The sequence below is a fragment of the Strongylocentrotus purpuratus genome, unplaced genomic scaffold (assembly GCF_000002235.5).
Source record: "Strongylocentrotus purpuratus isolate Spur 01 unplaced genomic scaffold, Spur_5.0 spur5_contig_833, whole genome shotgun sequence".
NCBI classification, from domain to species: domain Eukaryota; kingdom Metazoa; phylum Echinodermata; class Echinoidea; order Camarodonta; family Strongylocentrotidae; genus Strongylocentrotus; species Strongylocentrotus purpuratus.
The window spans coordinates 793,935-866,023 of NW_022145539.1; the positions used below are offsets into that span (position 1 = coordinate 793,935).

Consider the following 72,089-nt stretch of genomic DNA (forward strand, 5'->3'; position numbering starts at 1 on the left):
TAACGTCAAATGCTTTTCTAAGGTCAAGGAATGCAGCGACAAATTTATCTTCATCAAAGTTCTGATATAAAAAAAAAAGTCGTAAATTTCTGTTAAGCATGTTACGGCTGAGTGATCGCGTCTTAAAGTAGATATTCATTGATTTTAAATACTAATTTATTTTCATTATTGCAAAGTTGAAACTTTGATTCGACAAGGTGTTCAAAATTCAATGCTTGGAAAGATTCGAAGTAATGATTATTATAAATTACACAACCCTTAAATACAGCCCCGGCATAGCACCTGAAGAGCTCTCCAAACGCTGCTGAGATGTGTGAGATCACAGTATGGACATGATTTGCACAAGCAGACGATGTCCCATGACATCTCACACACATTTTCAGTGCCTGTGTTTTTATCTTTTCTTGAGTTCTTTCTCTTACTTCACTACCGTCAGGCTAAATGTATAATGTATTGCCTCACTCTAAACCCCACGCATGGTTTTATTTTAATGACAAAAGCAGCGATACAGAAATAAAGAAATCTGTCGTTTGTAAACAAAATAAGACGCCATTGCATATTCAGCTGCACACACCGCGGTATGTTCGGCGTTTCAAGAGGGAACAAATGTCGTCCTTCAATTTTTATTTCTTATAAATCACCCGATACGTAGTTGACCTAAAACTTGTACGATGGCCATATGTTAACTTACCAGTTTCTAAAGATACATTAGTTGACATATTTGTGACTTTTTTTTTAATTTCACCTTTAAGACCTTCTTTAGAATGTTCTTTGTTGTTCTCAAATGCATTTAAAGCCATATAGATTTTTGGTGAGCCTAGATCCCACCCCCTCCACACACACACACACACACAAACACAATTCTTTTACTCCATTTTTTGCAAAGCAAGGTACTGACAGTGACCTGATGCTATGACAAAAATTACTTGCGCCAGTGTAAAAAATGAAAAGTGAATTATCTTCTACTTTTTAGTCGATATTTGAATCATTTTTTGCCAATCTGTTTCAATTTAATCCTTACCGGATATTTACATAGTGGATTATAAATAAACGTCTCTGCAGAATATTCAGGAGTGAAATATGTACACACTAATTATATCTACACTATCATTAATCACTGCACATGGCCTCTAAATGGCTATATAAGCAGGGACATTACTAATGGGGGGTAACATCCATTCCCCTTTCTAGCATTGTCTGCAAATTACAACAACAACAACAGAAATACTTTTTGTTTATCCCGTCTTTTCTGAATTTTTTTTTTTTGTATCCGTTGTCGGCCAATTTGATTATCTGACCACTGTTTTTTTTAAATAATTATTTAAAGAAAAAGATCTCTGTAATTGGCAACTTTCAAAATATTTGTTTTTAGTTGTGTTCCGGGGTCACTTGAAAATTACTAGTCGGCAATTTTGCCATCGATCTCCACCCTCAGGTTCCAAGAGGTCTAGCGACGCCCGTATGCATAGCTACGTGCTTTCTAGAAACAGTCCTAATCTTCAACAAGTGCCGAATAGAATTTAGCTCCGGTTCGCCTTTCAAAAGCAAATGTAGACGCCGCCAGACATTCTTCGCCGAGTAAGCACAAACCCTCGCTGGCGATGAAAGTATAACACGAGCAACGGACATCGGTAAGACACAACTGACTGCATTCGATCATGGACGAAACCGTGTATGATGACAGAACATAGTCATCGATGAGGGCGACATTGCTGGCCAATAGTCGGAAGTTTTTGGAGTACGTGTGACCTGTTTCAAAGGTTTTAAAGTTAAAGATAAAATCACAAATATTGGATTGATTTTTGAACGAATTCCTTGTGAAGTAGTGATTAAGTAAACAGCTGCAATGAATTAAACCCTTTAGAAAAATTATTTGCCGTTGAACATGTAGATATTAAAGGTAAGATTACAAATCCACATGGTATGAAAAATGGGCTTGCAACGAGCAGTCACGTATCACGTATCATGTCCACGTTCATGTCTTGCGCCCTTTCGTGAAACAGGTCACCCAAATCTACAAAGTGTTGGGTTACGTGATCCAAAAATGTGTTGATTTGCTATATGCAATCTACGAAAGCTCACGTAAATTGACGCTGGCGTTTAAAAATATAATGCAAATTGTCATTGAGAAGAGACTAATGGCAAAAAAGCGAGAGAAGGAAAAGAAAGGAAAGAGGAGAGAAAAGGAAAGAAAGAAGAGGAAAAAGAAAAGAAAAAGGGGGAAAAGAAGAAGATCGGGGGGGGGGGGTCGAAAGGGCCTTGCCTCCCAGCTGTCACCTCCCCCTCCCTACATCAAAAAATAAGAGAGAAGAAAAAAAGGAAAAGAGGAGATAAATGGAAGGAAGAACAAAAGAAAATAAGGGGATATCAGTTGTAAGTTTCACGCCAACAATTCAGGCCAAAAGGCCCTTGCCCCGACCCCCTAAAAAGAGGAAGGAAGGAAAAGGAAAAGAGGAGAGCTAAAAGGGAACAAAAAAGAGGAAGAAGAAAAGAAAAGGGGAGAACAGTTGCGATTAATCCCGCCAACAAAATTTGAATCGGGGGGGGGGGGCGAAAGGCCCTTGCAAACCTAAAACAGAGAGAAGGAAGGGAAAGGAAAGAAAAAGAGGAGAGAAAGGTAAAGAAAAAAGAGAAAAAAGAAAGTTACGATTTTCCCCGCCAACAAGTTGTAGATTGGGGGGGGGGGGGGCACTGGCGTACTGATGGGGAGGGGGAGGGTGACAGATGCCCCCAAATATAATTCAAACGTGTTTTTTTTTCTAATTCGATACCGGTGATTTACAAAAGTTGCTGAAATGACATAATTTTCCGAGATTTTTCCTCATTGTTAAGTAAATTATACTGATAGTGACCTGTCCTTGTCACAAATAATAAGGTGTCTGAATTTGCTAATCTGGCCGTGATTAAATGCCTGAAACCCCTGAGTTTCCGGGGGCTCTGCCCCTGGATTCCACCGAGGGCCCTAAAGCGGGCGCCTGGATGCTTATCTGACGGTAATCTAATGCCTAAAACAACTGAGGGCGTGTTTATGCTTCACTTTTTCTGGCTAGAATCAGGCATCTGTTACGCGTTTAGTTTAAAACACGGTTGCGTCCATGCTCACTTTTGTAGAATCACCGAAAAACGGCGATCACGATCGCCGATCGTAAACTCACAAAAAGATGCGTTTACAATTTGTAAACGCGTTTAAATAGGGTCAACGCACTGACTTCTAGTGGGTCTACGTAGCATGCACAGTGAAGGTTTGCGAATCCAGCTGGAAGACCAATTAAGGCCACACAGGGAGAATTTCCTGGCGGAGCCAGAGAAGTGAGCATAAACAGTACACCGTGGAACTGCGATTACGATGAGCGTTTACGATGAGCGTTACAAATCGCTCATTCTGCCTTCAAAATTTAAGCTTAAACGCACCCTGAGTTCCGCCCCTGGACCCCTCACCAATTAGTGACCTGCCAGTGTGTCACAAATGAGTTTTCAAAATATGCTCACATGACCGTAATTAAATGCCTAAAACTCCCGAGCTTCCTGGGCTCCGCCCCCTGAACCCAACCAATGGCCCTAAGGCGGGCCCCTTTATGCTCATCTGAACGTTATATATTGCCTAAAACCCCTACGCCTCAAAGGGCTCCGCCCCCTGGCCCCACACTAATTCGTGTCCTGCCAGTGTCACAAATAAGGTATCAAGATATGCTCATCTGACCGTAATTGAATGCCTATACCCCTGAGCTTCAGGGGGCTCCACCCCTTAACCCTCGCAGGGGCTTCGCCCCTAGACCCCACTACAATTATTTACGCAACGCTCTACCTGATCGTAAATACTACCCACCCCCTACCCTAACACCTACTTAGAGAAACGTTCAGCGGGGCATGCATGTAAGAGTGGGGTGGTGCGGATTTTTCGTCTACCCCCCCCCCGTCCCCAAACGATTTTGCCAATTTCGCCATTGTCGGTGTCACCATTACGTACCAATATGTGGCCCACATAATTTCAAATTTGGGCCTCCCCCCCCCCCCCCCCCATGCAAATTGAATTGAATCGACTAATATTGTTAAAACTCCTATGGATCATCATTATAATTATATTCACCTCCTTCTTTCTCGCAGATAAAACGCCGCACGTGATCATCAGCACAACTATCATCCAACCATTGGTATGACTTGCTTGGATGTATAACGAAACACACCCCTCCGTCGTCAAAAGTCTCTGAACCATCTGCGAAGTTGGCGTAGTTCAGACTCGAACCGTCCAGCCAAGTCACACTGGATAATCCTATCCAGTAATCCTCGTTTTCAACGGGTAGGTTGTTCACCAGAAATTTTTGTTCGTCCTGTGATCCGATGTAGATAAGATGCATTCCAAGGTCGTCACAGGATAATTTTGACGAGTCAAAGTTTGACTTGTTTTGCGAGAAGTAATAACAGGATCCGTCATTCTCAGTGTGGCCAACGGTACAACCTGCAAGAGAGACAATTATGAACAGGAGTATATTTTACACTTTCTTCAGACACATGACTCTTTTATCGATTGTGTACTGTACAAGTCTAAAGTATATTAAACAAACCAAGGAAATTATCGAACTTGGGCATCTCATATTAGGCAAAGGAAGTGATCTATTGTATCATAAAATTACATTGCCATTATAAAAAGGTGTCAAAATCGCTTGCTTCACTCACTCGAAGAAAAATGAGAAAGTTGACTTAACAGTAAGAGACGAATCTGCCGTTACTGTACTGCTCGTGCGCCTATGATTATGAATGATTTTTGATAAATAGGTTTAACGATTTTATTCTGGTAGACAAAGTTATATTTTTGCCTTTTACAAGTCTTAGAAAACGAAGACCCTCAACGTGAAGAAAATCAATGAGTTTCTACTCAATATTCTGTACTTACAGGCACTGCCTTCTATTTCGTTTTCACATATATAATAGTACGAATCGGAACAGCTGCCGTCATGCCATAAATAATCCTGTCCTACCAGTCGGAAACAGATTCCTCCATCATCAAAGTCATATGCGAAGTTGTTGTATTCCAAGCTTGAGCCATCTATCCAGGTCAGTTGGGAAACACCTATCCGATGCCAATTAGTAGACAGCTTATTCTGCAAGAAGTTTTGTTCTTCCTGTGACCCTATGTAGACAAGATGCATTCTAAGTTCCTCGCAGGACGATTTTGACGAGGTAAAGTTTGAACGGATTTCTGAGAAATAATAACATGACCCGTCATTCTCGCTTTGACCAGATTCACACTCTGCAAATAAAGGAGAGACAGGTAGACGAGAATGGGAGGAAGAGATGAATGGATGATAATTATATGAAGGGATTGTGGGCACAGAGAGGGAGAGAATAAGAGATAGAGAGAGAGAGAGAGAGAGAGAGAAAGGGAAGGGAGAGAGAGAAAGAGAGAAAGAGAGAGAGAGAGAGGGAGGGGAGAGAGAGAGAGAGAGAGAGGGGCGAGAGAAAGAGAGAGAGAGAGAAGGAAAGAGAGAGAAAGAGAGCCTGAGAAAGGAAGAGAGAGAGAGAGAAAGAGAGAGAGAGGGGGGGAGAGAGATGGAGAGCGTGATATTGGTATGGTGTTATTAGTTATATGTTTAGCCTTTTCTGAAAGGAAAGAAAATGAGAAGAAAAACGATATGGCAGACTATCATAAAGAATCAATTACGAATAAATGTTATATGACTATTATACAAAGAGCTGAAAAATCCAGACAAGATATTGCTGGGGAATTATGTAGCAAACTTATTTTGGACAAAAAATATTTATTTTCCTTTATAATACTGTACTTGGCTTTTAATTGTTTTCAACACTTTATTTTGACGTCTGAATGTAAAAAGACACCCCGATCGAGGCACAGAAATTATCAATGTTATAAAATAAATGGATGAAAGACAGGTGGTAAGAATACACCAAGTTACTCACCTAGAGTAGCAGTCACTGGGCTCTGTTGGTTTAATATAACGAAAGTAATGAAGAAAGATGACTCCATCTGCATAAATATAATAATAATAATAATAATAGTCACATATAAGCATGATACTAGGTTTCTAAGCGCTTTACACTGTAATTATCATTACCCCGGTCATTGGACTTAATTGCTAATCAACACATGTTAGTGCGAACGCTCCGCTCCTGGGGAGTATTCCACCAGGCGCCAATTTTACAAGCGCACACATGCCAATCCAACCACACATATTGCTCCGGTTGTCTAATTTTTGCTCGCTGGACGTATATAGCAGACGGCAATCGGCGGATTAGACGACACTTTGTAGTGAATTTGTATGTGAGATTGCTTTGCTAAATATAAAATACAAGAAAACTTTCCATATCTTTAAACTATCATTGATATCTGATAATTAAACAGTTAGTAAAATAAACCTACCAAACTACATAATACAATGAAATACTTGACTTAAAGAAGGGGAGTTTGATGTGGTGCACAATTGCACCCCTCTGTAAATAATCGGATAGTCCATGGCGATCATGAAAATTCATGTTTTTGCTTACCTCGGCAAAATGCTTGCCTATACTAAATGGAAAAATTACGATGGGGGTTGGCTGGAATGGACATAATGAACCGATCATAACTGATCTATGATAATTCATGCTTGTTATCCTTCGTGTGCCTGACCTATAACCTTACAATCGCGTGGCAAATTGCGTCCAAAGTTCGACTTGTTTCACATGTGTTATATAGGCAACGGCGTGCTAGCGACCTGTTTTGACCAAATTACGGTGGGTGAACTTTCAAAGTCAATGGGACATGAGGGTTCCAATGAAAGAGCTAGTGTCAATGTACGTCGGGTTGGATGTGCTTTTCGTTCAAAAAAAAAAAAAGAATTGTTAACGATTTTAGGGGTAAAAGTCAGTAGGCTAACATGTCAGGCTGCTGGACTCTGACGATAGGGGGCGTTGTCCAATCCTACCGGGTGCCCATGGGTGGAGAGTGGCAAATGTAGATTAAAGTGTTGCAAAACGACATTAGTGCCGAGGTGGAACTCGGACCGCGATCCATGTAATCCTCAGTCCGGTAACATATCCACTAGACAACGACACCTCTACTAATCACTCACTGAGGATTATGCTATGGTCACATTACCCAAAGTAGCCTGCTTGGTGACCGAGCGGCGAGTTTTGAGCCAATTTTGCCCGGCCACCGAGCGGCGGCCGCCCAGGCACCGCTTGTTATTAAGGCATCGCTCGGTCGCTGCTGACGATTTAGCGTGGAGTTAAAATTCAGGCGGCGCCTGCTCACTTTCACTCGCCGCCAAAACTACGCTCGGTGACCGGGCGGTCGCCGCCCGGGCGCCGACGTAATCGTGCGTTCACCGTCGAGCGATTTATGTCAAATATCAACGCCGCTAAGTCAAAGGCTGTCGAGCAGTCGCCGCCCGGTCGCCGCCCCGTTGCCGCTGGGAGATCAGTCGGTCACTGGTCGCGAGTCCAAAATCGGTCGGCAGCCTTTGACCTAATAGCGGCTTCGATTTCTGACCTAAATCACTCGGCGGCGAACGCTCGATAATTTCGGTGCCCGGGCGGCGAACGGCCGGGCACCGAGTGTACTTTAGAGCTCCGCCGATCAATATCTTTAAAATCAGCCGGTGACCGGTGGGAGACTGCTCGGGAATCGGTGGTCACCGGTCGGTCACTTCCGGGACACCGCGCGGAAAAGCTCCGCGATTTCGCCCAGTTTTGACCTAAAATCGACCGGCGACCGACGGGAAATCGACAGGGCACCGCCCAGGCTTCGCTGGGGCTCTACAGCCTGCTCGACTACTCTAAAAATCGCTGGGCGATGCTTAAATTCCAGCGACGACCGAGCAGGCTACTAATCGGTCGGTCGCCGCTCTAACGTTTGACCATAGATTTAGTGGACGAGAGCGCTTAACATTAATGATCTGCATTGATTTGAATTACCATTTATCGTCTACTCAGAAAATTCTCTTTTTACCGATTTTATAATCACTCTACATAATACACAAAGAGGTTCTAGGACCCTTACCTCTTGGACAACCACCCTCTAGGGGGTAGTTGTCCGGGGGTAGTTGTCCGGGGATAGTTGTCCGGGGGTAGTTGTCCGGGGGTAGTTGTCCTAGAGGGTGGTTGTCCTAGGGGTAGTTGTCTGGGGGGTTGTTGTCCAGGGGTAGTTGTCCTAGAGGTTGGTTGTCCTAGGGGGTAGTTAGGTGTGGGGGGGGGGGGGTACTTATCCTAGACTGTAAGTGTCCAGGGTAGTTGTTCTTGGGGTAATTGTCCTAGAGGGTGGTTATCCGCGAGGTGGTTGTCCATAGGGTAGTTGTCCAGAGGGTCCGGATACGACAGAAGGAAGTACACATTACAAAAATAACAAATTTAAAACAAATAACGAATTGAATTGCCCATTTATTGTCCATTCAGGACATTTTTTTTCACTGGTTTTACCATCATTGTACATGTACTTCATAAAAGAATGAATAGGACATACAACATTAATAGGGATTTAAATTCCATACAAATACAATATTTCATGAATGCATTCAACAATTATTCATAGAAAGTAATTAAATTCAACGCTTATGTTTTTAGACATCATAATTATACATGTACATTATTTTCAGTCATTTTTGTTTAAAAAAATATCATTCTTTGGATTGCAAACAAACCATCTGTATTTCAATTTGAAGAAATATGAAATATTTGTTTCCATTTACTTACCAGAGAAAACCCCCATACAAGGCAAGGAATATCCTTAGTCCTCTCATAAGTAAATCAACCATGATGATGATTTTCTTTCACAAATCCCTCTCTCAGATCGATGTTGTCAATGGAGTTAAAGAGTTTTGAAGAATTTTTAGACAAATCCTGAACTATTATATACTTTTCTTAAATCCCATTCAGAATCAAGGGAAGGGATCTCCTTCCTTCTCTAAATGTCAGTAACCAGTGTTTTTCCCCCTTTTTTTCGCAGACTGAACTCGTTGTACTCAACTTTGAGAGTTTTCTTCCAATAATCTGCTCATTTAACGCATGAAAATTCAAACAGAAGAACCTAGGAATTACTAAAAATGAAGGTGATTTTGCACGCTCTGATGAGAAAGAAAAAACGGTCTTATCTTGATACGTTTTGTTTGCGAAATGCTCAATGAGAGCAGGGGGCAAATGAGAGAGATAAATATACACGAGTTTAATAGATGCAGCCTACTGAAATGATGTGTGGCCTGGATCACCATGGTTTCAAACACACATTTTGTTTATGTTTTCGTATAATGTCCCTGGCTGCCCGCGACATATTGATTGATTGATTTGTTTTATTGTCCACATTAAATGGATTTTTTTTTCACATGGTTACAATTACAGTACATACAGCATAGGTCAATTGAACGAATTTTAAATTACACATTGCTCATTAATCACCGAGTAGGTCATATTAATATTTTAAGCTTAACCTTTATAGAATCACACTAAATTTAAAAACAGTATATCATATTTCTAAATTTTAACTATATGATCACAATTTTGGTCTCATTAATAACAGTACTGTATATTTAATTTAAATCACCGAGTAGGTCATATTAATAATTTAAGCTTAACCTTCATAGAATCAATACTAAATTAAAAAACAGTAAATAATACTTCTAAATTTTAACTATATGATCACAGTCATGGCCTCATTAATAACAGTACTGTATATTTAATTTAAATACTCTTTGAGACGCGAAAATGGTTTTCTCTAAATATTGCTATCCCGGTCACACCAACAAGTCAGACACCAGAGCCAGCTTGGAGTCGGTTTGGAATCGGTCGGTTTGGAGTCGGTTTCGGTCCATGATCAGACTAACATATCAGTACTTTCTTTTCATTCGATCCCCCCCCCCCTCTCTCTCTCTCTCTCTTTCTCTCTCTTTCTCTCTCTCTCTATCCGCCTTTACACACAATTCTTCTTTTCAATCTTTCATGTCCTCTCTCGGTTCACTAGTAGTAGTAGTAGTAATTGAAGTAGTAGTGGTGTAGCAGTTAAAGAAAACAAGAGACTATATGGTAGTAGTTGTCTCATGCACCGCCAGGGGGGGGGGGGGGGGGGGGGGGGGTCATCACTCGTTTTTCAACCAGTCACCAGGAGTTTCGGACCGTAATGAACAATGAGGGAAAAGACCGGTGAAATTGCCCAATGTTGATTTTACAAAGGTCTTTTCGATCGTGTTTTCGTTAGAGCACTCTTCAGAGTGCAACTGCTGGTTTTCAGGGAAGAAGGGAGTAAAATCTTAATTTCGAAAAAGGCTCCCTCTACTCGACGAAGCATTGCACATAGAAGACCTGTAAAATATAGCATGAAGGTCCAATTAAATGTACTTTGATTTTAAAAGAAACAAGATAGAATATATTTGCATAATAAGCATTGTTGTTTTAAGGTTTGTAGCTGTTAAAGCCCCACTGTCCTGTACTTGTAGCTACTTGCTCCCTCTATATAAACAACTTCCCCAATCGGTGCCTGTTGGTCCCCCATGATCCTCTTTTTTATGTTAGTTGAGAGCTGAGTTAATGAGAAAGCCACCTGTCAGTGACCTCGCTGTGTGGTCTAATCCCTTCTGGCCCAGTAGTATTGACGGTCTTTAAAACAGCTGCCCCGTCGGCAGGCTACTCAGGCTACTCTTCTAATAAATTTCGGAAGTGTCATTTTCAGAAAGGAGGTATCCGTGGGAAATTTTTTCAAGTAAGTTAAATCTCCAACGCCAACAAACGCCTCGTGTCTACGCACACGGCTGCATCAATAATTGCACGCATCACGCTAATACAAATACCCTTCCTTTTCTCGCATAAAAATATCTTTACTTCAATTCAATTCAATAACATTTCGATTATTATGCACCACAGTAATTCTATGTAATTATGATTGTGTACCACGTTACAGTATACTTCAGTTTATTAAAGGTAATTTTGAAAATTAGGTGGATAGTGATTCTTTACAATTTTGATATATTTTGATGCCCCTGTGGATGTATTATAAGCACTAGAATATTAAGCCCCTAAAACACTTCTGCTTTCTAGAAAAATTGAATGTAAAAATGTACCGGTGCTCCCGGTAAATGTTAATGAATTTAAAATAGCGCCTACGGTCGTAGAATGGTACAATAGCTGCGACCATGAAAATCTCAGAATATGTAGTTGTGATGAATAATTTCCAAATGGGAAAAGCTCATCGGTCGATTTTAATCAAGAAACATTATTTATAGCTTAATTAATATCTTGACCTTGAGAGGGAGCTAAACATCATAAAGAGTTTACTACTTACAAGTTCATAATTTTAGACTCGATTTCAACCGCGACAAGAAATACTGAATATTGTATGATTGCATATACTTCCAATATGTTCATTTGAACCAATTTCATGACCCCATGCCAATACTTCGTAGGCCTATTGCCTTTAACGGAGCATGAATGATTAATAATGAATTTGTAATCGATCATGGAGTTTCGATATAATATTATGTTTTCTCATTATTAATTCATTAGTGAATTCATTAGTGGTTTCCACATTACAATTTACAAGGACGCCAAGAATGGTTTGACCTAATTATATGGTAACAGAAACTCATTTCTCGAAAAGATACATCAATAACTGCACGCAACATTCTAAAAATACCTTTCCTTTTTACGCATAGAAAATTATCTTCACTTCAATTCAATTCAAATGAAATTTCTATTATTATGCATCACAGTACTTCTATGTATGATTGTGTACCATGTTACAGTTTACTTCAGTCTATTAACGGAGCATGAATGATTAATAAAGAATTTCTAATCGGTCGTGGTGTTTTCGATACACACATATACTGTCTCATTATTAATTCATAAGTGAATTCAAACTGATTGTGGTTTCCACTGTACAATTACAAGGATGCAAGTAGGAATGGTTTTACCTATATCTAGTAGGAAACATAAACTCATTTCTCGAAAAGATACATGGGGTGTGGAGAGAGATTGAGAGATTCAGAGTGAGAGAGAGAGAAAAAGAGAGAGAGAGAGAGATAGAGAATGTATGTGCGTGGCTGAGAGAGAGAGAAGGAGAGAGAGAGAGAGAGAGAGAGAGAGAGAGAGTGAGAGAGCAGATTAGAGAGAACATAATTATGGACCACCTGATCGACTGAAATTACGGAATAACGGAAATGAGAACAGAAGGAGAATTTAGACGGAGAAGTAGCTAAATTTTGTTTTTCAATTAAGTATACAAGGAACATGGAACACTGACAAGCAAATAAAGTTTTAGATAGAGACGAAGGAAAATAAACAAACGAGAAAAGGGGGAGATGCAACGACTTTGAAGAGAGAATATAGAGAGGAGGAGCAGAGGAAAATTATATACAAATATATTATGAAGAAGTGAGGATGGTATAAGTATTCTTTGTCAATTTCGCAGTGTTTGCGGTCCATTTGATAACTTGTTTTATTCCCTCAATCTAGCGCAAAAAACATTTTTGGAGGAAACTCTCTTTCAAAAAGGCACAGAGGACAAATTATTACCCCCGGAAAATTAACCCCAAGGACAATTACATCCCCAGGACAACAGAGAAAAACCACCCCGAAGACAATTACCCCCCCCCCCCCCCCCCTCCTGTTCATTAAAGGGGAAGTCCACCCTGATAATGAGTTGGTTTTAAAAACAGCATAATTTTTTAGGGGGTAATTGTCCTCGGGAGGGGGGGGGGGATGTGACTGTCCAAGGGAGTAGTTGTCGGGGTCCGCTCGCTATTCGTATGGCCTGTTATTCATAAGGACCGCTATTCGTAACTAAACTGAACTTGAACTCGAACTTGAACTTGAAAAAGGGGGGTCATTATTCTTAAAAACCGCTATTCTTAATTGAATAAGAGTCTCGCTATTCACAGTATGAGAAGAGGGTTGCTATTTATAATACAAAATCGGGGTCGTTATTCATAGGGGTCCCTATTCTTAATACAAAATCGGGGTCGTTATCCATAGGGGTCCCTATTCATAATACGAGAAGAGGGTCGCTATTCATAATAAGAAAAGAGGGTCGCTATACTTTTATCGTATTATGAATAGTGATTTATGAATAGAGGGTATGACTGAAATAGTAAAATATCATAATTTTGGTATCGAATCAATCTCGCATGAATAGCGGTCCTTGTGAATAACGGTCCTTATGCCGTTATGAATAGTGGCCCCCAGTTTCGTTTTATGAATAGCGGTCTTTCACGTATACACCGATTCGGGCGACTTCTGGTGGAAGTGCGCCCTCATAAGGTGACGCCATAACTGGGGGGCGTCTGACTGCAGCTAGCTAGCTTACATTGCAACGGGTATGCTATACCTATACCGAACCTCGCCCAGGCCGGCCAGGGTCGCTGCTCCGCTAGCTAGTAACCGCTCTCGAGCTCTCTGTACTGTCAGCTGGATCGGAGAAGCCCCCCAGTTATAGCGCCGCCACCGGCGGGCAGGTACATAAAACCTTAATGATGAATAGCCGTTGGAAAAAATAGCGCCTTTTACGTCGTATTTTAGCCAATGCCGATATCGGCTTTTTTGTTGGCATTTTCGTGTTGGTTATATTAAACAACACGGTCGGCCCATGTATTGTTTTTTTTTAATTAAATAATTAATCAACAGTCACCGTATTTTTTTTTTACGTGGAGCTGAATGAGTATGATCGTATTGGCTGAATTTCACACATTTTAGGGGTCTAAAATTACCTTCATAGCAAATTTATGTTCTAAAAGGGCACTAGAAAATAGATAAGAATAAAATCAATAACCATGCACTTTGAAGGCATTTGCGGTCTGAATACAAAACTCAACTATACCTTTAAACTAAAGTGAAATACTTAACCTTTTAAGGAAGCTGAAAAATTGTAACAAATAGGCCTAGATGGTTTGATTGACATAGTAAATTATCCTAATTTGGGTATCGAATCATTCTCGCATGAATAACGGTCCTTATGCCTTTATGACTAGTGACCCCTTTCGTTTTATGAATAGCGGTCTTTCACGTATAGAAAGTTCAGCGTTATGAATAGCAGTTTTATGAATAGCGGTCCTCAGGACTAGCGATGTTACCCCTAATTGTCCTCGGGGTAATAGTCCTAAGGGGTGGTTGTCCTCGGCGGGGTTATTATCCGGGGGGAATAATCTTTAACGCGTTACACCTACATGTTCTTCTGTACTGGATCATGTTGGTTGTACTAAAGAAAACAAAATAAGTCAAAGTGGTGTCATTGATCTAGGTATTAGCGACCATTCTTTTACTTTCTGTACACGGAAAAATAGACTGGCTATAGGTCATCACAGGACTAATGATATCAGATCCATGAAAAAATATACAGAAGGGTCTTTCAATCTTCAACTATCTGTTGTTGATTGGTCAGGAATGACCGATTGTACATATATAAATGAGGCATGGTCAGTATTTCAAAATGTTTTTATCTCGAATTTGAATATGATAGCGCCATTGAAACGGATTAGAATAAAACAAAGATCAGAAACTTGGGTGACTAAGGATATTCTTTCCCTAATTCAAGAGAGAAATATAGTAAACAAAAAATTGAGGAAAAGACCAAAAGATGAGACGCTTTATAAAAGATACAGAGTATTAAGAAATATGATGAAAAAGGCTAAACTCGATTACTTACAAAACAAGATAGAAGAAAATAAACAAGATTCGAAAAGGCTTTGGCAGAATCTAAAAAGCTGAGGATTAAAAAATAAGAAGCGAAAAGAACAAGAATCTGTCATTAAAATTGATGGGGAATTATATCGTGATAAGATGGCCATCGCTGATGAATTCAATTCTCATTTCACAAATGTGGCTGCCAAATTAGTAGACACACTCCCCCCCCCCCCCCCTTTCCAAAGACTTTTTCAGCGCAGACAATGATTGTACTCATGATTTGTACGAAAGAAAAGGTGTACGTGAAAACAGCTTTGAGTTATTACCAATCAGTGAACAATTTGTTTTCAAAGAGTTACGTAAGTTGAATGTATCAAAAAGTACTGGGTTAGACATGATTCCAGCTAAATTCCTAAAAGATGGTGCGAAGGTTTTATTTAAGCCTCTAAGTTACTTAATGAACCTATCTATCTTGACGAGTACTTTTCCAGAGGATATGAAAATGCAAAAGTGACTCCACTTTATAAAAAGAAAGATAAAACTGATGTTAGCAACTATAGACCTATTAGTGTTTATAGCATCAAAGATTCTAGAAAAATCGGTCTGTGTTCAAATTGAAAGATACTTCAAAGAAAACGATATAATTTATGAATTTCAATCTGGTTTTCGACATGATTATTCGACTGAAACATGTCTAATTCATTTGACTGATTATTTGAGGACAGAAACTTCCCAAGGGCGCTTTGTTGGTATGGTGCTCCTTGATCTGCAAAAAGCTTTTGATACAGTTAATCATTGCGTCTTATTGAATTATGTTTTAATAAGGTAAGTTTAGATTGGTTCAGATCCTACTTATCTAATCGACATCAAGAAGTGGCCATTCATGATATTCGTTCCAAACTAATGCCTATAACATGCGGTGTTCCTCAGGGAAGCATTTTAGGCCCAATTCTATTTTCAAGTTATATAAATGATATGTGTATTTGTATAAAAGACTTTAAACTACTATTGTACGCAGATGACAGCGTACTACTCTATTCAAATCCTGATCCTAAATAATTATATTGAGGAAAAGCTCAGTGAACAGCTGTCTACGTGTGTCGATTGGATGACTGATAATAAGCTTTCTTTACACTTGGGAAAAACAGAAAGCATTTTGTTTTGTTCTAAAAATAGTTCTAAAAAGTCATACACACAATAATCAAGTAATCAAGAGAAGAGATTCTGTGAAGTATTTAGGCATTGAGTTGACTAGCGCAATTTCATTTTCATCTTTAGTAGAATCAGTTGTAAAAAAAAGCAAATTCTCGTCTGAAATTTGTGTACAGGTATCAAAGTTGTATGGATTTAAAAGCAAGACGTACACTCTGTTTTGTCTTATTCAATGTTTATTTGACTATGCTAACCCTGCATGGTAAATTAACATAAACAAGTCAGATCAAAAGAAGTTGAAGATTATACAGAACAAAATGGTGAGATTTGTCAACTGTTCTGGTCCAAGAACTCATGTTGGCTATATACAGCGAACTTTCTAAAGCTGGTTTTCTTGAAGTCGACCAAAGATCAAAACAACTCGTATTGCATCACGTGCATAAAATATATCATACTAGGTCGAATCATTATATTCGATCCAACTTCGATCTTGTTACTGACTTATGATTATAATACAAGAAATAGCCGATTCAACTTTAACTTACCAGAAAGAGTAGGTAGTATTGGAAATTCGTTTTATTACAATGCCATAAAACATTGGAATTCCCTTCCCAATGGTGTAAAGGAAATAGAAAACTATGCTCATTTTTAGAGGAAATTAAAGGAATACCTATAACTTGACAGTCAGATAAGAGAAGAAAATGACATGTTATATGATTGAAATTTGTATTCTTCTGCCGGTTCATACTCATTTGTATATACTTATGTTTTCGTACGTTATAGAAATTCTACAAATTCATCACTATTTTCCTCTTCTTCCTCCGCCTCTTTTTCTTCTTCTCCTTTTTCCTTTTTTTCTTGTACTTATTATCATTTCTATCATCAGTTTAATGTTGTTATTATTATTATCTTTAATAAATAATTCTTTTATTTTTCTTATCTGTCTGTAAATAATTATTACTATTTTAAATGAATTATTAATTTTATACATGTCTGTAAGGGACCCCACTGGAAATAAGCTCTCGAGCTTTCGTGGGTTATCTGTTCAAGCTGACTTATTTCTGATCTGTTATTATTGTATATTGTTGTATGTTGGAAGCTTGTCGAATAAAAATAAGGGGAAAAAAAAAAGGGGGGGGGGGGTAATTGTCACGCTGGTAATGGGTCGGGGACGATTGCCCACGGGGAATTCGTCTTGAGAACCAATGCAAAAATACGATGCGATCAAGACAGTAAGAGACAGGTGTGGGATGAGGGCAGTGTCTTCTTTTCACGTTGCCGTCCCCTCTCTTTTTTCTTCTCTCCCGAACCTTCTCCGACCCCCCCCCCCTAAATCCCCCCTCTCTCTCTCTCTCTCTATCCCTCCCTCCTCTCATTCCCTCCCCATCTCCCCCCCTCTCTCTCTCTCTCTCTCTCTCTCTCTCTCCCTTCCCTTCTCTCTGTCTCTCCCTCCCTCTTTCATTCTCTCTCCCCCCTCTCTCTCCCTCTCTCTACGAGTATACGATCCCTTATCTGTACGTCTTTTATTTTTTGTTTTAGACCCTATTATCGACCTAGCTTGCAGCTCAAATATTACAATATTCCATCCATTCAGGTTCTCATACAGTCTATTGATATATTGGGGAATATGGGTACATAATTCCTGCATCCCTCGTCCCATCCCCTCTTCCCCCTCTGCAAATCCCCCCCCCCCCCCCCCCCCCCCCCTCCTCCTCCTCCTCCTCCTCCTGTATTAAGGCGAGAAGCGAATCTTTTGTTTGTATATATTTTTTAGACGAGACAGATTGATGGTCCAAATTGCACGTAGCCAAGGCCGCAAGACTTTACAGCTCGTCTACATTAGACTCGACTCATATATATTTTCGGCCTCGCACTGATATTGCATACGGGGTACAGGTACGCACTGCGTGCCATCGATTGCATATTCCTCTCAGCTCACCGAGAGTTGCTATGCGGATCGCTGGAGCTGGAGCCAAGATATAGATAACAATCTAAATTTCTTCCTAACATAACATTTACGGCATATCAGTCATTCAGTAGATTCACTAATCAAATCAGGATCAAACAATAACACAGTAAGCTGGGCTACAGCCTACAGACGTATTTAGTTTAGACAAGTGTTGATGACTGTCGTTGAAGTTGTGGCAAGCAGAGCTGAGTCGCTAGTCGCCGTGTCGAGTCCTCATCATACCGTCAGCTTGGCGGGGAAGAAGGGAGAGAGACACCTACTGATTTCAGTGTGAGAGATACAGACTCAGAAGTCAGATCAGCTCAGCTCAGCTCAGGAGCATCCACTTGACAGTAGGCGACTGTCATTCTACACTGCACGGCACGGGTGGGTAATTTAATTATCAGTCTTATTCCAATATTCTAACGTTTTGTAGAGCCTCTTTTGACAGCTTTTGAGTTTGAGTGACCATGGTGCATGGTGACTGTGTCTGTGCTGAGACTGAGTGATAGGTCTACATCTGCCTCAGTAGACGGTGTCAGACAGAGGCCAAAATTCCGGATTTTGGTGATCCAGATTTTAATTATCCTCTTAGTTAGCTGTCTGTCATCAATTATCCCTTAAAAAATCTCTTTAAAAATCCTCTAACAAAGCAAGAAAATTTTCCTTTGAAAGTATTTTTAATTTTAAAGGGATTTTTCTGTCTTGTTGAAATAATCCCTTTAAAGGTTGAACAGTTGACCTTTAAAGGGCAAGGGATTATTTCAACATTGGTGTCAGACAGAAAAATCCCTTTAAAAATCCTTTCAAGGGATTATTTCAACCTTTAAAGTGTAAGGTCAACGTTTCACTTGATGATTGGCTGGCATATGGTTTTTAACGCGCTATCATAACCTGCGCACAATTGAGACGCGTTAATTGTGCATTACTTTTGATTGAACGGGTGATGTCATAATGCTTATCTACGCATTATTTTAGTTATCCAGATTATTCGTAGCCTGTCTGTCACCAGTCTGTCACCGACGTAAATGAAAAAACTAGATTTCTAAAATCTGGTTTATTCATGATGGGTCAGGATTTTTCTGTGTGACACCGCCTCATGTGACGTGTCTGGAGTCGGGCTAATACTCCAGGGCCGGAGCTCCGACGCCTTCAGAGCCCACATACATGCATGTAGGAAAACGATTCAAACAGAAACAGTGGGTTCGTTGGGTGACATTTTTTTGAAATGTAAGGAAGTAGTAATTACAATTTTGACTTAAAATGTTTTTCAACTCCTCTGGGCATCCGTTCAACCACTTGAAATTATAATTTGAAGAAGTCTTCAATGGATTCCTCGTCCTAACCCAATTCATCCCATACAAATTCATTTGTCCCATAAGATTGATAATATTGATAACACTAATAATTACTACTAATATTAAATAGATTGGTGTTGGAAAAGAATGTTCAATCGATGTGGTATAAATGAAGCCCCCCCCCCCTTTCTTTTTTTCCGCCCACCTCAGTTTTTGTTATTTTACATACCGGTACATGTAGACAATGATCATGAAGTAACTTGGCCGACTTGTGGAAAAAATCACAATCGACAATTGAAACCGTCAAGTATTGAGGGTTGTGAGTCCGGAGACTCTGGAGGCTGAACGAAACCACAGCCTTCCCTTGTGCCCTTGAATTTGATAAAAGTATGCATCAAATACATGTACAGTACATGTATATGTCACATGGATTGGAAAATAGTTATTAAGTTAATCTTTTTCTTTTCCCGGCATCCATGTGACTCTTTTCCAAATGTACTGTACTCTTTTCCTAATGTACTCTTGTTTTGTATTCACTGATTTTCTTTGTCTTCCCAAATAAATAATAATAATTATTTTAAAAATTCAGTTGTAGGACTAAACATCATAAAAATATGTCCTTTACAATATTCTCTAACATACATGTACATTAACTCTTGAAAGCTTTGTAAAATATTGCATGTAAACTTCTTCAAATTACTGTTTTAAATCAACTGTCCGGACTACTACATGATAGTCTGGACACACATCTGGGTATACAGTACATGTACATGTACCACCAATCACCAAAAAATATTAAAATCCAAATATTACTTCTGTACAGATTTTGCAAGTTTGAATGACACTCTCAAAAGCCTCAATTAGCAACTTGTGTCTGTGATTTGACGATAAGAGTGTCACTGAATTCATGCAACTTGAGTAAATATCAATCATAATTTTCTCCACAATTCACTCATGATATCAGTGCATAAAACCTCGGACTTTGGTGTTTCTAGGACATCCCCAACAAGAAACAAAACATACCTTTTGACCTTGGGATAACACTTCATAGAACATCCATATGAGCATTTACAATGTACATGTACATGCACTATTTGCAAAATTAAGGAAAAAAGAAGTAAAGAAATGAGAGAATCTGAAAGAAGAAAAAATATTGCATGATTTGCATCAAACGATTTTTCATTATCTTTGGGTTACACCAATATTCTGTACATTTATGTATACATGTACAAGTACTGTACATCGTTAAGCATGTTATAATTTTCAATAGGATTCCCCAAAAAACTTTGTATCTCACATCATGCTGAAAACAAAATCAGAGAAGGGATGATCTTTTTGTTCTTCTCTTGACCTTTAAGAATGCTGACAGAATGAGATGCTTCATCATTAGCCCTGGGGGGTGTTTCACAAATCTTGCCATCAGTGACAAATTTATATGACAGTTAAAGCTAGTGAAATCCTTTTTGGGGTTGGGATTAGGTACCGTATTGTGTTGGGTCCAAAGTTATTAAAGGAATTATTTAATGTGTGTAATTTCCGATCATTTGATTGTTTATTGTTCCAGTGAACAATTATACATGCACATTTACATGTACATTGTTTGTTGTTGCTTGAACATTAATGTAAAAGGCTCAGACTTAGTTAACAAGAAGAGAAATAGGATACAAAACATTTGATAGATCTACAGTTCATTCTGTTGAATAGTGCATACTTGCAATTGACTAGTAGTGATATTTCATATCAGGCTATTTTGCAATCTGGAGCTAATGAAAACACACCTATTGAGACATCTGTTGCTCAAGGGCTTATCAAGAAGTTCTATTTATTGAGAGGCGGCCCACGTAAAGACGTTTCCTCTAGGCTTTGTCTGAAGGAAGTCAGAATTGTGAGGAGAATTTCCTCAGAGAGTGATGACCTAGACCCCTTTCTCACTCACTTCCTAGACCGATCCAGGCTAGACCGGTCTAACTGTGAGTGTGAACAGACAAGCGGTCCAGGAAGCGATCTTCTGGATCAGTTTGCTTCCTAGATCGCCTCAGACCGATCTACATGTAGCATGCAGTGCGAACTTATATAAACATACAGTATTTACATGTAGGATCTGTGCTGTGGTCAAAATTTGTTTTCATGCATGCCTCGGAACATGTACATGTACTTCCTCATCCCTCATGTAGAACGGTCATACATGTACATTTACATATTTTTTTAAAATATGTATCCATATGTTTTTTTATATATGTTTTTATGTATCCATATTATGTATTATGTATTTGTGTATACATGTACATGTGCAAACTTAGGGTCTGCATACAATATGGACTGTATAATGTATGTGAGGCCTATGCTATGGAAAACAAAATATTGAATATCAAAAATGTATTGCTATTCATATATTGTATGAGTTTAATATATAATGTTATTGCAAATATGGTAGTACAATTCAAATTTCTGTATATGTACCAAGCAATTTGCCAAGGTCGTTGAAGCACAATTATATATCATACCTGTATGTACAAAAGAATTCCAATTTTACTACCATAATGCTACCATGCATAATACGTGTAATTTTACTTTGTCACTGATGTATACCTTGTAAAAGAAACTGCAATTTGGCTCTCGGGCCGCGAAAGTTTTTTTTTTTTAAATAAACCATTTTAAATAAATGAATAAATTAAAAAATACTTGAGGGGATGAAACCCCAGGTTTGAGTATAAATTGCCATGAAGATACATACATGTACATGATGTATACCTCTACATGTACAATGTACATGTATCTCTAATGTTTCTGAGAGAGAGAGAGAGAGAGAGAGAGAGAGAGAGAGATTTTGGAAATAAAAATTGAATTTGAAAAAAATACTGGGTACCGGTATACAATGTGTACCGTACATGTATAGAAATGTATATCTGATATATAAAAAAGTTACTTTCTACAAGCACGAGTACACATTACATGTACAATGTACATGTACATGTAGGCCTACACATGTATGCACATTGTACACAGCTCCACAGAATCATCTCGTACATGTACATGTATATTTATTTGTAAAGTTGCCATGAAAATCAGTGGAGAAATCTGTCTTTGTTTTCCTGAATACCAATTCAGACAAATTGGTTGCAATTTAGGATTTTTTTAGAAATTGTTGTCTGGGAAAATAACCAAACACAAACAGTGTAATTGACATATTTGAAATACAGACTCGCATTATATAGGGGTATTTGTCCTAAAAGTGGTGTTTGATAATAAATGTGCATCTTTACAGGGAGAAGAAAATGAAAGAACAAGTTTTCTTATGCTTTTAAAAATCTTTACCGTATGAATTGTTGGGATACATTTGCATGCACCATATTTGTTCAAAAACACAAGAAAGTTCTCAAATGACCCAACGTATTGTACCGGGTAAATGTAAATGTTTTGGCATTGGAGAGCAACACATGTACAGGTACATTGTATGGGTACAGTATGTACACAAGCATTTCTATTGACGGCTGTACAGTGCATGAAGCGCTGGATTTCTCTCACCCAAACCAGTTAATAATTCCATGCCAGTGGTTGCTATGGCGATAGCAAGCATTTCATTAGCGAGTTTTAGATCGAGGCCTGCATACAGTATGTACAGTGTACACTGTGTCTTGACTAGAACTGCAATGGTGTTTTATTCAGGCTTGATATAATTTGGATTATATATTTATAAATGTGCTCTTTAATGTGAGCTCAATTATTAATCCCACAAATGGTATTGGCCATATGGATGCAAATGCAAAGTACTTAGAGAGAGAGAGAGGGAGAGAGAGGTAGAGAGGGAGAGGGAAAGAGAGAGAGAGAAAGAGAGAGCGCGACATAGAGAGAGGGAGAGAGAGAGAGGGGGAGGAGAGGGGGAGGGGAGGGAAGAGGAGAAAGAAAGTGAAGGGGGTTGGAAATAATGGGGAGGTAAAAAAAAAAATGTATACATGTAAATGTAGATAAATGTAGAGAGAGAAATACATGGTGACCATGAAACAATCAGGAAGAGAGAGAGAGAGAGAGAGAGCTTTTATGGTATTTTGTAGGAAACTATAGTAGACTGATTTTCTTCTACCGTATTTTCTTTATGGATAAAATTGAAAATAGACCCCCCCCCCCCCCAAAAAAAAAAAAAAAAAAAAAAAAACCAACAACAACAACAACACCACCAAAACAATAACAAAACACTTTTTAGGCTAAGGATTCTGGATAAAAGATTGATGAAAATAGTATTTACAAAAAGAATCTGTGTTATATTTTGCACTATTTTTGAACTAGTGTTTTAATTTGACCAGGAATACACTGTAGTATGCACACATTATACATGTATGTATCAAAAGAAAAAAGAAAGAAAATGAAGCTAAGAGAGAGGGACAGAGAGAGAGAGAGAGAGAGAGAGAGAGAGAGGTACACATAGAATCATATGTGTGAGAGTAAGAGGAATGAAGATAAGTAAATTAAGTACAACATGACCATTTAATAAGATTTGTGAAAAGCTTCAGTAAGTTTAAGTTGTCAGTCAATGACATTGATGGGTGAAAACTTATTGAATATGACTTGAGTAGAAGAAGCATTATTGGATTGAGAGGCAGATACTCTATCTGCCTCTCAATCCTTGACGACTATGAAATTACATAGGTGTGGGAAGTCATTTGTGGGCAGCAAATCAAATTATGACTCTGTGTGAGATCCCTGGACTGTGTTCGATTCACTTGCATTGTATCTCTGATCTCTTATCCCTTCTTTCATATTTACTGTCAAATGAACTTGAATCTGGAACTACATGTAGTTCTATCTGAGAGCTAGTCGGAAAGGTATCATCAATTCAGCGTCACTTTGCTGTGCTCTTAGTCTGGACTTCTAGACCTTTTATATTCACTGTTGAAGGAAGTTGAACCTGGAATAAGTTCTATATCTATGGTGGCCCTGAAGGGACATCGCGAATAGACTAAATCGTGAAAAATATGCGATAAAATTCACGATATCGTCAATTTTATTGCATATTTTTCACGAAGAAATTCACAAAATTGACGATATCGTGAACTTTATCGTGAACTTTTCACGATGAAATTGACGATATCGTGAATTTTATCGTGAAAAGTTCACGATATAAAGTTCACGATATCGTCAATTTTATCGTGTACTCTATCGTGTACTCTATCGTGTATACTCTCCTGACGGGCGCTTCGTAAACAAAACCAGCCCTAGCTGGGGGAGACAGAGAGAAGGAAAAAAGGGAAAGGGAAAGAGAAGATAAAAGGAAAGAAAGAATAAGAAAAGAAAAAGAGGGAAACGGGGGGGGGGGGGGGGGGGGCGAAGGGCTCTTGCCTCCTCCTCACTCCCCCCCCCCCCTCCCCGCCAAAAAATAAATCAGAGAGAGAGAATTAGGGAAAGGGAAAGGGAAAGAGAAGATAAAAGGAAAGAAAGAAGAGGAAGAAGAAGAAAAGAGGAAAACGGGGGAAGGGCGAAGGACTCTTGCCCCCCCCCTCCCCCCCCCCCCCCCGCCAAAAAATAAATCAGAGAGAGAGAGAGAAGGGAAAGGGAAAGGGAAAGAGAAGATAAAAGGAAAGAAAGAAGAGGAAGAAGAAGAAAAGAGGGAAACGGGGGCAAAGGGCTTTTGCCTCGTCCCCCCGCCCCCCGCCAAAAAATAAATAAGAGAGAGAGAGAGAAGGAAAGGGAAAGAGAAGAAAGAAAGAGAAAAACGAAAAAGAGGGAGAATAGGAATGAAAGGATAAGAAAGAAAAGAAAGGAGGCAAGAGCCCTTGCCCCTGTTTCCCTCTTTTCTTATTCTTTTTCCTCTTCTTTCTTTCCTTTTATATTTTCTTTCCCTCTCCCTTCTCTTTCCCTTTATGGCGGGAGGGGGGAGGGGGAGGTAAGAGCCTTTCGCCCTTCCCCCGTTTCCCTCTTTCCGTCTTCTTCTTCTTTCTTTCCTTTTATATTTTCTTTCCCTTTCCCTTTCCCTTCTCTCTATCTCTCTCTCTCTCTCCTATTTATTTGTTGGCGCGGGAGGGGGGAGGAGGCAAGAGCCCCTCTTTTCTTCTTATTCTTCTTCCTTTCCTTTTTTATTCTCTTTCCCTTGCCCTTCTCTCTCTCTCTCTCTTATTTATTTTTTGGGCGGGGGGATGCAAGAGCCCTTCGCCCCCGTTTCCCTCTTTTCTTCTTCTTCTTCCTCTTCTTTCTTTCCTTTATCTTCTCTTTCCCTTTCCCTTTCCCTTCTCTCTCTATCTCTTATTTTTTTTTTTGGCGGGGGGTGGGGAGGGAGGAGGCAAGAGCCCTTCGCCCTTCCCCCGTTTCCATCTTTCCTTCTTATTCCTCTTCTTTCTTTCCTTTTATATTTTCTTTCCCTTTCCCTTCTCTCTCTTATTTATTTTTGGCGGGGGGGGGGGGGGGAGGAGGCAAGAGCCCTTCGCCCTTCCCCTGTTTCCCTCTTATTCCTCTTCTTTCTTTCCCTTTCCCTTCTCTCTCTCTCTCTCTCTTATTTATTTTTTTGGCGGGGGGGGGGGGGGGGGAGGTAAGAGCCTTTCGCCCTTCCCCCGTTTCCCTCTTCCCTTCTTCCTCTTCTTTCTTTCCTTTTATATTTTCTTTCCCTTTCCCTTTCCCTTCTCTCTCTCCTTATTTATTTTTTGGCGGGGGGGGGGGGAGTGAGGAGGAGGCAAGAGCCCTTCGCCCCCCCCCTCCCCGTTTCCCTCTTTTCTTCTTCTTATTCTTTCTTTCCTTTTATCTTCTCTTTCCCTTTCCCTTTTTTCCTTCTCTCTGTCTCCCCCAGCTAGGGCTGGTTTTGTTTACGAAGCGCCCGTCAGGAGAGTATACACGATAGAGTACACGATAGAGTACACGATAAAATTGACGATATCGTGAACTTTATATCGTGAACTTTTCACGATAAAATTCACGATATCGTCAATTTCATCGTGAAAAGTTCACGATAAAGTTCACGATATCGTCAATTTCGTGAATTTCTTCGTGAAAAATATGCGATAAAATTGACGATATCGTGAATTTTATCGCATATTTTTCACGATTTAGTCTATTCGCGATGTCCCTTCAGGGCCACCATATATATCTATATAGCTACCGGTAATAGAAAGTTTCAGGATCACTTTGCTCTGCTCTTAGTCTGGATTTCTAGACCTTTTATATTCACTGTTGAATGAAGTTGAGTCTGGAATTAGTTCTATATCTATATACATGTAGCTAATGGAAAGTATCAGGATCACTTTGATCTGCTCTTAGGCTGGATTTCTAGACGTTTTATACTCATTGTTAAAGGAGGCCGAGTCTGGAATCAGTCCTATATAGATTTAAAGCAAATATGAAAAGTATCAGCATCTCTTTGCTCTGCTCGTATTCATTTTTTTTTTTTTTTTTTTTTTTTAACTGCTTCTAGAAGAGGTAAAGTGAAGATTGCAGAGCAACTTTGCCTGCAGTGTCCATTAATTTATTATCAGCACAACACCTGTACTTATTGCAGGTGAGAATATCTCCTTGGGGATGGCAGTAAAAGAAAATCAGAAACCTTTTCATTGCAGAAATATGCACTCAAACATTGTAGTCTGTGTACTAGTGTGCAGACCTTTAGGCTCTAGTAGTCTACAACAAGCATTGATAGTTTTGCTTATTATTTTATCTTGCAGAATCTTGAAGGAGGCGTTTGACTTCTCAACTTGTTTATCGCCAAACAGCAGGCCATCAATGAAGAAGCGTTGAAAATTGTCATCAGCGACTTCAACTAACCATGGCTGACATGTATGAGCAACCAAGTCGTAAGTGACCCCTTCTCTTGGTTGATGGAATACAAACCTGTATTTTTTTGTACATGGAAAATGTTGGTAGGCAGTTCTATGTTTATGCTATTTATCATAAAGTGGTCATGAAAGTGAAAGAAAACAATTCGGTGGAATGGAAATCATCCAAATATACACTTTATACATTGTACATTGTACAGGTACATTTTGAGAGATGATTGGTACTTAAACCAGGAGCGGCAGACATTAGGCACATAACACGATCCTCAAAACACAAGAATCTTTCTTTTTATTTGTCTGTACTTGTCTGTTTTCCTTTCCATATAGTCTACCCCTTAATAGGAGGGAATACAGACTCGCTGAACTTTTAATCTTGTCCTCATCAGAGTAAATCGCAATGAACAGAAAGCTAATCAGGCATTATAAAGGAACAAAGCGTGAAGAAGAAGAAATGCTGTGATTGGCTATTGGAAAGTAGGCGTAATGCCAGCCTCACTACTGATAAGGCCTCTTGGGATATTCTAGCTAGCATTCCTAGTTTCCTACAGCCCATCACAGTCCATTATTTTTCAAGCGCCTTTTTTTCCCTTTAGCTTCCGTTTATTTTGTCAGATTTGGGCTTTCTGTTCATTCTTGCGATTTACTTTGATGAGTGCAAGACGAAAAACTGTAGCTTGGCTGTATTTTTTGCTATTCTTTAACATGTACCTGTAGTGTGAGTGTCTTTCAATTTTCAGATCCTATGATAGTGGTCTTTTGGCTAGATCTCATAATACATGTACAGGTTTAAGAGATACAGGGAAAGGTCTTTATAGACAGGTTTTCTGTATGTATCACTTTTGACATAGATAAGTTTGACTGATAAGTTTGACTGTTCTTAGATCTGTACATTGTGCCTCATCTATAGTCAGGAGAAAAGATAATTGTGCTGGAACCATCATATAATATCCATTTTGGTTAACTGATATTCGATTTTGGTTGTGTGTGTATGATTTGTATTCTTGATTTGACTCTTCTTCTTCGTTGAAGAGCTTTCCCACGAGGATCCCGCCATGTATGCGGAGCTAGGGAATTTTGCTATTGAGAAGAGAATCGGAAAGGGGCAATTCAGTGAGGTGTACCGGGCAAGATGTCTCATCAACGACAGGGTCACGGCACTCAAGAAAGTCCAGGTGAGGAAGAATGACAATCAAAACAATAATAATAATAATATGGGTTCTTGTATAGCGCTCGTGTTTGTAAGACTCAACACTCCTGGCACTCCACAACTATTGTCTCGGCTTTAACATGGCAGCCATCATGGCGCTCTAGCATTTCAAGGAATCAATTCCTGTCAGGTACCCATTTATTATGTTTTCAATTTTCAGAATAGATCAATATACACTAAAACAAACCTTGTTAATAGAACAGGCTGCTTTGGATAAAGAAAATTGCTCAGGCCTCAAAATGTATAGGAAGAGGGTAGGGGGATAGAAGGGAAAAAAACAAATGTCAAAAATTAAAATACAAAGAAGCAGGACTCAATGTTCAATTGTACAGTTTTACTCCAGGAAAACAAATAGGAGGTGAGGGGGGGGGGGGGGTATACCTGCCAAAAAGGCTGCCATTTAAAGATGAAGTTGAGTTCTGGTCATGCGATTGCATTGTGAAAGAAACTGTGGAATCGACCAGAAAGGTTGATCAGCTAGCATATAAGAATTTGTGTGTATTGCAAGGTTCTGGAATCATTAAAATGATAAGAAATTTGGCAAGTCTTGGTAAAGTTTAATACAAATGCTGTACAGAGAAAGATGTATATGGGACTACATGAACACGTGGCGTAAAAATCCTACCCCAGAGTTTTACGATGTTACCTGACATATTCAGAATATGAAGGCATTTGAAGAGCCATGCTTTTCAAGGAACATGTCTTATCTGATGTTCTTCCACACTTGCATAATAAGAATGATAACGTTCACAAATTATTTTTCACCTCTTCCCAGAACTCAACCTTCTCTTTAAACATGTCATTATTGTAGCATCAGTTTTTTTTTATTATTTGAATCTTGTATTAATTTCCTTTGCACAGATATTTGAGATGATGGATGCAAAAGCGAGGAATGACTGTATAAAGGAAATTGATTTATTGAAGGTAAGATATTAAACAATTTACTTTTTTTTTAAAGCCTCAATATAAAGCTTGTTTTTAATAGGAATAAAATAAAACACTCATAACTCTGACATACAATGAATCTCTTATAATGTTAATATTCATGTTTGTGAATTTAATTCTATTTAATGTAGATAGGCATAGGACGCCTTTTAGAACAGAGTGACAATTACCGGGTATATACATTAATGTGTCCTTGGATAGAAACTAAACGTAAACATTCATATCACATTATTTCCATTTTGAATATCCTGTACTGCATAATTTTTTTTTGAAATATTCACTCATAGTTCAATTACTTGTTGATAAAATCAAGTACCTAACATTGCAATAACTGTATAACATCGGCAGACTATACATGTACATGTAAGTGCAATGCATTCATTGATGTGTTTCCTTGAGATTTCAAATGTGAATTGTGTGTGTGAATTTACACATGTACATGTAAGTTAATTACACTAAATTGGGAATGTTTTGTCTAGTTTCCTAGAAAAGCCCAGCATTTGGTTGTGATTTGGGAGTGAAGCGAGAAATTTCTTAGTCTTTTTTCTTCTTTTTTTTTTTACTTCACTTTTTCTTCTGTTAGTCTTTGGACCACGATCATGTGATTAAGTATTTGGCATCGTTTATTGAAAACAATGAGCTGAACATTGTACTAGAGTTGGCTGATGCAGGAGACTTATCGAGAATGATTAAGGTAAGATGAATTTCCCTGTTATTTTCTGCTGAGAGCTGGTGGAGCAATAATTAAATGCACCTTGTAGAGTGGTTTGCAGACAATTTTCTTGACGCACTGTGTTTTTAGATTTATAAATATTAATCAATACAAATACAATGTCTGAAGGGATTGTAAAACCATAAAATTTCATGATTTGCAAAAATTATGTGTTCTTTCAATTGTGATTCTTGTATTCAGTGGCATGAAACAAATTGCAACCTGTTTCAAAAGTTTCATGCTTGCAAAATTGTTGGGTTTTACAGTAGTTACATTTCTTTCTCTTATTTCTTTTTTACCATCTTGAAGAGTTACCAATATGACAAGGAAATTGTAAAATGCTTACTTTGAAATGCCGAGTAATTGTCGCGCCAATGTGGGCTTATCCCATTTTTTGAAATCAATTTCCTGTTGTTGTGTTCTAAATGGAATCACAACTCCTATTCTGAGAAGACAAGCATATCATCTGTTACAAGCAGAGTCATTCCTTGATCCTGTAGTATCATCCTGGGGTTTGGATGGATGTCATACTTGAATGCCAGAGTGCATGACATCATCTTATTGAAGTGGGACTTCCCCCTTATCTCGACCGTATGAGGAAGGAATTCATCGGAACCCAGATCCCATGTGGGGGCTCACTGACTGGCTCAACAGGATATTGGAATTCTCCCCTAATAAATCCGGGATGTGAAAATCGGTCTGAATCAAGTCTGGAATGGGCTTGGATGTTAAAGAGAAGGTTGAGTTCTGGGAAGAGATGAAAAATAATTTGTGAGCGTAATTATCATTGTATTATACAAGAACATCAGATACAAAGTGTTCCCTGAAGAGCATGTCTCTTCAGATGTCTTAATATTCTAAATATGGCATGTAACATCGTAAATGTCTGGACGGATTTTTATGCCCCATGTTCGTGTAGTCCCATATACATCTTTCTGTGTACGGTGCTTGTAACTTTACCAAGACTGGGCCAAATTTCTTATCATTTTGATGATTTCAGAACCTTGCAGTGCACACCAATACTTATCAACAGTTTCTGATCGAATCCACAACGTTTCTTTCACAATGCAAACGCATGACCAGGGGGGTGTTTCACAAAGATTCTAAGTCGAACTTAACACTAAGTTGGACTTAAAAAGTATGGACAGCCATTGGAGCCTTAAAATGAAATATATTCAAAAGCAAAAATTTGAGTATTTTAGAGTTTTCATCAATTCCACATCAAGAACATGAAATCTTCCATGATAATAGAAAATATGAATGATTTGAATCAACATTTTATGCCTTCTAAAAAAAAAATTACAAAATATTTTCAAGGATGCTAATGGCTTCCCATAAATTTTAAGTCCCACTTAGTGTTAAGTTCTACTTAGGATCTTTGTGAAACACCCCCCAGAACTCAACTTTATCTTTAAATCAGGAGAGAAAAGGAGTTTGAGAGGAATTTATTGTGATGGGTGAAATGACTTCTCGGTAGGAACTAGGAAACAAGAGGGATAAACTCCAGGTTATTCAGGGGTTACAGCCTTAGGTTCATGTAGAGGTTAGGTTCAGAAGCCCAACTCTAATAAATGTAAATGTAATGCAGTGATTTGTTTGAATGTATTCCGTTTGATTTGGATAAAGCTCCTTGTTTGGTCAGTTTAGAGTCAACTATATGGGCCCTGTTTTATAATTTTTTTTATCAATAACAAATGCTCAATTTTTATGTCAAATTTGCTCTCCGCCTGTCAAATGCAACAATTTTAGTACCTTTTGTAACTTGTTATTGATAACAAGTTTTATGAAACAGGGTCATGGTCTGTTTCTTCTGTTTACTTCTTATCTGCTGTCATGCCCATTGTTTCTACTCTTCTCATGTCTTTCTATCTCTATCCATCCCCTCATCTGTGTCTCTCTTGCTGTTATCCAATCAGTTGTACATGAACATTTATACTCTAAATATACATCCTAATCATTTCCTTCTTGCTCTTTGTATCTTACTTTTCCCCACTTTTGTTTCCTTTTAACCCTATTTTAACTGGGCTATTTCAGACCAGGTTTTTACTGGGGGGGGGGATCAATTTGACCCCCCCCCCCCTAAGATCTCGGCCGTTTCACCGCCGATCGCCGCGAAAATGTGCTTGCATGTCAAGTGAAGTGTATAGAATACTATGGTAATTTCAAATTTTTGAAAAATTCACTCATTTGCATATTTATGGTAATTTATGCAAATAAGGTCATCAAATTCACATTTCTGCCCATAATTCATAGATTATTCATTTTTACGTATTCTTTTTCACTACATACATTTATTAGACCATTTGGAATAATAATACAACACAAAAAATTGGAAGAGCCAGGTTATTCCTTATGTTATCTCTTGTATTTATAATTTCTTATGTATTTCATTGTTTTTTTAACTTATGTATTTTATTGTTTTTGTTGTTTATTTCATTTATTCAACTATTTTGACCCCAAAACAAACATCTAAACTTTAAAAAAGACTGAATAACCAATGTTTTATCTATTCTTAGGAAAAATGACTTTTACATATGTTTTGTACACAAATCACGAAAATGAGCGATTTTCGGGCTGACATGCAAAGACAAAAGGTCACGTGACCTTGTAACCGTAGGTCCGATTTTCAAAAAAATTGTTTTAAAAGATGCGTAAGACTCGAAAGTAAAAAGTCATGAAAGGAAAACTTTATATCTGCCGCGATTTCGGAGTAGTCGCGAAATTTCTACAGGGGGGGGGGGGGTCAAATTGACCCCCCCCCCCCCCCCAGTTAATTAACATAGGGTTAAACCTCTTTACTCTTTTTTTTTTCTTTCTAGATAAGATACATTTTTGCTGTATTGTCCTGTTCTGTCATAGAAGTTTTCCAATTTCCCATCTTTATTAAAATGCTGCTGATTATGTGTCTTAATTGACATCAACTACATGTACATGTATTATCTTTTCCCCTTTTCAATGTTTACAATAGACCAGTTCACGGTTAGCACATGTCCCAAATGACCCTGAATATCCACAGATCATCAAAACATAAAGAGGTCCCACTTTGTACATTTTGAAATAATTACTCCTACAGCGATGGAGGTGCTAAATAAATAGCCTTTGTTTCCCCTTCTCAAAGAATACTTCCACCTGTATATCATGGAGTGCACTGCTTGTGCAGAAATGAATAATTATTACATAACTTTCATGAGCATTTTGTCTCCATGTATTTCACAATTTGGACGGCAATGACCTTTATCTGCTCATGCTCAGACTGCAACCGTGAATTGGCTTATTATGTTTGTCGACATGTTCCATCCAATTTGATTGACCATGCTATTTTCCTCAATGGTGCAGCATTTCAAGAAGCAGAAACGGTTGATACCGGAGAGAACCATATGGAAGTACTTTGTCCAGCTTTGCAGCGCACTAGAACACATGCATCAGAAGAGAGTCATGCACAGAGGTATCACTTCAACTTTTTATATATTTGTTAAAGCTTGTCTGCACTAGTTTAGCCAGGGGGATTAGACCTCCCTGCAAGGTCACTGATAGGTGGTTATCTCATCAAATCAGTTCTCAAGTAACATTTAAGAAAAAGGGGATCATGGGGGACCAACATGCACCGATTGGGGAAGTTTTCTATATAGAGGAAGCAAGTAGCTACAAGTAGGACAGTGGGGCTTTTAAATAGTGGAGTGAGATTGTAAAGTGATTTCCAAGCATAATATTGCATCCTTATACCTAGGATTACTTAACAATCTCACTCCACTATTACTCAGAGCCACAATTCACAATTCAAGAGCCACAAATATGTGTGGGTTCCTTATGTATTAAAGTGGGACACCAAAAATGTCACAAAGTAGGTCCCTGATTCATGGAATTACCCATTTACATTGCAAATAGATAATAGCCATCTTCAGACAATGACATTCAAAAGTTGTTGAATATTGTAGACGTTGCAAATTATTGAATAGATAATAATAAGTTGATTTTGATCATGACAAAGGATCTTAATTTTACCTTTACCATTAATTAATTATCTTGATAAGTATAATAGTATTAAGTAAGAGCTTAAGAGTATTCTTCTTTTCATTAATCATGTCTAGGGTTAGTAAGAATACTAAAAGTGTTATGATCATTTTAATACTGACAAGTGGAAAGGTATTACAATGTATATAGGTACTCATTGTTATCTCATTGTTGTAGTTTTTGTTCTTGAGACTGTTACTATTATCACGAATTACAATAACTACTAAACATCTACCTACTTTCATTTAGCAAAATATGTATACAGCTTGAGGTACATGTATGAACAATTATGATTACTTTATTTTTATTATTTTAATTGTACATATATATAATCACTCCTGTTTTTATGCACATTTTATGTAAACATTGCATTATTGGTCATTGGACTACTGCATTGTACATTGATATTAATGAACCGAAATTGAATTGAATTGAATTGAAAAAAAGAACAATTACAATGGGTATGGGGAACTAAACTCAAACCTGTACTGTGAAGGACGTATTTTGTATCCTTCCTAATGTTTTTTGGCAAGGTATTAATCTTCATTTGCCACACTCTACCCCAGTGAGGTAAATACATGTAGGTACCTTACGGGAATTAATTCCTTGAAATGCTGGAGCGCTGTAATGGCAGCTAGGCTAAAGCCGAGGTAATAATTAATGCGCCTTGAAAAAGAATTTTTAGATGGACGGCGCTTTAGAAATGCCTATAATAATTATTTTTATTATTATTATTCAGACATCAAGCCTGCTAATGTATTCATCACTGCCGATGGCAAGGTCAAGCTGGGTGACCTGGGTCTGGGGCGTTTCTTCAGCTCCAAGACCACCGCTGCACATTCCCTGGTTGGCACTCCGTACTACATGTCACCCGAACGCATCCACGAGACGGGGTATAACTTCAAGTCGGACATCTGGTCTCTCGGCTGCTTGTTATATGAGGTAAGATGCTCTTTTCATCAGGACTGGGACCACAGAATTTTTTTTTTATGGGGTGTACATGTATTAACTTAGTATAATGGTCTTCAATCATAAATTAAATTTGAAACCACATCAGTACTCTAGTAATAATAATAATAATATACCGTACTTATATAGCGCATATCACAATATGTCTCTATGGGCTGTATTAAAGAAATAGTAAGAAGGAAAGGTGGATAGAGTAATATAAGAAGAGTGAGATAAGCTCAACATACTTCCTCTTCCTCTCGTTAACATTGGAAAGTATTTTGAAAAGAAATGTTTTAAGACGCTGCCATCAGGAAAAGTATCATATCTGTTTTGCATAGCCCTTTTGTATTTTTTTATATCAGCATACTATATTATTATTTTAACCCTGATAAGAATAGGAATATATAAGGCAATTGCTGTAATTGTAAACTAGATAGAGATGGCAAGATCCACTCTTTCCCTTGGTCATAATCGCAGGGAAAATTGTGTTTCTAACATAATCGACTCGATCAACTCAGTGGCAATTTCAGTACCCTATTGTACATCCCAGAAATCAAGTTTGGTTTACGTTATACAGCCTTGTCATATTTGCACATTTCAATGGGCGACGCACAAGGCTATTTAAATAGCCTTAGGTTAATTATTTTGAAAGTAGTAATTGAGATTATATTTTCTGTTCACAATCTCTATAATTGGGGATTTTTATATTGAAATTTCAAATTATAGCCGATATGGATTGATGCATGATACGGAATTGATCTTAATCATATTAAAGTGCACATTTGTTTTGCTAATTTTTGTTTATACAAGCAACAATTGACCTTTGAATTTGTGTTAGCATGTATGCACAATTGCACATATATGTGGCATTCTATTAAACATTATAATTGCAAGATTTACTCTCATATTTTGGTACACAAAGCATGCATGTATGCTTGTACATCGTTCTGTCACCCATCTTGTATCCATTCCTGCTCCCCCTCTCCCATATCTCTCTCTATCTCTCTCTCTCTTTCTATCTCTTTTCTATCTCTTACACTCTCTCTCCCTCCCTCTCTCTCTCTCTCCCCTCCCTCCCTCTCTCTTTCTCTCTCTCTCTCTCTCTTCTCTTTCTCCCCCCCCCCTTTCTCTCCTTTTCCCTCTCCCTCTCTGTGACCTTCAATGAAGAGGAAGCCATACAGGTGCTAAACTTCCTTTTTCCAATGCTGAATTTAGAAAAATATCAAAACGAACAACAAATTATTGAATGGAGTTCATCCAAATTGCCTAGTATGTAGCTTATAGATAGATGTCCATGTACATAGTTTTTGTTATTCTTTTGGAACTCTCATAGAATCAAACTTCAATTTTTAAAATAATTTTTTTTAAGCACTGTGTTTCTTTGTTGCATTTGCATATTGTATATGTAGTATGCCTTTTTCCTTTTTCTATTGCATAGATTGTGAAGTTATGTATTTAAGTCATTGTTCGTTTGATAGTGTACGTACATATGTACATGTATGCAACTGAACAAATATGAAATGTTGATTGTGTGTGAAACTCTCCAAAAAATCTCACTTGAATTCCTATAAAATGCCATCATTACACTCTAGACTTCAAATTCTCGCCTTGCACACTCCTCCAAATTCCCCTGGACGATAAATAAAAGCTACAGTATAATGGCCTTGTATTTTATTTTCCTTGCCTCCCCCTCCCCCCCCCCCCCCCCCCCCCCCCCCCTCCTTGCCACCATCCCACTCCCCCTCACACACACACTGGCTTGTGTGTACATTGTTCAGATGGCAGCCCTACAGTCCCCCTTCTACGGGGATAAGATGAACCTTTACGCCCTTTGCAAGAAGATTGATAAATGCGATTACCCGCCCCTTCCCGCCGATCATTACACTGAGGAGGTAGGGTGGTTTGTTGTCAGTTGTTGCCATGGTTATTGGTGGTTTGTCGTGTCGCAATATCAGTTTGTTGTGTAGCACTATATATACTAGAGTTTACGTGTGTGATCATCTTGTGTATTAACTTAACACACCACTAATGGAGTGCATTTATCTCTCCCTCTTTCCACATTTCTCTCCTTTTCTCCATCTTGTTGTGACCCCATCTGTATTTCTTCTTTTATGTTTATATGTTTGTCTTTCTTTATCTCTCTGTATCTCCCTCTCTCTCTCACACACTGTCTCTCTCTCTCTCTCTCTCTCACTCACTCTCTGTCTCTCTTTTGCATCTCTCTTTGTGTCTCTCTCCGCCTCTCTTTTTCTGTCTCTTTCTGTGTCTCCATCTCTCTTTTTGTTTCTCCCTTCTCCCTCGCCTTCTCTCCGTGTGACTATATGTGATCCCATCCTTGTCGCCGTCTTTTGTGCTGCACCATATTCGCCTTACACCAACCCCCAAAAATTCATGTGTGTGCAATAAAAAATGATTTGAAAAACAATTAAACAAAAACCCAAAATACTTTATCTGCCATTTGAAAACTAACTATCGACTCACGGAAATAATCCCTCTCAAAAATATTATATTATTGGTTGATGTGACTGGCACACGTACATAACAAACATGATTACGCCCTCGCCTGGTGCAACCATGTCATTGTGGGGTGTGTGGTGAACTATAGATGGCAGCATTGCATTCGCCGTTCTATGCGGAGGGTTTGGATTTGTACTCTCTTTGTCAGAAGATTGATAAATGTGAATACCCTGGCTTGCCGGCCCACTACTCAGATGAGGTAAGTTCATCTCCATTTTGACAAACTTTGAAATGTTGGAAGGTAAGCAACAGAGGAAAAAATAAAAATACAGTAAAACCTGTCTACAGCAACCGCCCAAGGGAAACACAAAAAGTGGTCTTTTTAGACAGGTGGTCCTTGTAGACAGATTCCTTTAGTACTGTACATGTTTCGATGAGAAACCATTTTCAAGGGAAACAAAAAATGTGCTTGCTGTAGACAGGTGGTCACTAAAGCATGTTTGACTGTAGTAGATTTGCTGAATTTTTGCTTTTAAAGGGGAAATCTACCCTGATAATAATTTTGGTTTTGATAAAAGCAGAAAAATGAGAGAAACATGTCAGTGAAAAATTGAACAAAAATTTGATTAGAAATAAGAAATTAGGATTTTTTGAAATTGCAATCAATTAAACATGAATTGGCAACTCTGTGTCATACCTTGCAAGCTCACCTCCCATTTGCCCTTTTAATACAAAAAACTTCAAAAATTCATTTTCCAATCATACACCCTGAATATAATTATACAACCCCTGTATGAAAATTGAAACAAATTTATTCCATCATCAGTTACTACTTTATGTTTCAAAGATGACAACTTCAAAAATTCATAACTCTCCTATTTTTAATTGGACTTTGCTCAAACTTTCACTCATTTGTTCCTTTAATTTTTCTATTTTTATTAAAACCATTTCATATCAGGGTGGACTTCCCCTTTAATAATATTGAGAACTGGCTTATGTTATCAAAAGTGTGAAGTCCGGGAATCATTTCTTTTTCACTGTTTACCTTTTCTTAAGTAGCAGAGATGCTATAGTTTCAGATTATATAAAGTCCATCTTTTCAAAATCATATCTTGTTACTAGTCTCATTTAATACCTGTATTTATACTAATTATGCATGTACATATACTTTTATATTGTCATTAGTGTAGTGTTATATCAGTTTTCAGAACCATTTGTTTCTAACTTCATCTATGGTTGTGGGCTAAAATTTCTAAATTTCCAGAAAGTAAACAAATATTGAACTGATTGATGGATTGATTGAGAGTAATCCTACATGTATTTGTCCACACGTGTAGTATGAAATAATCAGAAATATTGTGGACTTAAGTTTGGCCTTACCCCAGGATTCACTTAAATACCCAAGAGACACAATTCTCTTTTGCCATTCTTATCAATGATTCGAGTGAAACATATGCCTAAAAATTGTGTGCATTCCCAGACAGTTTGAAGAAAACAGTTGTGTTTGATTCAGTCATTTTGTCCACCCTCAAAATGCTCACTATTACATATTGTCTGTTGAGAGCCAGAAGGGTGTTAACTTGGTGTAAAAATTTACAAGGCTATGCCCTTCTGGCTCCATACAGAATATATATTCATTTAACTACACCTGTACATGTAAATTATGACTCACACCTTTACTAGTTCCATTTCTGTCTTGTAAATGTTTATTTAATTTGTGTGAAATTTGCATGTGAGGATTATTACTAGCACAACTCCGATTAATATTTGTTCATTAGTTATAGTAATATCAACTTTCTGTATTTTACTTATTAATATTTTTTTTTCTTCATATTTTTTGATTTTTTGATATTTTTTTTGGATAACTTATTTATTTATTTTTTACTTATTTATTTATTAATATATTCATTTACTTGATTATCTTTTCATTTATTCTTTTTCTTCTCCAATTTGAAGTAGTGAAGAAAAATGTAAGCCTCAATCTTATTTAAAGTACCCTCATATTTTGATGTTTGTGTCAAAATTATCAAGAATGTGAGTTTATCAATGGAAATACACTCTAAGAAACTGGAGATCAACCTATGAGAAGAATGTGAATTTTTATTGTCTCTTTCACATGAACCAATTATGAATTTGAAGGAAAAAAACAACGACACCATTTTGACAACATCAAAGTTTATCCTCTATAGAAAGAAATGATAACAATTTGGTTTTTGATTATTTCATAGTCCACAGGTAATTATTGAGCAATTTCAGTAATTTTGTCACTCTCTGTAGCTCCTTCTCTCTCATTGGTACTAATTGAATGGAATCATGAAATAATTCAATAAATGTAATATTCAGGGATGCCCGTTTTCAGGCAAAAGCCGGGATTCAGGCCAAAGCCGGGATTCAGGCCCTGGGGAATTATTTTCAGGCTATAGTTTATGCTTTTTTGTGTTTTTTTTTTTCCATGCCCTCTGATCAATTGTAACTGGCATCCTTGAATACTGAATTTTAAAATTTGATAACATGAGTTAACATTCTTTTTCTCCTTATTCATATAATTTTCAGCTGCGTAACCTGGTTGCAATGTGCATTCATCCAGACCCCAACCTGAGACCTGACGTCTCCTATGTCCTGGAGGTGGCCAAGAGAATGCATATGCAGAGTGTCCAGTCAAGTTAGTCCTTCTAGCAGTCCCACCCCTTCCTTTCCATGTCCCCGTGTATGTACTAACAACGATACCCCCAAGGCAAGGCCACGGCCGTCTTGCGCAGTGTTGAGTATTGAAGGCGGAGTGCATCGATCGTATACAGGGTTCATTTTTCAGTCACGCCACCACCACCATACCGACTCTAAACTGACCGATACATAGTCCTCGGGGCATTGTAACGGTCAGTTCGGTCTGTGACTTGAGGTACTACAGAACACATGGTTGCACCACCTATCGCAGATCTTACATTGCATGGGAGCAGCAAGTCAAGTGCATTACACATCAGATCCTGGGGGGTGTTTCACAAAACTTGTCATCAGTGACAAATGACAGTATCTGTTATAAGCTACTGAAATCCTTGCTTCTGATTGGTTATCAGCAGATTTGTCACTGTTTTTGTCATTTTGTCATTGAAAATAGGCTTTGTGAAATGGGCCTCTGCTCTAGAGTATCCTCACTCGTTGATTACTTGTAGGGTTGGTCCCGTGTGAATGATAACCATAACTAATACTATCAATCGATTTTGCTGAAGCTTGTGTGGATAAGGTAGTTGAGATTCCACTAATCAGAGATGTTGCAGGTTCATTAGCATGACATAGCATAAATCCATGAGCTGGAACATGTAACTCTGATATTCAATCGATTTTCCACAGGAGGTGTGATGGCTCAGTGTTAGAGCAGTGGTCTCATAAGCGGGAGATCCCGGGTTCGAAACCAAGTCAATGCGCTCGTGCCCTTTGGTAAGGCATTGATCTTCATTACCAAGTCCTTTGAAGAGGACTTACAGCCGTTGATCCCCTTGTTGCTTACATGTACTTACAAGCATACACATGCTTTCTTAGCAGTCGGGTAAAACAAACAACCAAACAAATTTGTCCACATGAATTTCAGAAGACAATTTGATTGTTCTAGTTATCGTTACCATCAAATAGGACTAGCCCTTTAATTCTGGAACCACTGGTATTCATAGGCAAGAGGTGAAGAGGTTTTATGTTAAACCCATTGCCTACCGGAACCGGGTGGCCTCTGTATTAAGCCAATGGCAATGAATGAATCCAGTAGTCAACTGGTTAACAAGTCAATGTAAACCAAGAAATTTTCTTCAAAACGTCAGAGGCGACATTTACCCTTAGAATCAATCTGTTCTACAAGGTTCTTTGTCCAATAGTGCACTTAATAGTCTAGAGTGATGTGTTCATTAACATGCTATGCCTATTCAGAGTCTTGTAATGTAAAGTGGCAATTTCTCAAATACAATGTAGTATACCGGTAATATAATGCGTATACTTCTGTGGTGAATTACATTGACAGTTTTGTGATCGATATATTGGACAAGTGATTCATCTTTGATTATAGCCTTTGGGTCATTGCGAGTCAAGTTTTGTACATACATGCACCGGGTTCTATCGAAGGTGCAGAAGGATGAATCTTTTATTGCACCATTCTCTATATGTGGGGACTACATGGTTTTCGTACTGTATTGTAGTGTATGAGGTCACCGTGGGGATGTACATTGTAGGCCTACTGTACACGTTTCCAAACATGAACATGAACATGAAGCTATAAAAATCATGAGACTCGATGCACTTTGTAGGGATTATCCCGTTTATTTTATGATGAAACTTTGTGTGTGAGCAGCTTTAGACTTTAATTTTTGCTTTGGAATTCAAGCCCCAAAAATTTACATTTCAAGTTTTTATATTTTCCAGATTTTGCAATTGAAATGATGTCACCCATTGTATATTAAGTAAGATAGCAGGGGAAGAAATAGCGAGTTATTCCTGTGAGTTTCCTGATCGAAAAGAAGAGAGAAAGAAATATTGATGTTTCCGTCCAGGCTTTGAGTGGTATTAGGAATAGAGGTGTTCAGGTTCATTACAGGAAAAGAGGTTTCATATTTTTGTTTCAGTGAGGATTGCAACAGTGATGCTCTTTAGCTCCTTAGCTTGATTGTAAACATTCTTATCATATAATTATCAAATGATAGCAGTATTTTTGTTTACAGTTGTCAAACAAATGTATTTACAAGCATGCACAATTTCAACAGTCTCTGATTTAATCATTTTCAATGGAAAATATCATTACAATTGAAACAAATTTAAGAGAATAAAAACAGACTTAATTTGTTACCTTTCATACCCTGTTCATATCAAAGACCCTGGTTATTAACTAATCTATTATCAATTTTGATATTTACAATGTATGAAGTACAGTGTAATGTTAATCAAATATTGTTAGACTCTGTTTTTCTAATGTTTAGCAGTAGCTCCACAACCTGTGTACCAATCAGGGAATTGGATTAATTCGGTAGTCAATATGTTACGAAGTGTGGCATGAGATCCAATGAGGCATGGATAGACAGGCATGCTTAGATGCGGTCATCATGTAGAATTGTGTATATCAGAAAATGTTGAGTATTGTGTTGTGAAAACACAAACTTTGTCAGTTGAAGATAGAGTTGCTGCAGGAATTGATGTTATAGGATATAAACATGAAAGAATATATTTATTAATTATTCATATTAAACATGAAGGTGTTCAGAGAAATTAACAAACACATCATGTAGAGAGTAAGTGATATCAATATATCGTTTAAATAATACAAATTATTTTTTCCTGTGATATAAAATTATAAATGTTTAATTTGTCATTTGTAGTCATAACTTGTGTGAATTACATTTTTTCATCATTTTCTTGAACTTTATGAATATATTCTGAATATATTTCTTCACTTCCTTTTCCACCTGTATAATAAGCTATGTGTGCATTTCCATGATTCTTCTCAGAATGTTGTAAAATATAATTAATTTATCTGGAAAGGATTATGCGTAGAACTCAGGACCAAGGTTTGAAACTGTTTTGAAGGAGTGGCTTGAAGCTGTGTGCTGTGGATGAAAATATTATTACATGCGGCTTGTTTGAAATGAAGTGAAGTAAAGCAAGGATGAGACTAATATCTGTGTAGAGCAAGAAGGGCATTGAGTAGCTCATGATTATAATTATACTGGCTCAGTGGTCTCGTAACGGGGAAGTCCCAGGGTTCGAAACCAAGTCGATGCGCTAGTGCCATTGGTAAGACATTGATCCTCATTACCAAGTCCGTCGGAGAGGACTTAAAGCTGTCGGTCCCCTGGTTGCTTGTTTCCAAGTATACACATGCTTTCTTAGCAGTTGGGTAAAACAAAGACAACAGCCTTTGGACTCTTAACAGACAATATATTAGAAAATGTATAGGGCATATGAATGATACAATATCAGGACAACTTTCTTCAATGGATCATAGATTATCAAACACATGCAAATTGTTTATCTGTGCCTTGTATGTAAAGTCGACGCCTTGGCCGTCTAGTCATTTAGGATATTAATGTGAAATTGTGTTCCTTACGGTTAAACATTAAATATCAATATTGTGATTTTTCCTCTTTTGCTGTCTTGCTATGGCAATGCATTCCATGGTATATACATTAGTGGATTTAATGTCATTTGTTTGAAAGTGCTTTGAAAAGCTGAAGTGGCCTTCAAAGAGACTTTATATAGTGTGTTTTTCAGTGTCAAAATGAATTATACTATAAACAGCCTGTGTGTATTTTCACTATTAAAAAGCCTTTTTTTTATATGTCCATTAAGATAAAGAATTATTGAATGTGTCCAGTTGGAGTATATATTGTGGATCATCCTAGTAGATGCATTGTGTCTGAATGATACTAATATTTTTGATGTTATATTGCAAGGATATTATTCTTCTTTAATAATATTGATCAAGCCAAGTAACACCACTCGTTTGAACATAGATTTATTGTGAACTTGTTACTTGTAATACAGTTGTAACAGCCCGTCTACATTATTTTAATCAGTGAGGACATTCAGCTGGTTATAAAGTCCTATTGTTACACATAGACTTAGAGAGCAGCTTTCTATTGTCTTTGATATTCAGTTTCTTACATCAATATGTTTTCTGATGAAGCTTAACCATGGATAGTCCATGCTGTCCAAGAATGTAGATACTGTAAAATTCACATTAATTTTATTTCATATTGAAAGTATGAAACAGAAGCAAAAGCATGTTCTGAAAGTTGTTCCCATGGTAAAAAAAAATGAGGGAAAAAATGTAAGGTCAAATTGTACACTGGAAATCAGAATTCATAGCCCTAAATTCTACTGTTGAAAGTTCATTTTGATTTTGGCAAAGGTTATTTATGATTTTGTAATTCTAGCGATAAAAAAGGGGCTTGATTAGATTGCAATTCTCTGAGAGCTTTGTGCATTCAACCCCTCCCTCCCCCCCCCCCCTCCCACTGCTAGAAGGACAAAGCTTATGAAATGAGTATACCATCTGCTGAGAGCCAGAAGGGCATTAATCCATATCCCTCTATACAAATTTAATTCCCTTTTGATTCAATCACCGTATGTGTCATATTTCTGGTATAAAATTAGAGTTTTCAAGTTGATTGCGAGGTATACATGATTGTTGTGGTTTAACAGTATTTTCTATTTGTCAGATACTACTATAACTTTCAAGATTATATGAAATATATTGTGAATAACAAAGAAAGAGAAAGGAAAAGATATTTTTGTAAATAGATGCAAGATTCGAAGGAATATATGGAAGTATCTGGTGGGAGAATTTGGATAGAAGATGTTTTTTGATAGAGAATGATATCGGTGTAAAAAAATTAAACTATTTACCTGTAGATTGTACTAAATATGAGCCTGTGATTGTCAAGTATTACTTTTTATTGTCTTGTATGACCCATGAACTCTTGATGAATTTTCACCATTAAACTTTAATGATTCAATCCGTATGAGTGTATTGCAATCAGTGACGTTTCCATTCATCATGGTCACACACAACATCATGTGATTTACCTAATCAAGGTATAAGTAGTCATTTTGTTTAATGTCTTTTAATGCAGTCGTTTGATATTATTCATGCATTACAGAGATGGTATAATATACTAACAGTTTGTGTACATTGCATAGCCTATCAAGACATACACAAATTATTTTCTCATATATTAGTTACCAACTTACCACAAGGGCATTTACAATTAGTTCAAACTGTCGATTACCTGTGCCTACTTACATTTATTCTGTTGTGTTGCTTTAAACATTCCGTCATTCAAATTACCGTAATTTGTGGAAGTTATATTATTTACACATTATAGACTTGAATCAATAGAATGATGCTTCTTCACCGCAAACTATCAAATTAGCAATGAGGCCTTTTATTCCAAACAGTTCATTTTTCTTTTATCAATGTTTTTGGTTGCGTTACTCTCAGAGAAGTTCTGAAAAGTTGAAGAGATTTTTCAAGAACTTTTTTTTGAGGAAAAAGCAATGGCGTAGTATAGCATCAAGTTAACATCAGCCCCTTGTTTGACTACCCAGGGAAAAGAAAGGAACTTGGAGTTTGTCTCCATCAGGTGGGGCTGGTATTAAAGGTACATTCCATCTCCTGCTAATAAATTTCTGGATATACCATTGAAGGTAGCATTGAATATTCAATTACATAATGAAAATTGCACTTTCAAGGTTCTGCAAAAGCGAACATTGGAATACATCATGTTTAGATTCATTGAAGTATCCATACGATAATCTTTCTTTGTGTGAAGTGTTTTTTTTTCTTTCCCTGGCTTTTTGACATGCTTTTTGACAGTTATGTAATTTATCATTTCCTTGTGACAAGTCTACTGATCATTCTGTTTGGTGTGCATTAAAACTTGTTTATATTCATACACATATTCATACAATTGTGTTTCTTCAAGGAGAAGTTCATGTGACAAAACGTTTATGGCGATGAAGTGGGATGAATAGTTATGAAGATTGTGATGGTGAGGATGATGTTTAATTATTGTGATGAACTCTATTATTTTTGGCTGATGTGGCTGAATATTAAAAAAGCACATGGTTGTTATCAGTGGCATAGAGCTTTGGTCCAGCTATTTAAAGGGGTCACCCATCTTGCGTGTGGATGTAATGCGAGAAGACAATACGATCAAGTTAGAGATAGGTGTGGGATGGGGGCAGTATCTTCTTTTAACTTTGCCTTCCCCCCCCCCTCGTTTCTCCCCCCCCCCTTCTCTCTCTCTCACACACACACTCTCTCTCTCTCTCTCAATCCCTCTCTATGTCTCCCCAAGATTCCGCCAGCCGAACTGTCACTTTTCCCACAGAGACAGGTGTGGGATGGGGGCAGTATCTTCTTTTAACTTTGCCTACCCCCCCCCCCCCGGTTTCTCCCTCCCCTCCCCCTCTCTTTCTCTCTCTCTCTCTCTCTCTCTCTCTCTCTCTCTATATGTCTCTCCAAGATTCCGCCAACTGAACCGTCACTCTTCCCACAGATCCTAAACCATAACTGAGATTATTATATGTAACAATTCAGTTTGTTTTTCTTCTTCGGATCATTTTACTTCTCCACAAAGGTTGGCCCTAGGCCTGTAACGCACAAACAACAGATTCTTTTAATTTTGTATTTATATCTTTTAAATAACGACAACTGAAGTCATATTACATTTTTCACAAGAGAATTTTTTTGATAAACAGTAGAACAAAGATGAAAGAATCGGACCTGCGATGAGGCTCGTACAATTTGTCTGAAATCACCAGCAAGCACACATGTAGAATGTTCTTTTTTTTTAAAAATCAAACTCATTCAAAGCAGTGAAAAAAATACACGGGGGCTCGGGGCGAACTACCCCCGAAATGCCCCCCAAAAGCCCCCGAAAGTCATAAAAGAGCCTCAGAACTTTGGATAGAGTTCAATGCAAAACAAATTAAAGAGTGTTATTTTCATGCAAGCAAGCTTGAAAAATAGCCCCCGAAATTTTTGAAGTATTTTTTTCCCTGATTCAAAGCTATATAGATTTCTGGTGAGCCCCCCCCCCCCGTCCCCACCACACACACGCACTCACACAATTTTTAGACTCCACATTTTGAAAAGCAAGGTACTGACAGTTACATGATGCTATAACAACAGAAAATCACTCAAATGAGAATTGAAATAGCTTCTACTTTTTAGCCACGATTTGAATTATGTTTTGTCGATCTGTTTCAATTTAATCCTTACCGAATATTTGAATTTATTTATTTGAATTTAATTTATTTATTCACCACCATTGAAAGCATTGACACAAAAGATATATAATTGTACAATGACAATGTCAATATAACATGAACATAAACATGACATGAATTAAAATAGATATTTTACAGCAATATACATTATAATAAATGCAAATTGAAATAGTTATAGTTATAAGTAGTGTCAAGAGTAAAACAATAAATGACTTTTTACAATGAGTTTGTGATCGATGGTAAAATCGAGTAAAAATAGCACATGTGCTAGTCGAGCCTGACTCTCGTTATCTAAAGCCTAAAATAAAGTTTATAGAAAAATACACGATGGGTTTCCAAATCCTATATTATGTATACTATAACAATTTTAAAAAACGAGACTGGTTGCTATATACAATATCGTGGTGTTCACCTTAGAGTAATTTTGTGAGTTTTTTACGAAAATTAGATGTCCTTGATCTCTCAATGTTTAGATCAGTAGGAAGCATATTCCAAAAAATACTTCCAACAAACGAAACGCAACATTTTCCTTGGTCTGTTTTGAATAAAGGAAGACGTAATTGTCTACCCGTTTTGTGTCTATTCATGTGGTATCATAATGCAATATTTTTTAAAGGTAAGAGGTAATCGTTCATTTATGAAATCAAACATAAAAGTACAAATAGATAATTGATGCAATTTGAAAACATTCATGCAATTGGAGGTCATGAAACAGTGCATTAGCATAAGATAGATAAGATAATCAAATTTATTCCATTCATCATAAAAAAACATTTAGATACAATAATATACAAAATCACAAGATTTATAGTCAAAGTAAACAAACATTACATAAAATAATAGTACAATATAAGTTGATCTGGACAAAAACATAGAAAAGGTGAGTATTTATGTGAATGAGGAGGCAGCTAGAAAGGAATTGCCTTATTGGTGCAGACAGCTGCCACTTACAAAAAACTGAAAATTTGAAATTAGGATAAGAAGAGAGTACGATGTGGCTTGAAATTTATACCACGTACAGCCATCTTTTTAAGTATACATATAGTGGATTACATATAAACGTCTTTGCAGAGACGGTATACAGCCGTACAGGAGTGAAATATGTACACACTATAATTCATTACTGCACATGTCCTTTAAATGGCTACATAGGCAGGGGCGTTACTTTAAAGGTAAAGACCAGTTATGGTCATGCGATTGCATTGTGAAAGAAACGTGGAATCTACCAGAAAAGGTTGATCATCTAGCATCTAGCATCTGCAAGGTTCTGGAATCATCAAAATGATAAGAAATTTGGCCCATTCTTCGTAAAGTTACAAGCACTATACACAGAAAGATGTATATGGGACTACCCTATATCTCTCACAGACCATGAGAGAAACAAATTTACCAAATATATGAATTAGTAGGCGGTTTCCCGGCAAATTTTTTATCATCATGTATTAGTCAAAACACATTCTTTCACATGATTAGTAATGAGAGCTTCCATTTCTTTTTTTGAAATTGGGGCGTTTCCAATACTGGTCTTAACCTTTAACTAGGCGTTGTGGTGTGCGCCTGTATGAAAAATGGAAGTTACAAACTGATTCAGCCGAGGACACAGGTTCGAAACTGAGTCACGTCTTTCGGATGGTGACGTTTAAAGGTCGGTCCTCAGACGTAAATAATCATATCTGATTGATACACGACTGTAAAAACACAATAAACACACACGGCGTTACTAAAGGGGGTAACACGTAACCCGCCCCCCCCCCCCTCCCTTTCAGATGTTATGTTGGGAAATATGGAATCTTTCTAGCATTGTCTGAAAATTGCAACATCAAATTTGATAATTTGATAATTTGACGACCGTTTTTAAAAATAATCTTTCCATTAAAATCTCTGCTGGCAGTTCAAAATGTTTGTTTGTTTTTGTGTTCCGGAGTTATTTGAAAATTAGGGCTAACTAGTCGGCAATTTTGCCACCCCCACCCTCAGTTTCCGAGTGGTCTAGCGGCGCCCCTACGTGCCTTCTAGAAACATTTCTGATCTTCAAGAAGTGCCGAATAGAATTTAGCTCCGGTTCGCCTTTCAAAAGCATATGTAGACGTCGCCAGACATTCCTTGCCGAGTAAGCACGAACCCTCGCAGGCGATGTAAGTATAACACGAGCAACGGACATCAGCAAGACACAATTGACTGCATCTGATGATGGACGAAACCGTGTATGACGACAGAACATAGGCATCGATGAGGGCGACATTGCTGGCCAGTAGTCGGAAGTTTTTGAAGATCGTGTGACCTGTTTCAAGGTTATAAAGTTAAGGAAAAAATCACCAATATGAGTATGATTTTTAACGAATTTATTGTGAAATTGTATAGATAGATATATTGACTGCTATGAGAAGCATCGCTGTTTCTATAGGCCCAAGGGGACATTACATGACCCCGAGGCGGGGTGTAACGATGTAAGGATGATACGTCCCCGAGAGCCAGTATAGAAACAGCTATGCTTCAAATATTAAACAGTCGATATATCTTTTATAAACCGAATTCACAAACAAAATATTCAAAGAAATCTTACGTTATCCTTTTCTTGAGTAAAGATAGCTGGTTATACATCACAGAAAATCTGAGACACTGTCTGTAAATCTTCGCTGGAAAGTTGCCTGAATGTTACGATCATTCGGGAATCGCAGACAAAAAGCACTCTATGGTATCCGTGCGCGCCCTAGCTCAAAGAATTTTTTTACACGTAAACCAATTGGGATCCAGCAACATTTATTTATGCGGCCCGTTACCCGGGGCAACGGGCATATTTACAAAAAAAGTATTGACCGATAGGCGGGCATGCGGGCATCTTTAAAAAAACTATTGACCGTTAGGCGGGCATGGCTAAAATTACGTGGCGTTAAAAAAGATGTTGTGTTGCCCTTTGCCACCGACCGTATTCGGGTTGTAGGGTTATTACCCGCGGAGACGCTGTAAAGGCCCGGTCACACAGCCTTTCGCGTCCGTATCGCGGGTAAAATTTCGCGATTTTTTTTTTGCCCGCGGTTGCCCGTGGTGGAAAATGTGCAAAATTGGCTTACCCGCGGTTTACCCGTGGTATGCCCGCGGAACAGACGCCGGCGACTGTTCCGCGTCCTTATCGCGGGTGAAGCGCGGCGGTACCGCGGCCTACCACGCTTACACGCGGTACACACGCTAATGCACGTGATAACAACGCGGTACAGACCCGGAACAAACGTGCTATGACCGTGCTCCACCCGCGATTACCCGCTAAAATTTCGCGTCCAATTCCGCGTGTAACCACGTCTTAACCGCGGCCGTAGCACGTCCTAGCACGTTCGTTCCGCGTCTGTACCGCGTCTTTACCGCGTGTGTACCACGTGTACCGCCCGCGATTACCCGCGGTCTAAATTTTTGGGCAGCCCAAAACTTTTTCGCGCGGCCAACCGCGTGTGAATTTCTTACCGCGTGTAACGACGGGTAAAGTACGGCTGTATCGCGTCTTTATCGCGACCTCAAAGCGTCCAACAGCGTCTGCTTCACGGGCAGAAATTTTTGGCCGTGATTCGGCCGCGATACGCCCGTGGAGGGCTGTGTGACCGGGCCTTAAGGAAGGTAACGGGTTTACATATACATCCTCGTAAATGACACACGAGGCGTTATTGTTACTGCGTCAGTGATTTGCTTGGTCTTCGACGCGCCATGGGATAGAGATACCATACAGGAAAAACTATGAATCGAAACAACGCCATTTGTGCAGGTGGGAGGAATAGGGTGTGTGGCAGCCCCCCCCCCCCCCGGGGGGGGGGGGGGGGACTGCCACGCTTTAAAAAAAATGATTTACCTCTGTCCCGAGAAGATGAGCGACATGTAGTCGAAGACATTGTCTGGGTTGTGTGCGTTACTGTTGTTGCAGGAGTGGTGTCGGTTGTATGTTCCGAAGTAAGCGAAGCATCTGTCGATCCTTTCTCTGTTGTTGATGTTGAGGATATTTGTGATGTTGGTGTCGTTGAAGCTAGACTGGTTGTAGCCTCACTGATTTTATCTCCGGTTGTTGACGGAGACTGGGTAGAACTACTCGTTGTTACAACATTGGCAGTCTGAGTAATGGCAGAAGCGGGAGAAGTGGCAGCAACTGGTGTTGTTTGTTGCAAAGAACTCGATTGAATACCTGTTGACGTTGAAGTAAATAGCGAGATAGTTGTAAGGGAAAAGACTTGAATTCGTCGTTACAATAACTTTTGTTATCATCAAAGGCTTGCAAGGCAGAAAAAGAATTTACTTCATAAAATCCAAGACAACTATATCCTGGATGCATTGAATAAACTGAATGTACATACTTTTTCTTTATTCCACTGGGGAAAAAAATCATGAAAAATCCCATAAAAATGAATTAAATCAATTTATATTATTAAAACTGCTTAGGGTCATCGGTATATATTCACCTCCTTCTTTTTCGCAGATATAACGGTGCGTGTGACCTTCTTCAAATTTATCATCCAACCATTGGTATGACTTATTCGGTTCTATAACGAAACACTTCCCTCCTTCATCCAGGGTCTTTTCGTCACTAGCTGCGAAGTTGTAGTGGGTCAGGCTCGAACCGTCCAGCCAAGTCACACTTGATAATCCTATCCAGTAATCCTCGTTTGCAAGGGGTAGGTTGTCCACCAGAAATTCTTGTTCGTCCTCTGATCCGATGTAGACAAGATGCATTCCAAGGTCGGCACATGATGATTTTGACGAGGCGAAATTTGAATTGCTTTGCGAGAAGTGATAACAGGATTCGTCATATTCAGTGTGGCCACCGGTACACGCTGCAAAAGGAGACAATTAATATGAAAAGGGGTATATTAAATACACATTTTCATTTGATTGTGTGCTGTACAATAATTGAATATCATACAAACCAAGGAAATATTACATTGTCATTATGAAAAGAACGTTGGCTTCCCAGTAAGAGACAGATCCGTTGTTACTGTGCTCGTGCACAGTTTTTTTCATGATTAATTTTAACGATTTTCTTTTTTTTTTTTTTTTTTTTTTTGTAGACAAGATTAAATTTTGCCTTTTAGAAGTCTTAGAAAATGAAGACCCTCAACGTGCAGAAAATCACCGAGTTTCTACTTAATATTCTGTACTTACCGGCACTGTCTTCTTTTTCGTTTTCACAAATGTAATAGTTCGAACCGGAACACCTTTGGTCATGCCATTGATAGCTCCATTCATCCGCCATTCGGAAACAGATTCCTCCATCATCAAAGACATATGCAAAGTTGTTGTAGTCCAAGCTTGAGCCATCTATCCAGGTCACTTTTGATAAACCTATCCAATGCTTCTCACTACCAGATATGGTATTCTGCATGAAGTTTTGTTCTTCCTGTGACCCTATGTAGACGAGATGCATTCCAAGGTCCTCGCAGAACGATTTGGACGACGCGAAGTTTAACTTGCTTTCTGAGAAATAATAACACGACCCGTCATTCTCGATTTGATCAGATTCACAAGCTGCACAAAAAAAAGAGACAGGGAGACATCATAGCCGAGAATGGGAAGAAGAGATGAATTGAAGATTATATGAAGGGAGTGTGGGCACAGAGAGGGAGAGGGGGAGAGAATGAGAAAATGAAAGAGAGAGAAGGAAAGAGAGAGATAGAGAAGGAAAGAAAGAGAGAGTTGGGTTGTGAGATCAGAGGGAGGAAGAGAGAGAGAGAGGGAGGGAGAAAGGAGGGATGAAAGCGTTATTGATCTAATAATGATTACGGATTTTAGGTTCAATTTCGTAAATTACATTTTCATCATATAAATATCCATATTATTATTATGCCATACATAAAACTCTCGGTTAATTCGCTTAAATGGAAAAGAGTAAAAACGATCGGTCGCCAGAAATATCAGATGATTACAGCTAGAGGCAATTTGTGGAAGTTCACATACTTATGTAGGGGCTATTTTCTCTTATCCTTCCCAAACTATTTACAATACAATACAATACAGTCATTTCTATAGCGCTCTTACAAACTAGGCCTAACTGTTGTTTCACAGCGCTTTACATAAAACAAATTATCGAAAAAGTTGTTGATCACGGTCAAAGAGGAGAGTTTTGAGATATTAATATGGGTCTATTGTTATTAGTTTTTTCCGGTATATTTTTTAGCCTTTTTCTATAAAAAAAAAATAGTTTTTAAATATGAGAAGAAAACAATATGGCAGATCATGAATTAATAACGACAAAAATGTGATGGATGATATATTACTATTTAAACAAAGAGATGAAAAATCCAGAAGAGAGATTGCCGGGGAAGTTGTAATGGCCCGGTTCCTCTGGCCGATGGACACAAAACGTATGCATAAAGGACACAGCGGATGAGCAAAATTTCGGGGGTGGCTCCATCCGTTTTCTTCCGCTCCAGAAATGGACAAAATTGGCGAAAATTGGCGAAAACAGAACGGAAAATAACGGACGTGGGTAGTATGTAACGGGGATGTTAAACGGATGTTCATCGGAAGCCTAGTGGATGAAAGCGGATGGAAGTGGATGACAGCTTTGAATACTTTATATACGAGATGCATACGCTTACATCCTTTCTATTTCCGTGCTACTAACGATATATAGACGTTCCATGTACCTTATCTGTCCTCCCTATTTCCGTTTTTGGCTGCAGCGGATGTGAGTTGCGAGGATGCCCAGAGGATGCAGAGAGGATACAGCGGATGTTTAACGGATGATAACGGAGTAGAACGTTTGTTGCTCGTATTTGTCGCGGATTTACATCGTACACGGCGGAAGTTCATCCGTTCTAAAAGTTTTGTGCAGCTCAAAACTTTTTGCGCGGATGAAATCACAGTGGACGGATGCTCGATGGATAGAGCGTATGAAACACGTATGCAATGAGTACACAACGGATGCATAGCGTTTTCGAACGGATGGCAAGATGTTTTTACGTTTTACATCCTCTTTGCATCCGTAAGTGCAGTGGGACCGGGCCTTAAGCAATTTAGATAATAAGTAGCAAAGTATTATATTGTAGACAAAAATTTGTATTTTTCTTTACAATAATACTTGGCTTTTATTTATTTTTACCACTATGTTTTGACGTTTGAATGTAAATATACACCCCAATCAAGGCACACTGCAATTAATCGATGTTATAGACATTTATGGATGAAAGAAAGGTGGTAATAAGACACCTTATCAAGTTACTCACCTAGATCAGCAGTCACTGGGCTGTATTGGTTTAATATAACGAAGATAACGAAGAAAGATAACTCCATCTGCACAATTATAAAATAATAATAATAATATTAGAAGTCACATTTGTATAGCGGTTAAAACTACGTTTCTAAGCGATTTTACATTGTAATTATCATTACCCCGGTCACTGGATTCGATTCCCTATCAACACATGATAGTCCACGCGCTCCGCTGCCTGGGGAGTATTCCGCCAGCAGGCGCCAATTTACAAGCGCACACATGCCAATCCAACCACCTTAACATTAAAATCCTATCGTGTACCCATTTAACGCCTGGGTGGAGAGTGGCCAGTGTAGATTAAAGTCTTGCCAAACGACATAGTGCCGAGGTGGGACTCGAACCGCAAACCATGTGATCCACAGTTCGGTGACATATCCACTAGACAACGACAACTCTACTAACGACTCTTATCATTTCATGATTTATATTTCATGATAATTAAACCTGATGTTATGATTTTAAATAAAAGAGATACAAAATGACAATGGTATTACTCTGGAATAAGAATAAGGAGATATATACGAACAATACCTTCCCAACGATTCAATTCAGATATTACACTTTCGCAACAAAGAGGGTGTTTATATATTTGCAATAATGTGCTTTTCTTATATATTTTTTCAAATATGATGTTGGAAAACAAAACATTACTGAATGTAGGCCTTTGCCATATGAACAAAATTTTCCTTATGTATACAAATACATACCTCGATCTTATAGATGTCTTGCAACTCACCGACCATCGATACTTCCACTAAAGTATATCCTCTCGCTTGGACGAGCTTGAGTTCAAATGCATTCTCCTAAAAACATCAACAAGTATGACATGAAATCCATCATAATATTGATTAAGGGCCTATAATACACCAAATCATAGTCAATGAAAATTGATTAAACCGCGCTTTCCGTGCATTACTTTTATAATTCGGACCCACATTTTCCATTATAATATCAATGATAGATCCCGCACCTGACGTCAAGAGTGATGCAGGTAGTATTTGGTCGGCTATTTTCCTAATTGATATCGGTGATACAATAAACCCCACTAGACGACCGGGCGATGGTAGGCCCTTTGTTAGCTAATCCAATCAGGTATCAACTTTATCTCCAGATGATCCATTCCGAACACCATGGCAAAGTTCGATATAATAGTAACTATATTATTATTCTTCGATGAATGTAGAGGGGATAGAAATTTGCTATCGATCATCCAATAGTACTGGGGGATGAATCTCTTTGAGGTGAGGATGAAGTGCCGAAAAGTGTAATGATCCTGTCGGGTCGGGTGTTCGGTTTACCCGACCTTTTGTAGAAGCGTGCTCCTTTATTCACGAAATTTCGGGGGTAATATTTGTGAAACAAACCCAAATTCTCATCTACATAATGGTCCTGTCCATTTTACCCGACACTTTGTGTGAAAACCCTACGGCAAATCTACGAAAGGTCGCATGACCTTCCGCTTTCGTTTTACGAAAGGTCGTGTACGTAACGCCAGGCACGTAGCCACGGGGGGAGGAGGGGGGGGGGAGACCCCCTTCTTCTTCTTTTTTTTTTACCTCGATCGATTACATGTATGTGCCCCCCCCCCCCCCCCCCCGAAAAAAATCAAACTCTGGGCTACGTGCCTGCGTAACGCGACCACCCGACCGGACGCGATGACCTGATGATTCGTAGTAAGCCCTTAAAAGCGATTCTGTGATATGTGTCCTGTACGACTTAAATTTTGTTTCCGTTTTCTTAATCTAAAAACTAAAAATTAAAAAAAAAAATCGTGAAAATAATATTATGACCATGGACTAATGGCAATGATACCAAATTTAGGTAATTATCCATGGTTTATCTCAAGCTTTTTATTTTATTTGATTATATATTATATTGTGCCGAAATAGAGGAGTTTTGTAGTCCAGTGGATAGGTCTGCGGAACTGTGGAGAATAGTGTACGGGGTTCGAATCCCTTCCATAACACTATCGTCCTTTGGCAAGACATTACTCTACATTTGCCACACTCCACCCAGGTGAGGTAAATGGGTACCTGTGCGCTGATAACATATGCCGTTCGGAGCCAAAGCTAGGGTAATAAATTTCCATGATGTGTTATGCGCTGTACAAAATGGAATATTGTTATTATTGATAGGTGAAAGTCTCATTAGTATGGGACACATTTTACGGAATTGCCTACCCCCCCCCCCCCCCCCACCGTGGTTTTATCATAGTTTCTTCGTCATTTTATTTGGAAAATGGGGTAAACATACGCCAGTTTCGATACGCTTCTGCACTGGTTAGGCCGGTGCATACCGATTCGTGAAAGAAACATAGAGGGGAGAGAGAAAGACAGGCAGACAGAAAAAAGAGAAGATGAGAGAGAGAGAGAGAGAGAGAGAGAATAAGAGGGGGAAAGAGGGGGAGGGAGAAAGAAAGAGAGAGAGAGAGAGAAAGATAGAGAGAGGGGAGGGAGAAAGAGAGATAGAGAGAGAAAGAGAGAGACAGAGAGAAAGAGAGAGACAGAGCGAGAGAGAGGGGGGGTGGGGGGGGGGGGGTAGAAAGAGGGAGAGAGAGGGGGAAGACCCAAATGGGAATGGGGGTCGTTATAGCGCAGAGTTGAAATTTTTTTGCATTATGACGTAGTAATCATTTATAATGAAACATGGAGGAGTGAATGCGCGCGCATCAAATTGTCATGCCAACGACCCGCTTATAATATCGGGCAAAATAATATTTGAAGAATAAATAAATTGGAAACTATGGGGTGAATAACAGTATAAGCATACTATAAATTTAACCACCAAAAAATAAGACCAGGAAGTGAACACAAAGTCATGTGTACTGCGGCAGCGCGGGGCTGGAATTGTAGTTTCCTCGCCCCCTCCCCCGCAAATTATGAAAATACTAACATTAGGGCAACTGTCACTTCGATTTTTCGGGCAGCTGATGGTACGTCTCTTTTGTAACCTGTAATATCCTGCCTAATATTTCATGTTTCAATGACAAAATTACATTAAAAGCACTCACTGTTTCTTTTTATTTTTCACAGACGCATCAGAAGGCTTACGCAACTATGATGGAGTTCTTTGGGAATTCTGCGGCTACGACCCCGTAGCGGGAACGCCCCGTGACTCCATGTTCCCCGTCTACCATCCGGAGAGTGCCACCGTGCCCCGAGGGGAGGCCCGTAGGACAAGATTCAGGGAGAGATTTAGCTTTCTTTGGACGGAGACGATCGGGGCACCTAACTCTTTTCTCTGTGTTATTGCATCCTACTGCCTGTAATACTATAAATGAACTAGGTATGCCTACTTTTCTTACTTTCATCCCCTTGTATTCCCGATAATGTAGTAAATGATAGTGATCGAGGGAGGGGGCGAGCCTGCCCCTACTTTTACAAATCGTTTGCACGATGCAGATATTTGTTGTTGCAATGATCTTCAATAGTTTAAAAACAGCTTTACAAGTATTTTGTAAGATACTGCTAAATAAGACGACGGGGAATCGTTTCATTTATTTTAAAGCTAAAGCAATTAAACTATATCCTTCATTGTTGAACTTATGTCTTGCAACCTATAACAAATTGTGCACCATATTTCACTAGATCCTTAAGATTGGTGAATAATCAGACATCGAACTATTGTAGAATGTGGAATTGCAGCGACGTAGCGGAGGGGGTGGCGGTTTAGGGTTATGCTTTTTGATTAATAATTCTGTCTGACATTGCACATAAGACAAGATCGTAAAGATTTCCAAGAAATTTAAGGTTGATTTTAATCCCAATAGTCATGGTCGCACATTTCAATAGGAAATGAAATTGCCTAATTTTTTTGTGACATATCCACTAGACAACGACAACTCTACTAACGACTCTTACCATTACATGATCTATATTTCATGATAATTACACCTGATGTTATGATTTTAAATAAAATAGATACAAAATGATAATGGTATTACTCTGGTATAAGAATAAGGAGATATATACGAACAATACCTTCCCAATGATTCAATTCAGATATTACACTTTCGCAACAAAGAGGGTGTTTATATATTTGCAATATGTGCTTTTCTTATATATTTTTTTCAAATATGATTTGGGAAACAAAACATTAATGAATGTAGGCCTTTGCCATATGAACAAAATTGTCCTTATGTATACAAATACATACCTCGATCGTATAGGTGTCTTGCAACTCACCGACCATCGATACTTCCACTAAAGTATATCCTCTCGCTTGGACGAGCTTGAGTTCAAATGCATTCTCCTAAAAACATCAACAAGTATGACATTAAATCCATCATAATATTGATTAAGGGCCTATAATACACCAAATCATAGTCATTGAAAATTAATTAAACCACGCTTTCCGTGCATTACTTTTATAATTCTGACCCACATTTTCCATTATAATATCAATGATAGATCCCGCACCTGACGTCAAGAGTGATGCAGGTAGTATTTGGTCGGCAATTTACTAATTGATATCGGTGATACAATAAACCCCACTAGACGACCGGGCGATGGTAGGCCCTTTGTTAGCTAATCCAAGCAGGTATCAACTTTATCTCCAGATGATCCATTCCGAATACCATGGCAAAGTTCGATATAATAGTAACTATGTTATTATTCTTCGATGAATGTAGAGGGGATAGAAATTTGCTATCGATCATTCAATAGTACTGGAGGATGAATCTCTTTGAGGTGAGGATGAAGGGCCGAAAAGTGTAATGAACCTGAAATTGATATTGGTTTCGTTTCTAGAACGCAATACACTAGTTTTAAAAGTTAATAGCATTGGCGTATCCATTAATCGTTACACAAGAGGAAAATCGCGAAATGTATCGGTAGAAACCCACTGGTAATGATATACTCCTTAGTAGGGCTTAGTTCGAATCATCGGATCATCGCGTCGGGTTCGGGCGGTCGCTTTACCCGACTTTTTGTGAAAACATGCACTCTTTATTCAAGAAATGTCGGGGGTAATATTTGTGAAACAAACCCTAATTCTCATCTTCAAATGGTCTGGTCCAACTTACCCGACACTTTGTGTGAAAAGCCTACGGCAAATCTACGAAAGGTCGCGTGACCTTCCGCTTTCGTTTTACGTAAGGTCGCGTACGTATAACGCGACCACCCGACCGGACGCGATTATCTGATGATTCGTAGTAAGTCTTTAAAAGCGATTCTGTGATATGTGTCCTGTACGACTTAAATTTTGTATCCGTTTACTTAATCTAAAAACTAAAAATTTTGTGATAATATCACCATGGACTTATGGCAATGATACCAAATGAAGGTAATTATCCATGGTTTATCTCAAGCTATTTATTTTATTTTAATATATTTTGCCGAAAAAGTTTTGCGATCCAGTGGATAGGTCTGCGGAACTGTGGAGCATAGTGTACGGGGTTCGAATCCCTTCCATAACACTATCGTCCTTTGGCAAGACATTACTCTACATTTGCCACACTCCACCCAGGTGAGGTAAATGGGTACATGTGCGCTGATAACAGATGCTGTTCGGAGCCAAAGCTCCCGCCCCCCCCCCCCCCCACTCAGTGTTATTTAGGGTACGCATATGCTCGTACCCTCTTTTTGAAAGCACCCCCTATCTGAGGACTGCCAACATTTCCGAACCCCCCTTTCGCGGGCTTTTCGCGGGCTTTTCCTGCCTTGGAGACCCCCCTAAATCAGGAAAAATGCTCAATGTACCCCCCTAAAGTCGGAATAATTTCTCAGGAGTCCAAAGAGATGAGAGAAAAAAAGAAAAACACCCCCTTTTTAAAGAAATCTCCGGGTGAAAAGTCAAATACACCCCTTTTTTTTAAATTCTCGGGCCGGACTTTGTCGCACGAAAAGTACCCCTTTACCGGACATTTTGGCAACACGCATGCGGTCATTCCGACCTCTGAGTGGGGGGGGGGGGGGGGGGGGCGGGCCAAAGCTAGGGTAATACATTTCCATAATGTGTTATGCGCTGTACAAATACGGAATATTATTATTATTGATAGGTGAAAGTCTTATTCGTATGGGACACATTTTACGCAATTGAGAGAAAGAGGGAGAAAGAGAGACAGAGAGAGAGAGAGGAAGATAGAGAAGGTGGGGGGGGGGGGGGGGGGGAGGGGGAAAGAACCAAATGGGAATGGGGGTTGTTATGATCGATATAGCGCAGAGTTCAACAATTTTTGCATTATGACGTAATAATCGTTTACAATGAAACTTTGAGGAGTGAATGCGTGCGCATCAAATTATCACAATTGTCTTGACAACGAGCTGCATAAGTAGCTAGCCTATTTACTATACAGGTTATAAGATTTGTGATTTCGAAGTTGTGCGTTGAGTTCAAATTTATCTTGACATGTTAAAGGATAGGAGCGGGAAATATGGAATTTCACCAAACCGAAATAACGGCTCTGATCAGCAATAATCAAAATGGTACAGAAAATAACATCCAGGCTGAGAAAAAGACACTTGGAAGTTGCATAAATTGGACGCTTTTTAAACACCTTATATTGTTAGTTTCTCTCGTAGCCATTGGGATTTGGCTACAGACACCGTCAGGTAAATAATCATAATCATAATCATCATTATCATCATCATTTAATTTGTTATCATCATTCCATTATCGTCATTGCATCTATATCGTCATTATGATGATGATGATGATGATGATGGTGATAATGATGATGATGGTGATCATCATTATCATCATCATCATTATCCTTACTATCATCATCACCATCATAAATATCGTCATCATTACTTCTACTTCTACGACGATGCTCAGCAGGATCCATAGGTCAGGATGTAGTGCTGAGGAATAAACTATCTAGTTCTTGGTCTAGATTACGGGATGAGTAGCAGTGTAATGACATTTACGAACAGGGTAATGATAATATAGGGTAAAATAATATTTGAAGAATAGATAAATTGGAAACTAACAGTATAAGCATACTATAAAGTTAACTACCAAAAATAAAGACCAGGAAGTGGACACATGTGCACTGCCGGAGCGGCGCTGGTCGGGCAGCTGATGGGTACGTCTCTTTTGTAACCTGTAATATCCTGCCTGATACACCTGTTTCGATGACAAAATTACATTAAAGCTTATCTGCCATAGTTTATAGGAGGGATTAGATTGCCCGGCACGGTCACTGGACAGGTGGTTATCTCATCAACTCAGCTCTCAGTTAACATAAGAAAAAGAGGATCATGGGGGATCAATGGTCACCGATTAGGCATTGTTTGTTAAATAGAGGGCGCAAGTAGCTACAAGTAGTGCAGTGGGCCTTTAAAAGCACTCACTACTTCTTTTTATTTTCCACAGACGCATCAGAAGGCTTACGCAACTATGATGGAGTTCTTTGGGAATTCTGCGGCTACGACCCCGTAGCGGGAACGCCCCGTGACTCCATGTTCCCCGTCTACCATCCGGAGAGTGCCACCGTGCCGCGAGGGGAGGCCCGTAGGACAAGATTCAGGGAGAGATTTAGCTTTCTTTGGACGGAGACGATCGGGGCACCTAACTCTTTTCTCTGTCTTATTGCATCCTATTACCTGTAAACAAGGGTCACCCGCTACTATAAATGAACTAGGTATGCCTACTTTTCTTACTTTCATCCCCTTGTATTCCCGATAATGTAAATAATAGTAATCAAGGGAGGGGGCGAGCCTGCCCTTACTTTTACAAACCTTTTACAAATGAAATTGCCTAATTTTTGGTTTGTAGCATTCTTTATTGCATTCATTTAGTAAAAATGAAATATCATACATCTTTATTTTAATAGGCCAGTTTCGGCGGTTACGTAATGCGCGGTTACTGTAACCATGCTGTAACCAAGCCCGACAAGCTTTGTCAAATCGCCATTTAGAATCTGTACATTGTGTATTAGACTGTCGGTTCTTGCCGTTAAATTGCATTCATATCTTTCTATCAAAACTGCGTGTATATATATGAATTTCTGTTTTGGCCGGAAATGTCTTCCAACTTGCCATTCATCAAGCTGATTTTCAGGCAGCTGCAATATTTTCTGAGAAAAAGAGGAGTTTCGACTACGGTATACACCCGAGAAAAGACTCGTTAAATTAGCGTCCGCAGTAGCGGACTAGCCTGCCCGTAGCCCCTGCCCTACGGGGTCTGTGTCACTCGGTAGACGTGACTGTATGGGGAAATTACAGCGCGCAGGATTTTCGTTAAGTGAACTAGTTACATACCTCCCTTAAGTTTGACGATATTCCTGACTTTGGGACCTATGACGTATTCAATTATCTAGTAGAGAATATGGCGGACCATGCATTTACGATCGTCGAAAACTGAAGGCTTTTAAGAGTTTTGAAGACTTTCGATTGATATTATCCGATGGCCATAGATTATGTGGCCTGGAGAAGCTCGAGTACAATTAGCTCTCGGCAGCTCATGATAGCGACTTGTGACTAGATTCTACAGGTCAAATCGACGCCAAAAGACAGAACATACCAACTTGAACAAAAAGTAAAAATATATAAATAATAAACAAATAAAAAGTAGAAGTCTAGATCTAATAGAAAATGTAATAACAAATTTATTTTTAAATGTTTTTTTTTTTAAATAATAATAATTGCTTCTTGAAGTTGAATAACGAAGGTCCTGCATAATAATTTGTAGTCTAAATAGACTGTCTAATACTATTAATTTTTATTTTATGAAAATCAAACTTAATTCCTAATCTTATTCTAAACAATAAAGTTATTCATCATCCTGATTCTTCTTCCTTGCCATCATAAGGTTTTTTTATTACTTTTATTATTCCCTTTTTCCATTGCTCTATCATTCTTTTGCCTTGTTCATGGTTTTTCTTCATTTTTTCCATTCAAAATTATTTTTTTATCATTATTCATCATTCTTATTCTAGCTCTCTGTCATCGGACGATATTATTTTATAAATATTATTTTATTAACAAAGACCTTATAGTGAAATCATTATTACCTTAATTTATTGTCATTATTTCTCGTTGCTTTTGTTAATAATATTGATTCTGCGGTCAGTGCTTACTTCTCGTTAGCCGTTTCTCGTCCGCCTTGAAATAGTCCGTATCGAGGCGTTTCACAAACATTTTAATCCGTAAAATTGTTTTCATTATGAAAATGTGAATCGCGCCTACACGAACGACACGTGGTACGCGCGCACGCTTCTGCAAGCATAGGTGACTGTGTGTGCGAACGAGTGGAAAATAGTTCATCACTTCTTTCATTTCTACGTCCAAATTTGTTACTCAGTTTCAAGCTAATAAGGTAAATGCAAAATTAAATGGAAATTACCGATATCGGCTAGCTAACTTATATTTTGGTGCTTCGCTTTCTGTTTCATCAGTGGCTTTCAAGCCAATTTCGCTTGTATCATCGACCTCGTTTTTCTTCTTTTTGAGGGGGTTTCGTGCGCTGCCTGTACCGGGGACTTGGCCGAACAGGTTTGGCTGCAAGATGTGAATCGCTAGTTCTGTAACAGCAATGCATTTCTATTATTCTTACCTATAAGCCTCAGCGATTTTAAAGATCAAATGTATGAAGAACAAAATCACATCTCAAAGATATTTATTATTCGAGTTTGAAACTGCCTCCTTTTTCTTCTCTTTCTCTCTCTCAAAATAGCGAAAACAAACGATACAATCACACGTATCGAACACAGTCATGTATGGTACGGTATGCACGCAAAGTGTAGGCTGCTACGCACCGCGAGTTCTTTGCTTGTCCGACCCTCCGATTACGTAATGCGATTTAAAGGTCTCTGAATACATTACGAAACTGGCCTATTGACATACATAACAAAATATCAAAATGTCAAGAAATTGTCAGCCCTTAGAAATACATAATATAATTGAGTACAATTGAATTTCTTCAAATGCATTATACTGAATGAATATTATAGATCAAAGCCTCCCCACCCCCTCCTCCCCCCCCCCATCCACCGACGAACAACAAACACACAGACAAACAAAACAGACAAACAAAACAGACAAACAGAAAGAAGAGAAGAGAAGAGGGCAGTCTAAAGCGGCAGAGAGGGGCAACTCCACACGAACGCGAACCCGGCAAACCCCTCCTCATCCATGTTTCTATTTCATGCTGATGTGTGAAACTTTAAAATGTCCCCATTATTTTGTCATAGTGTATATTGTCAATGTATTTCGCTCTTTTTCTTTTTCTTGTCTACTTTGAAGCAACTTTTTTTCCTATTTCTACAATACTTGGATGCTTTCTTTTCTCCCTACTATACCTAATGTTGACTTTCTGAAAGCCGTTGCGATCGCAACCGTGCCAAGTTTTAACATTTACATAACATGTTCTAATGTATGATTTCAATTTATCATTCCTTTTCACAGTGGTTAATCGACACATACAACGTCATAATGAAAGGGACTGCACGGCTGTGACGTCACAATAACTGTTGACTTTACTTTGATTGGAATATGCTATCTTTGCCGAAACAAAGAAGAAGAAAGAAATGAAAAGAGAGAAATGAAAGTCATGGAAAATCACAACTTGTACGAGAAATTCACACCCAGGATATTAGCTCGGTCACAAACTCTTTCAAGAAGACTCAAAAGAGAGCTAAAACTAGAAGTTTTCCGAGCATGAGATGCAAGTTATTCACCATCATCAAGGATTTGTTTATCGTTCGACATGAGATCTTCTCTTTTGTTTTTTAAGGTCTCTTATCTGGACCATGCATGAAACAAATACCAAAATAAAAAAAAAGTTTGATTGTTGAACTATAGTATACTGATCAGGAGGCACCTCTATATCGATTGGATTTGAATGCTAAAAACTAATAAATTCGACAGTTCTATTAAAAAATTGTCTAATTAAAATATTGTCGTTAAAAAGAAAGGCTGTTTTGAGGACATAATCTATATTTCCCGTTACATTTGTCAAAGCTTCGTTGTACTGTTTAGCCCGTATATTAAATCAATGTCATTATTACCAAATTCCATTTGAAACACAAGCTTGGACTGTCTAGTGTTTTTGGTGAAGTGTGTGAGTTGGTGGGGCAGGGGGAGGGGGAGGTAGCGGGGGTCTAGCCGTGTTCTCCCAATCAGAGAGAGCTCAAAATGGGCCAGTACATGTAACTAGTACAAACTATTTAGCAAAAGACCTAAAATATGAAAAAAATTCCCCACAGTTAGAGATTAAATATTAAATACCTTGCCAAAGGACATTAGTGCCGAGGTGGAACTTGAACCGTAAACCATTTGATCCACAGTCCGGTGACATATCCACTAGACAACGACAACGAGAAAGCGCTTATCCTTACATGATATGTATATCGTGATGTTTAGACCAAATATTATGATTTTATATAAAATAGGGGGGAATGGTATTACTCTGGAATAAGAATAAGGAAATATCCACGAACAATACCTTTCCAATGATTCATTTACGATTTGACACTCTAGATAGCATATCATATGATTTTGTAAAACAAAACATAAATTCAGTATGCCATATGAACATATTTTGTTTTATAGATAAAAATACATACCTCGACATAATAGGTGTCTTCCAAATCACCGAACCTCGATACTACCACTAAAGTGTATCCTCTCGCTTGGACGAGCTTCAGTTCAAATGCATTCTCATAAAAACCTCAACATGAAGTATGACATGAATTCCATCAGAATTGATTGAGGTCCTAGTACACCTAATCATAGTCTTTGATACCGGGATTATGTGAAATTCTGGTTAGATTGATTAAATTATGCTTTCCACGCATTACATTCATGATTCTGACCCACATTTTCCTATGACATCAGGGACCCGTTTCACAAAGCCTTATTTCAATGGCAAATGACAAAAATCATTGACAAATCAGTTGATAACCAATCAGAAGCAAGGATTTCAGTAGCTTATAACAAAAACTGTCATATGTCACTGATGACAAGTTTTGTGAAACGCCCCCAGTGGTAAACCCCATTAGACGATGGTAGCCCTCTGTTAACTAATCCATCAGGTATACATTTGTTATCCAGAGAATCCATTCTGGTTACCATGGCAACGTTCGATATAACAATTATTAGACGATGCGCTCTGAAATGAATACCGCGGAAAAGCTCAATAATCATATTCTTCAATCAGTGTACAGGGGATAGAAATGTTATATCGATCATCTAATAGTAATGGGGGATGAACTTCTTTGAGGTGAGGATGAAGGGAAAAGTGTAATGAACCTGAAATTGATATTGGTTTCGTTTCTAGAATGCAATGCACTATTTCTGAAAGTTATTATTGGCGTATCCAGTAATCGTTAAACAGGGGGGAATCCGCAAAATGTACCAGTAGAAACCCCACTGGTAATCTGCATGCGTGACAGTCCTTATAAAGGTACTATGTCCCATTTGCATGCCAAAACAATGAAAAGGTTAAATTCCAACGGCATTTAAAGATAATACTAAGTGTGTCCAATTCGTCTAATCTTGGTCTGTTGATGCTTAATACGGTACATGGAAAGAAAGAAAAAAAGATTATCATTTATTGGGGATATTTTCCACCACTTGGATTTCTTAGAACTTTTACATGTTTTAAGTGCATATTTATGATACTGTGGCAGTTGAAATATTTTCTATTGCCTACTCTTTTTTTTAATGAACAGGCTGTAAATCTGCATCATTCCATAGCTATTGAAATCATAGAATAAGTAGGCTATCAGATCAAATGGATATTAGAAAAAAATAATGAAAGACCCATTAGACAAACTGAAGATTGGACCAAATGATGTTTTAGACCAACTAGGCATCGGAAGAAATGATTAACAAGATTGATCAGTGGTTATATAATGAGCGAAGTGTTAAAGCTAAAGACCAGTTATGGTCATGCGATTGCATTGTGAAAGAAACGTTGTGGAATCGATCAGAAAAGGTTGATCATCTAGCATCTAGCATCTGCAAGGTTCTGGAATCATCAAAATGATAAGAAATTTGGCCCATTCTTCGTAAAGTTACAAGCACTATACACAGAAAGATGTATACGGGACTACCCTATATCTCTCACAGACCACGAGAGAAACAAATTTACCAAATATATGAATTAGGAGGCGGTTTCCCGGCAAATTTGTTATCATCATGTATTAGTCAAAACATATTCTTTGACATGATTGGTAATGAGAGCTTCCATTTCATTTTTTGAAATTGAGGCGTTTCCAATACTGGTCTTTACCTTTAAGTAGACGTATTGGTAATTAGATTAAGTTATGATACGGACCAAGTGGATATTGTAAAAAACCGGCTATTAAACAAAATGGTGACATGACAAAATGTGTGTATATGTGTGTAGCTTTTTTTTTTTTTTTTTTTTTTACAGACGTGTATCAATCAGATATAATCATTTAAGTCTGGGGACTGACTCCGTCAATGCCCGTCTGTACTAGTTTGGCCAGGGGCATTATACCTCCCTGCAAGGTTACTGACAGGTGCTTATCTCATCAAATCAGCTCTCAATTAACATAAGAAAAAGAGGTTCATGGGGGACTAACAGGCACCGATAAGGCATTGTTTGCTATACAGAGGGCGCAAGTAGATATGAGTAGTGCAGTGGGGATTTAACGTCACCATCCGAAGGACGTGACCCATTCTCGAACCGGGGTTCGCTGAGTCAAGTCTGTATAATTAAGAAGACTCACATCTCCCCGGTTCATTGGTATATGGACCAAATGGTTCTTAGACAAAATGGTTATATATGGACTAATAGGTCATTAGACACAGTGATTACTGGACAGAACTGATGATTGGACAAAGTTGGTTCAATCTTGCAGGAAATTTTGATAAAAGATCGAAATGATGAGAGACCTAACTGATGTTGGGCGATATGACAACTGAACCAAACGACAATTTATACCCTGTTGTCCTTCACTTAGGGTGCATCCCTATATTACATTACATTTCTACTGTGTTGTAAAGTAATACAAATTAGCCTCTCAGACTCCAATATAAATTAAAACCCCTAATTATCAAAAAACCACCGCCGAATTTACATAAATTCTCTCTCCTAAATCTCCTGCTAAAGTAGCAGAGCCCAAATTAATACAACTGACTCAGAAAAAGCCGCGTGCGGGTCTGACTAGCTTTTATTGTAGGCTGCTATGCTCGCCAGCATCATACTGAACATTTTTAAGCAAAGTATATTCAGATGATGAATACATCACAAAACAATAGTAAAACTGAATATTCAAAAGAAAAGTAGAAAAGTAGAAAAGCCTAATTCATACACACAAGACCGTGAATAAAGAATAAGGAGAAAACAAAGGAACATACCAGGTGATCAGACTTGGTATGTACTAGGAGATAAATGGAGGAAGGAATTGGGTTGAGAGTAATTGAAGTCAATGAATATGTAAGTGAATGAGCAAATGATGTGAAATAAATAGAGAAGAGAATAGAGAAACATAAAGTATTTTTAACAAATTCCAGTATGGAAGGAGTCTAATTTTTACTCTTACACTACCATGAATGAAAGAAAAGCTTCGCTTTTGATTTTGGTCGCCAGTTTCAGAAGGAAGGAGGGGCATATAGGTGCACGTGATGCGCAGACGTATGTGCATGGAATGAAACCACGGATCCAGTCGGAGCTGGGTGGAGCAACGAAAGGCCTGAAAATCTGATTTACTGTAAGTCAACTCATTTTGGGTAAGGCATATGTAATGAGCAGACATTCCAAAGGATAATGTTGGTGGGATTCCTAAAATTGTAATTATCAATGATCATATTGAATGGAGTGAATGTTGAAGTTGTGGTGGTAATGAGGCGCGATCGAGTGCGGTCCGGATGTAATGCGGCCCTGCCGCCGGGGACAAGGCCGCGAGTGATTCGACTCGAGCGCTAACGGAAATGCGCATGGGCCACACCTTACTGGTACTGGTAGAAATTCTTCACAGAGCGCGCGCGGTAGCGTATCCATGACTCGTGACCACTGATAGAGGTCATTGCTCGGGACGGGGTGCATTACGCAGTGCGCCCAAGCCCCCAAGCAAAAAAACAAATGAAACAAAACAAAACAAAAAGAAATTTGAAAATAAAGAAAAATGGTTGTCAGATTGTGGGGGCATCAGCAATATTATTCAATTCTCACATTTAGTTTTTAGAAGAGTGTTAAAATTGAGCCTAATTAGCCTGGGGGTACATACAAAGGAGGTTCTCAAGTAGGAGATGGGGAGGGGGGAGCAAGGGGAAAACAAGGTATATAATTATGTATGTATTCAAGGTATATAAACCAAACTAGCTAGACCATGCATTTTGTTTAACAGGGGGGGGGGGGGTGCCCCAGCTAGAGCACCCCAATATAAAGGGTGTTGTATATTTTATTACTGGGCCCCAATATAATGAATTTGAAAGGAATAAATCAAAGTTATCAGTTAAGAACAGCTTCATGGACAATATCATCACATAAGGGGGGGGGGGCGCGGGGGGGGGGGGGTAGTAGCAAAAATGTTTTCTGGCATGTTTTTGTTGCTTCCTGGACATTGATTTTAAAGTACCTGCTCTCTCAGACTAAACATGATTGTCACAGACATACGCCCTAGCTATAAATCCTAATGAGCATTGACTAGACTGATTTCCTTTAGGTTCTTGCCATAGCACTTTTGAAGATAAAGAATTTAAAAAAAATGCATTTTCCTAATATTTCAGCCAGAGAAAGTTATGGACAGTTTGTTCTTACCTTTGCAATGAAGAAAACATTTGACCAAAAATTAGATCCATCTAAATAATTTCAATTGGATTTTGCATTAGCACCCTGACACAATTATCTTTTATATATCCTGATTTGGTTTATAAATGAAAATAATTGCATTGCTAATTATTTGTTTTTCTCAAATTTTGTTTTCTGTTTAATTCACATGATCCCTGAATAGAGTAATTTGATACAGAAAGGGCAATGACTATTTCCTTGAGATCAATATTCAGTGGAAAACTGGTGGAAACAACACATTTACATTAAACAAATGTATCTTAATGTTAAATTTTTCTATGTTGTTGTATTAAGAATCTTTTTGATCATCATAATAATCTTTTCCCTGCTTTTATTCCTTACAGATTTTATGGTCTCCTGCAATTCTGCACCAGAATAGATGGATTTGATGAGACAGGAAGGATGAAGAGCCCTTTGATCTGTCTCATGTCTCCTCTGAGTAGACCGGTGTCAAAGCGGACAGTCAGGAGGAAACAGCTGGTGATGTCTGGGACAAAGGAAGGTCCCCACAAGCTACACACCCAACCCAAAGAATCGTTGGTGTCGTCACCTACGAGTGACCATGTTTCTGATTCATCACCAAGGAAGTCTTCAGGGATGGAAGCAGATGCTTTCTTGGCCAGTGTGGTGTCAAGTAAGAAGAAGCAAGATTCAGCCAACAATCAAAATGATGATATTCCCCAAGGAAATGATGAGATATACCATACATCTACAGTGATCAAGAAAAAGAAATCTTCACCTGTCAAAGGAATTTCTGTAGCATCACCTAGAATTCAGAAGCAACGGAAGAGCATGCCATTTGTGTCACCTGGAAAAAGGTCACTCTCCAGAAACAGGCATGGTTTGGATGGAATCCATCGACGTCGTACAGTGTCTATGACAATCGTGGATATGAAGAAGCTAAGCGAGGCTATCGAGAGTCGGATAGGACAACAGAAGAAATGTGGAAAGGTTGATATCGATACCCAACCCTATGAGCCTGATGCGTCATTTACTACAAGTGACCGTGATGTCTCTGGTCTATCATCAAGCAAATCTCCAGGAATAGAAACAAATGAATTCTTGGCAGATTCTTCAAAAAATCAAGAACAGCATGACCATCCCAAAGTGACTGATGATGAGATAAACCTTCAACCTGCAGTGCTCAAAAGAAAGACATCTTCAGCCAGTAAAATGGTAGCATCAAGATCACCTAGAGTTCAGAAGGGACGAAGAAGCATGTCTTTTGTATCGCCTGGGCAAAGGTCATTGTCCAGAAGCATGCATGGATTAGACGGCATATATCGACGTCGTGCAGTATCCATGACAACTATGGATATGAAGAAGTTATGTGAGGCCATCGAGAGTAGGGTAAGAAAGAAGAAGAGAAATAAAAATGTTGATCTTGATACCCAACCACATGAATGTGAGGTCTCATTTATGACAAGTGACCATGATGTTTCTGACCATTTGACAAATTCATCACGAAGTCAAGAACCGGTTGATTTTCTTCAAAGGATTGATGAAATGTATCTTAAAAGTGAGGTAAAGAAAAGAAAGAACTCTTGTAAAACAATTTCTGTTGCATCAAGATCACCTAGAGTTCAGAAGCGACGGAGCTGCATGCCTTTTGTGTCACCTGGAAAAAGATCACTGTCCAGAACTACAAATGGCTTGGATGAAATCCATAGACGTCGTACAGTATCCATGACAACCGTAGATATGAAGAAGCTACAGGAGTTCATTGATTGTAGTCAGATAAGAAAGAAGGAAAATGAAAAGGTTGATGATCAGTCCCAACCACCTAATACTTCATTAACTGTAAATGATTCTGATTTCTCCGGATCAAGCAGTTCACCAGGGGTGGAAGTAGATGTCTTCTTGGCTGGCATAGTGGATAAGACTAAAGATTCTACCCAACAGCTGGAACATGATGATGATGATTATCGCAGGAGTAATGACAGTTTTCACAAGTGTGAAGTCACAAAACAAAAGATAATTTCATCTTGTAAGAAAATTTCTGCTTCTGCTAGATCGCCAAGAATTCAGAAGCAAAGGAACAGTGTGTCACCTGGACAAAGGTTACTGTCTAGATCCATGAGAGGTTTGGATGAAATTCATCGATGCCAAAGTTTGAAAAAGCTGGACAAGAAGAAGCTCCAACAGGCCATTTATCTTAGTCATATAAGAACGAAGAAGACAGGTGAAAAGGTTGGACAAAACCCACTCCACACTATCAAGAGCCCTTCCCAGAAAATAAAAGAGTTGGTGAAAACAGCTGTAGACGAAACGAAACGGTCAGATAATGTGACCTCTCTGAAGGGATGGCACAGTGTACCAGAACCAGAGCTGAGGGTGCAAGATAAA

At 38.5% G+C, this 72,089-nt stretch overlaps 3 protein-coding genes across 4 annotated transcripts in view; 2 read left to right on the forward strand and 1 right to left on the reverse strand.

The window, feature by feature from the left end:
* Positions 1 to 17,659: 17,659 nt before the first annotated feature.
* LOC579564 (serine/threonine-protein kinase Nek7-like) lies at positions 17,660 to 45,455 on the forward strand. 2 transcript variants are annotated; one of them, XM_030984322.1, is made up of 9 exons: positions 17,660 to 18,079; positions 26,631 to 26,759; positions 27,771 to 27,913; positions 28,810 to 28,872; positions 29,477 to 29,587; positions 32,942 to 33,050; positions 34,356 to 34,558; positions 37,173 to 37,283; positions 39,578 to 45,455. In XM_030984322.1, the coding sequence occupies exons 2-9, from the start codon at positions 26,732 to 26,734 to the stop codon at positions 39,689 to 39,691; spliced, it is 882 nt and encodes a 293-aa protein (XP_030840182.1). In that variant the 5' UTR covers positions 17,660 to 18,079; positions 26,631 to 26,731; the 3' UTR covers positions 39,692 to 45,455. The 2 variants fall into 2 exon arrangements, with proteins under 2 accessions (XP_030840182.1, XP_030840176.1); XM_030984316.1 differs by lacking the exon at positions 37,173 to 37,283 and adding an exon at positions 36,346 to 36,459 and having other exon boundaries at positions 17,662 to 18,079.
* Positions 45,456 to 48,588: 3,133 nt separating this feature from the next.
* On the reverse strand, positions 48,589 to 58,387 carry LOC105443012 (macrophage mannose receptor 1-like). The gene is made up of 6 exons (XM_030984332.1): positions 58,194 to 58,387; positions 53,992 to 54,058; positions 51,929 to 52,291; positions 51,229 to 51,600; positions 50,628 to 50,954; positions 48,589 to 49,073 (listed from the first exon to the last, which is right to left on the reverse strand). Exons 1-6 carry the CDS (start codon positions 58,227 to 58,229, stop codon positions 48,805 to 48,807), a joined length of 1,434 nt encoding a protein of 477 aa, XP_030840192.1. The 5' UTR covers positions 58,230 to 58,387; the 3' UTR covers positions 48,589 to 48,804.
* Positions 58,388 to 68,587: 10,200 nt separating this feature from the next.
* The window catches only part of LOC115923460, a 5,090-nt gene continuing 1,588 nt past the window's right edge, over positions 68,588 to 72,089 (forward strand). The window contains exons 1-2 of the mRNA XM_030984112.1: positions 68,588 to 68,664; positions 70,088 to 72,089. The exon at positions 70,088 to 72,089 is cut by the window's right edge and continues 1,111 nt beyond it. Of these exons, the coding sequence (XP_030839972.1) occupies positions 70,146 to 72,089 (1,944 nt within the window). The 5' untranslated portion in view covers positions 68,588 to 68,664; positions 70,088 to 70,145. The remainder of the gene's footprint in view (positions 68,665 to 70,087) is intronic.

Excerpts from the sequence above, each read along its gene's own strand:
- LOC579564 (XM_030984316.1), top strand. The coding sequence starts at position 26,732 with ATGGCTGACATGTATGAGCAACCAAGTC. Across the intron at positions 27,914-28,809 it reads CGGCACTCAAGAAAGTCCAG|ATATTTGAGATGATGGATGC; the intron begins GTGAGGAAGAAT and ends TCCTTTGCACAG. Across the intron at positions 33,051-34,355 it reads GAAGAGAGTCATGCACAGAG|ACATCAAGCCTGCTAATGTA; the intron begins GTATCACTTCAA and ends ATTATTATTCAG.
- LOC105443012 (XM_030984332.1), bottom strand. The coding sequence starts at position 58,229 with ATGGTCGGTGAGTTGCAAGACACCTATACGATCGAG. Across the intron at positions 51,601-51,928 it reads CGAAAAAGAAGACAGTGCCG|CGTGTACCGGTGGCCACACT; the intron begins GTAAGTACAGAA and ends CTCCTTTTGCAG. Across the intron at positions 49,074-50,627 it reads CTCATCTTCTCGGGACAGAG|GTCACACGATCTTCAAAAAC; the intron begins GTAAATCATTTT and ends ACCTTGAAACAG.